The following is a 68,555-nucleotide window of genomic DNA, read 5'->3' as shown; positions in this document are numbered from 1 at the left end:
GACAGGCTACGGGGCAGGGCCAGAGCTCAGGTCCTCCCTGTCGAGGCCGGGGTGGGCCTCTCCATGGGGAGGGGAGGTTTCCGAGGCGGGGAGCTGAGCCGCTGGAGGTGCCTTTGGGTTAAACCCAAAAGCAGCCCCGTCATGATCTCCCTCGTTCTCTTTTATTCGAGCTTTGCAAGAGACACAGCGAGAAATCGGTTCATTCATTCATTCATTCGTTCGTTCCCCGGAGAGCATGTGTGCGTGATTTAATACGCTTGGCCCCCTGTGCGGGGGGGGGGGGGGGACGACCCCGGCGCCTCGGATGCAGCAGCTGACCCAGACCGCCCTGCCCCCACCGTGCTCACCGGGGCAGACAGGGGCGGCTCAGGGACGGAGCCCGGGCCCTGCTGTGCCCGCTAGGTTACTGGACCCGGGAAGCGTTTCCAGGGGAAAAGAGTCAGCTCCAAGATAGAATAAGGCCACAGTCCGAAACTCAGTGAACTTTGGGGCATCGGAAAGCGAAGGGAAAAGGGAACTTTCCGATTAAGTCGCAACCACCCTGCTCGGAAGGCAGTTGCCATGGTTACCCCAGAGTCTCCGGGGGTTTGTCGCTTGGGCAGCGGCTGGTAGGTGCTGACCCGGGGCGAGCCAGCTGACAGGGACGGCGCGGGGTGTGCTGAGCCCCGGGGCCGCGAGCAGCAAAACCGAGGCTCCCCGTGTGGCGGTCACAGCCCCGGGCACGGGGCCCACACGCCTTATTCCATCGAGCCTCACGGTATCCTCGGGAAGGAGGTGTTATTCCCATATTACAGATGCGGCAGCTGAGGCCCCAGAGGCTCAGGCACTTGCCAGATGTCACAGCAGACGGCCGGGCCGATTCCAGGCCCCGGGACGGGCACGGCCTACGCTCTTCAACGACAGGGTCCTGGGACTTGGACCTGGTAAGATGCCCTGGTGGCCTCTTACCAGAGCCTTCTCCTAGAGGGATGCTGGGTGTTATTCCCCAGCCGCTTGGGAGAGGTGTGCCCCCTGGACGACAGCAGAAAGGGTGTGAGGCCAGGCGGCTGCTGGTTCTCCCGTCTGGCCGACTGCCTCTGGGCGGGCCAGGACGGACGGACGTTCTGTCTGGCTGTGTTCACCTGCTCCATCCATCCCAGCGTGCCGGGCCGGGGCCCCGTCACCTCTGGTCTGTGCCCCGCACCCGGGGCTCCCGGCATATTTGTAGTCACTCATGTATTGAAGCGTCACGCACCACGTCCCTGCTGGGCGCCGGGCCCCGAGCTGGCCCCAGAAACACGAGACAGAATGCCGGTCCCTGCCCTCCGGGCGCCCACAGTCTGCAGGGGGCGCACAGGGAGCCCCAGAGTTTGCAAAGCCACAGCGAGCGAGGGCCAGCTTTACCTGGGGGGCGAGAGGGTTTACAAGAGGCGGCTCTGGTCTGGGAAAGGAGGTGTGCACCCATCAGCTGGAGCTGTTCCGGACTGAGAAACCCACAACCCCCCTTGCGGTCGGACTGTGACCGTTACATGGTTCGTGTGGAAAGCTCGCGGTCCTCCGGGGGGGTCGGGCGTGTGGGTGGTCTTGGGGACCCCTGGCCAGGACCGGTAATAGGACAGCAGGGAGAGACGGCATTCCAGGTACGGGAACCGCAGAGGCAAAGTCACGGAAGCAGGTGTGCGGTGGGGGGGAGGGGGGCGGTGGGCGGCGGGCAGGCAACGGGGGGTGGGGGGGAGGCCGCGGCAGCGGCCAAGGAGGAAGGGACCCAGGTGACCCTCACAGACTCCCTGCCACCAGGCCACCGCCCTAGGGCCCTGAAGGCTGGTCCAGCTGTCTTGTCTCTTCCTCCCCCACCCCGGGCAACGCCGGTGATGGTCTGAGGGGTCTGGCCCAGTGGTTCCCTACCCAGGCGGCTTTGTCCCCACCAAGGACACCCAGCAATCTGGGGGGGGGGCACTACTGGCATCGAGTGTGTAGAGGCCAGAGATACTGCCAGACCCCCACCCCCCACAGTATGTGGACAACGGCCACGGCCAAGGGTTCCCAGGCCCCACGTGTGGATGGTGCCGACCCGGGAAACCCTTCCCGGATCCGCACAGTCTCCGAGAACTTCTCGCAGGGACGGAAGCGTTCGGTGACTCCGGATCGTCTAACGTGGCCGCTGACCACACGTGGCACCTGAACCCTTGAAACGTGGCACGTTGGGCTCAGGACCAGTTTCGATGTGATCTTAATTTGTGCCGGTAAACAGCGTGTGCGGCTCACGGCCCGAGTAGATCCACATGCCAAGGGGGATGCGTGGTTCTTGTTCTGTTCCCCGAGGGGGGGGGTTCCCGGGGGGGTCCCCTGAGTCTCCCTCTCGTGCGGCAGGGCCTCCCCGAGAACATCCTCTGGGAAGTGCAGCTTGGAAAGAGGGGCTTGGGGTCACCCGCTCACTCTGAGCCAGAAAATCCCGCCGCCCACACTCTGAGGTTGAGCCTGGACCGGTGGCTGCACCTGCTGGAGGGGGTCGGGCTGGGGGCGGGGTCTGATTGGGGGCGGAGTCAGGGCTGGGGGCGGGGTCAGGACTGGGGCGGGGTCAGCTCTAGCAAACCACTCACCTAATAGCCCCAAAGCCGCCTTTTCCCCCTGGAGTCTGGCAGCAGTAAACCCGATATGCTTGTCTTTATCTTTGCTTTTTATTTTAGTTTACAACTTGTTCAAAATCTGGGAGGGGTGCCACTTATTAAGAGTTTCACCCGGGGCGGGGCACCTGGGTGGCTCAGTCGGTTAAGCGTCCGACTTCGGCTCGGGCCATGATCTCGCCATTCGTGAGTTTGAGCCCCGCGTCGGGCTCTGTGCTGACAGCTCGGAGCCCGGAGCCTGCTTCAGATTCTGTGTCTCCCTCTCTCTCTGCCCCTCCCCTACTCACGCTGTCTGTGTATCTCTCAAAATAAATAAACTTTAAAAAAAAAAGCTTCCACAAAGATCCTCATATTTGTTCCATTAGGAGGTGATAATAATAATAATAATAATAAAGACTGGAATTCAAGAAGCCAAACACATACACGGAAGGTTTGGGACAGCCAGAGCCTGTGGCTGTGACCTTGGGCAGGGCGCTTTGACCTTGCTGGTGTCTGGATGGATGGTTGTCTTTCCTCTCTTCCGTGCCGGCGGAAAGATCGCGCCTCAGGCCAGGAGCTATGCCCGCTGTGTGCGCGGCTTCTGATGCACAGCAAAACTCGGGATCTGGGAGCGCCCTCGGGAAAGCTAGGAGCTGCTCCCCACCTGGCTTTGGCCCAAGCTGAGCAAACAGGGAGTAAAGGTGGGGCCCACAGATCTGGACTTGTGCAGGTAGCCGGCCGAGGACCCGCCCTGGGGATGCCGGTGCCCCCGCCGGGGCGGCTCGCGGCTGGCTGCCAAGGGGGTGGAGGGACGCGGGCTCACGAGGAGGAGGGGGGTTTCGGAAGCCGGGCCGGGGGAGGAGGCATTCTTCGGGGTGGGGGCCCGGGAGCCGGTCGCACGGGAGCCTGCATCCCAGGCCGCGTGCCGGGTCCGCTTAGTGGACGCCCTTTCCCGGCCCTCACACCCTCACCTGGGGGGACGGCTAGGGTCGGGGTCCGGAGACACCTTTGGTACCAAGAGCCCCCGGCCACGGTGGCGCCCTTGGCTCAGGGGATCACGGCCGCCTGTCAGGTTCTGTTACTCTCTCCGGTCTTTGGACCCAAGGAAATAACCGAGCAGCGTCTCTGCGCCTCCGGCATCTCCAACCGCGGCCACGAGCTGAGGCCCTGCCGGGACCGCCGTGTTTCCCGCGCTCCCTGCCCTCCGGCCCCAGCGAATTTAATTCTGCTCCTTTAATCATTTCTGGGAGTGTAGATTCTGTTGGGCGAGCGGGTTGCCTCCTGCAGAAATCAACCCGAATCCCGGAGCCGCACGCCGCACGTTCCAGAAGACGGAGCCCTGGCTCGCTTGCGAAAGAGCGGGGGACGGAGGCGGCGGTCGCTCTGGAGGTGTGTGGGGGGGGGGCCGGACGGACCCGCCCGAGCGTGCAAGGCTGGGCTGGGCGGGCTCCCCGGGACCCCTCACACGAACTTCCTGCCTGACATTGCACGGTGGTCCCGGCACGAGCCCCTCCCCCATCACCCACGCCTTCCTTCGTTCAACAAAACGCGTGTTCCGGGCACTGGACTGGGTCGCGGAGAAGGCGAAGGCGAGGAGCGCGTGGTCCTTTGCGGCCCTCCAAATACAGGCGTGTGTGGAAGACAGGTGTGGCGGGCGCGAGGCATCCTGGAGCGTAAGGTGGTCCTTCAGTCTGGGCTCCGCTGAGAGCACCTGACCCTGGGGCGGCGCTCAGGCCTCCCTCCCTCTGTAGGACCTTGAGACCGGATCGGGGACCTCCTCCCGGTGGGTAGAACCCGCAGGAAAAGTCAGAGGGCTGTGAGCTAACGCGTTTTCCCTTGTGGCCGCGTTGAGGAAGACGCCGGTGTGGGGGGACCCTTGTTCACACACGACGGAGAGCTGAGAGGCGACAGCGTTCAAGCAGGTGCAGGCCTGCAGCCCGGACGCCCGCATCTCCACTCCCTGCCTGGGGCTCGACAGGGAGCGCGGTGGGTGTCGCGGTCCCACTGAGGGCAGGCTGGGGGCCTTTTGTGCAAGCCCGGAGGGTTTGGATTTCACCCTGGAGGAGCCGGGGGGCCGGCGAAGGATTTTGAGGGACTGGCGATTCCTCCTGAGTGTGTGCTCACACAGAGCCGACGGCCGTGGGCGCCACGAGGGCGAGGGGACCGTTGCTACTCGTGATTCTGACAGCGTGGTCCTCGAACACGGGCCACTTGGGAAACTCTTGACTTGGTTGAGGGCCCGGCCAAGGAAGTTCAGAGGCTGAGGTGGGGGAGAGCACCCACTTAGGGGATGCTGAATCCATTAACATGGTATTTTTGAACAATTGTCAGCTGGAGGAAAATATTTAAATAGAAGTCATTAGTGAGCATATTTCTGAAGCCGACAGTGTCTAATAAGCCAAAATTGCCTTCCCTAAAAACGAAACCTATTGAAGATTTTCAGCCCCCTTTCTGAAGTGCTCAATAAGGGAGGGGGAAAAAAAATCCATTGCTCTCCCTGGATTGAAATTGCTGAAAGGTAGGAGTTGATTTCTGGTTAGGCATTGTCCGACCACGGTGATACAAATCAGCCCTTAGGATAATTTATATCTCGGAGAGGAGTTCGGAAATGGGTCTGCTCGGAGCTAAAAGCATCGTAAATAAGCTGGGTTGGGCGGCTGTGCGGCCGCACCAGCTGCGGTGGGGATTGATAGACCGGCCTCCCGGCCTCCCCGCCCCCTGCCCCCCCCAAGCTCAGGGCTCAGCCCGCCCCGCCTGGGCCACGTGCTGCCACCCCAGCCAGGCCACGCCCTCCTGGCCTGGTCTCCTCCTGGGAGACGGGCCTCGTCCGGGGGCAGGGACCCATCCACCCTGGGGCAGGGACAGAGTCAGGACCTCCGGACGGCCGGGCGGGCGCTCCCACTGATGTCTCACTGGGATGCGGAGGGACAGACCAGCAGATGAGGACCCCACGTCACCGGTAAGAATGAACTACCAGTGTTACGATCACAACACACACACACACACACACATACACACACACACACACGCCATACATCTGTGTGACTGCGCGTGCAGCCATACATGTGTGCACCTCTGTGTATCGACTCACGTGGCCGCATGGGCACACGAATGCACGCTCGTGGGAGCACGCCTGCGTGTGTGTATGTGTGTGCCTGCGTTGGGATTGGGGGCACCCAACCCAGCCTGGGGGAGTCAAAGAATTTAACCCAGGGGCTGACGGTCGCGTCTTGGGCGGGGCTGACAAAAGGTGGGGAGCAGGTCTGGCTGGATCAGGCCTGGTCTGGTTCATGGGTCCCCACCTTGCAGGACCTTGAAGGACCCCTAGTGGGAGTGACTTGGTCAGATCTGCAGTTTAGAAAATATAAATGCCCGCGCCTGAGGGGAGATTAGTTTTCTCCCAACTTTTCCCTCAGAGAAGATTCCTTCCGAAGTCTGTAACAGACAGGACGCTGCCTCGGTTGTTGAGAAAAGCAGGGCCGTCTAGGGAAAGATGTGGTTGCCCGAAACCCCTCAGTCTGGCCACAAAAAATGGAAGGAGATGAGGAAATTGAATACAGATGGAGTAACCGATGATTCCTGGGAGTCTGGCCCCGGAACTGTCGGTGTCACCGTAGGCGAAACTCTGGGAGGTTATCTCTGCAGAGCGCATTAGAGAGGTGTGTTCTGAGGAGACGGTCCCCGTGATGGGATGAGGGGCCAGGCCTGCCATCAGGGAGGGCAGTCCCGGGGCGTCGGGGCGGCCGCGGTTGGACGCGGGCTCCAGGGTAGGGTCCGGGAGATGGTGGGGCCTGACCTCGGGGCGGGAGGCAGGGCCAGCGGGGCCCAGCGCCTGCAGGGGCGCGGGTGGCTCCGAGGTGCCGTGTTCACTTGGAGACGGCTCCGTCTGCCTGCAAATCCAGGTGACAGAGACTTAGTGGCTCCTGGCACTTGCTGTCACTTTCCATTTCCCGGCTCCCTGGAGCTGGGTGGGAGCTGGGTGGAGGCGCGTCGAGAGCCTGACGGCCACCTGAGCCCTGTCATCGCTCCCTCGGTGTGGCAGGCGGGAGGCGGGGGGGAGGGGGGACGGGGGGGGGGGAACCATCCGGGTCGGCCTCACCTGGGGACTCCAAGGAGGCTTGGTGGCTACAGAAATGTCTGGAACTCAGTCTGAGACTCTGTGGGTCCAACTCATACACACAAAACCAAGAAGAGAGGGTCCCACACGCCAGCCGCGGTTGTCATGACAACAGGCAGCCTGGGTCAGGACCCCCGCCCCCCCCCCCTTCCCCACAGATCCACCCTGCCCCCGCCCACCTGCCAACGGGTACCTCTCAGCACCCTCCTCCCCCCCTCCCCAGTCTCCAGGTTCACACCCGCCCTGGCCCGGCCGCCCACCCACCTGCGTGGCCCTCATCCCGGAACCGCCCTCGGGCTCTCCTCTGTCCTCGCTGCTCTGTCACCTGGTGCAGGAGGGGCAGCAGGCCCGTCCGAGCTACACACACACCCCTCCCCGCGTCGGGCGCACCCCTGCCCGCATCCCATCCACGGAGGATGGCGGACGCCTCCAGGCTCCGGGGAAGCCGCGTTCTCGAACCTCGGCCCTGCCTGTGGGTCTGAGTCTGGCGTCCAGGGCGGACGCGAACGTAAAAGGGCCCGAAGGAAGATATAACTGCAAAGTGTCGGAGCGCGTGGGGAGGACAAGAAATGACAAAGTCACGGGTGGGGCGGGCAGCTCCGGGCTGAGGACCCCAGGGGCCTCGTCTCCTCCTTCCCTCCACTTCTCAGATGGGAAAACTGAGGCTCCGCGAGGTGAGGGGCTCTGCCTCGGACGCACAGCACTCGGGGAGCGGGGCAGGCGGGCACGGTCTCGGTCCCCTTCACAGCAGGTCCCTCCCTCGGGTCCCCTTGGGGTCACACGCGGAAGGAAACAGAAGGAACTAGGTCACGGCGGATGCTCTGTCCAGGTAACTTGGCCCTGTGCTCCTGCACATGTCCCGTCTGGAACAGCTTTCTCCCGACGGCGGGCTGGCTCTCTCCTTGGCCTGTCCTCCGAGGTCCCTCCATGCGGCCCAGGGCCTCTCAGACACAAGCAGCCATCCCCCCCCCCCCCGCCCCTTCCCTCCCGGGTCCCTGGGGCTCTGGCGGTGACATCAGCCGCGTCCTCTGTGAGTTAGCATCGTCCTCCCACAACGTTCCTTCATCTCCGACATGGAGGGCGAGCACGTGCGTGTGGCCACGAGGCGGCCGCACAGGGAAGGGGCCAGAAGCCCCTCTGGGTGGAGAAGTGACAGTGGCCGCGTGCCCGCAGGCGGGCAGGTGAGTGGACACAGGGACGGGGCCCCGTGGGGGTGGGGGATGGGCCCCTCGCAGCCACGGAAGCCAGCCGTCCACGGGTGGCCCTGCAGTCCGGGCTCAGCCACTGCAACAGCCCGTGTCGTGGGGGTTCGAGGAGGAGCGTGTAGAGCAACGTCCCCGGCAAACCCGGGCTCCTCCCACCGCCAGCCGGGCCCAGCGGGAGGCGGAGAGCGGGACGGGTGGTTGCGGGTTCACACACACACCCCTGTGCCTCCTACCTGGCCCCCGGGGCCCCCATCCCAGCCGCTGCCGGAGCACAGGCCGCGGGGACGCCGGCGGGCGCTGGCGGGCGGGGAGCGTGCCCTTGACAGCCCCACGCACGTGGCGGCCGGCACTCGTGAAGACCTCGCTGACCCCGCGCGGACCCTCGGGGGAAAGAAACCACGTGAAGGCCCATACGCCAACAGCAGTTTCTTCTGCACGAATAGACCTTATTTTCCGACACGTGTCAGCGGGAAGGGGGCCCCCGGGGGTACAGCCGGGGCCGCCCCAGAGGCCGGCTTCCCCTGCGCTCTGCCCCCTTAGAGGGCCGGCCGGCCCCCGTGGCCTCGCCATGGCCCCTTCCCTGTGCCGCGGAGACTCCCGAGGGCCGGGCGGAACCCAACAACCCCTTTCGTGGACAGACTTCCCGTCTCTGGAGGCTCGCTGAGGCCGCCGTGGCCCCTCGTCTTGGGAGAGGCGGGCAAACAGGCCATCCCGCGGGGGTCTGCGTGAGCGGAGCGGGCCCAAGCAGTCCACGGCGCTGCAAAACCCGCGCTGCCAGAGGGTCCCTCCCCGTCTCCTCCCTCCATCCCCGAGGCAGGCTGCCTCCCGCGACGACGCCGGGAGGGAGACGCGGCCTCGAGGGCCACTCCGGGCGGTGGGGCCGGGCGCCGTGCCTCGTCATCCGACCGCGACCCCGCCCCCGGGGTCTCCCAGGCGGCGGGCAGGACCCCACGGACGACGGCCAGGCTGGACGTAAACGGGGATCAGTCTGTGACCTGAGCAGGAGGGAGCACTACCTGAATTCGTGAGAAGAACCACGGCGACCCCCGGGGACCCGGTCAGATTCATTAAAAAGATGTCACGCTAGACTTACCGCATTTTTAAAAATCAATCAATTATTTATTTAATAAATACTTAGCGGGGGTGCCGACGTGCCCAGAATTCAGCTAGACCCTGAGAGCAGAGTTCTGAACGAGGCAGAGAGCTCCCTGGCTCCGTGGTGGCGGGAATGCTGGCTGCGGGGCCCCGGGGGTCGGGAAGGAGGCGACAGACAAGAACACAGGCGCCCCAGGTCACAGGTGCCACCCGGGAACTGGACGGCCAGGCCGGGGCTCCCCGGGGAGGTGCACGCAGCAGCCTCGTAGGTCGAGAAAGCACCCACACGTGGCGTTTCCGGATCGCAGAAGCTCGGGAGGAAGCCCTCCATACGCTATTTGCTAAAATGCGCTGCGGGCTCATCCTGCGGCAGGCCGCGTGCTGCTCGGGCCGCGAGCATTCCGCCGGTCCTCCCAAGAGCCCGGCAACGGGTGCGTTTTGGAGATGGAGACAGAGAGGCTCAGAGAGCTGGCGACTTTCTCAAGGTGGTGGTGGTGGGGGAGGGGAGCCGGGACCCGCCCCCGCCTGGGCTTGTCACCCTGAGGCCGGTGACGACCAGGGCGCCTCCGTCAACGGGGGGGGGGGGGGGGGGGGGGCAGAGACACGGGGCTGACGGCTCCCAGGTGACCGAATGCGTGTTTCCCGAGGTTGAGGACCAGGCGCCTTGGCGGTGGCTCCGGCTGGGCCTGCAGCCCCGCCCTGCCCGCTGGGGTCAGCGATCTGAGTGAGGGCTCGGCAGGCCAGTCCGGGTCCAGCCTCCTCTGCTGCCACCGGCGACCTCCCAGCAGGCCCGGCAGGTTCCCTGCGCCTCCCCCAACACACCACGTGTTTCGTGCCTCCTACCTTCACACGGGGGGCCCCCTGCCTGGACCGGCCCCTGCTCCCTGTACCCCAGAGAGTGTTCTCTTCTCCCTTAGGAGGCAGCTGAGATGCCACCTCCTCCATGGAGCCTTCCCTGAATTCCTCCTGACTTGGTGACATGCAGCCATCACCCGCTTGCTCTTTGCTACTGCCGGAGGACAGCGCCGACCAAGTGGCGATGTGGTGAGGCTGCGAGCACCCAAACGATACAGCAGACCTCCTCCTCGGTGGCACATTCTTGCTTCGGGTGTGTTTCCTGGTCCAGGTCTTCACTGGACACTCGGTGAAGGTTCTTCTCAGAGTCTCCGGCGTTCGACACAAAATCGAACACAATGGGTGCCCTGCTCAGTGAGTAAGTGAGAAGATGTGTGGGTGCATGGATGGATGGGTGGATGGAAGGAAGGAAGGCTGGCTGGTTGCATGGCTGGATGAGTGGGTGGAACGATGGATGGATGGTGGAGGGATGGATGGATGATGGAAGGAAGGATGGATGATGGAAGGAAGGAAGGAAGGAAGGAAGGAAGGAAGGAAGGAAGGAAGCCTGGCTGGTTGGATGGCTGGATGAGTGGGTGGAACAATGGATGGGTAGATAACCCAGCAGATGACAGGAAGCTAGGAGGCAATGTGGATACTTGGGGTCCAATCACTGGGATCCACAAAGAGAGAAGCAGAGAGAATCAAGAGCCAAACACGGTGGGACTGAGATGCGAGCCGACGGTCTGGTCCCCGGTCCCGGACCTGCAGGGGACTGGGAGGTGGTGCTTCACTGAACGGTACCTGGACACGTCAGCACCGCTGTGGGCCCATCAGAGAAGCCCCCCGTGGTATTAGGGTACCTTCCGAGACACGGGCTGAGATGACGTGCAGATAGGTGTCGAACAGTCCCGGCGATGCAGACGTGACAGTTGCGAGGCAGAGCTGGCCGGGGGGTTGGGAGCGGCTCCCCCACCAAGCCTAGTCCAAGTGGCCCCCTCATGTCCTCTGATCTGTCACCACTGCCACAGAGAAGGACCTCATCCCGGCCCTGAAACGCTCCCGGCCACCCGCACCCCTTACGGGTGACCCAAGCCGCGTAGCCCACGCCTTCTCAACCACTTCCTGGATCCCACCACCCTCCTCCCTTCTCCGCATCCCTCCAGAGTCAGCAGGTGCTCCTGTCTCCCACACACAGGCGGTGCGCGTCCCTGGAGGGCTTTGCACAGCAGGAGCGGTGTGGCATCGGGCACGGAAATGGCACAGACGCCCAGCAGGCTTTTTCCTTCTCTTTCCTGAGGCAGCTCTCCTCCCGGCCGCAGCCACGTCACTTCTCCGCTAAGCTCCCCTGGGCTTCGCTCGCTGTGGGCCTCGGACACTCGTCCCCCTTTGGGCCCCGGGCGCTTCCTCTGTAAAGTGGCCGCGGGAAGGCAGCCCCTGACTCACTGTGAGATTCCAGGGACGTAACGGGCAGGAGGGAGCCTGGGGCGGCGTCACCGGCAGGACACGGGCGCAGTCACGCGCACGCGGTAAGGGAGACGCACGGGGCTGTTCTGCAAAGCCAGGAATGCCGGGGCGGCACAGGATGCCTCTGTCACCCCTGCCACCCTCGCCCGGTGTCCCCAGGGCTCCAGAGGGGGCCGACTCTCTTCTGACTCCGGGGCTGGGCCTGCTAGTGTGTGACCTTGAGCAAGCCCCTTTCCCTTCTGGTTGCCACCTGGCTGACCGCCATGAAACGGGGCTCCCACTGGTCCCCGGCCAATCCTTATCCCCCTGCACCTGTTGAAAACAGGCTCCTGGGAGCCTCGCCAAGCAGCTCTGCCCCTAGCGGTCATCAGAGGCACGACGCTCCCTCTCAGGAAGCCCGGTTAGAGCCGCACCACCAGAGCCCTACCAGCTGCACCGCCCGTGCGGGTCCTCAGCCTCCTGGAGCATCTGGGCGGCCGGCCCCGGGTGAGGACGGGACCCGCCGATGCGCCCACAGGGGTGGCCCCGTGGCTGGGGGACTGTGGGGAGCAGGGGCAGGGGGACGCTTGGAGGGGAAACGCTCAGGGTTGGACCAGCCCCGTTTCACGAGGGGGATTGTGGATAGCAGTGTGGAGGCACACCTGTCCGCCTCCGAGCGTGCGTGCGTGTGTGCCTGTGGGGTGGCCCAGTGTGACCACACAGGAGTGCACCCGTCAGCTGACCCCCGGTGTGTGGCCCTGCTTCCGTGGGGCACCCTGTCAGGGCGTGGGTCAGTCCCCGGTGTCGTGCCCTGAGTGTGCAGGGGGCGGGGGGGGGGGAGGATGGTGTCCGTGTGTTCACCCGCTCCTGGGCTGGCGGTTGTGTGCGCGGCTGTCCCTGCCTGTCGTGTGCACGAGGGTGTCTGCGGCCAGATGTGCGTGGGACGGTGGCCCCGCGTGTGTCTGTGCGACCCTGTGTGTGTGCCTGCCACGGCGTCCCGGGCTGTCTGCGAGCGAGCGGGACAGAGCCCGGTGTGTGTGCGCACACGCGCGCCTGAGAAAGCCTGGCTGTCGGCGTGGCCCGGGGGCCGGGATTCAGTGTCTGCACCAGACGGTGCGTCTGTCCCTGTGTGTCTGCGACCGAGTGAGCGTGGCAGCCCGGCGGAGCGTGTGCGCGCGTGCCCCGCCCGCCTGCCCGCTCCCTCCCGCGGGCCCCCGCCCCCAGCACGACCCCTCCCACGCGGCGGGCCGAGCGGGCGCCTCTAGGACCCGGCGGCGGCCGGCCGCTGTCCCCGGGCCGCGCGAGTGAGCATGTGCAGAGCCCGCCCGCCGCCCGCCCGCGCCGCCCGGTCGCCCGCAGCCCCGGAGCCTGGTGGCGGCGCCCTGTGCCCGGAGGGGGGGGGGGGGGGCGCGCGTCGGGCCGCTCGCGGCGGGGGGGGGGGGAGGGTGGGGGCGCCGGGGCTCCGGGTGCTGCGGGGCCGCGAGGCTCGGTGCCCGGGAGCGGGCGCGTGGCCGCGGGAGCGGGCGCCCCAGCCGGCCGCGATCGCGGGGTGAGTGAGTCCTGTCTCCGGGGCGCCCCGCCGGGACCCCCAGCGGGACCCCCAACGGGACCCCCCGCGCGGGCGGGGGCGGGCGCGCTCCTTCCCAGCCGCCCGCGAATAAGTTTGTGTAGACGCGGCCGGAGCGCGGCGGGGGTGCACCTGCTCCGGGCGGCGGGCCGGGGAGAGGGGTGTGGGTGCGCGCGCGGGGGCAGCGCTCGGGAGGGGCCCCGGGGGGCGGGCGGGGGCGCGCAGGGCAGCTTTGGACGCGGCGTCCCCTCCTGGAATCCTCGGCGACCGTCAGTGTCCGCGGAGGGAGGGAGGGAGAGGAGGATCCGGCCGGGCAGGGGGCGAGCGCGGGGTTCGGGGTGCGCGCTGCCTCTGGCAGGAGCCGCTCACTCACCCAGAGAGCGAGGCTTCCGGTCAGCGGAGGGCTCTGCCCGCTGTCTCTGGGTGAACTTGAACAGGGGCAGAGGCAAAGGCGAAACGTAGGTATTCGCGGATCTTGTCCGGAAAATTACCCCAAGTAGTGGAGGGAGCCGTGCACCTCCCCAGGTGTGGACGCAGCCGGACTGGGGGCTGCTCACTGCGTTCTTCTTTTAAGTCTGGAGCCTCAGGGTGGCCCCGCCGGTGGTCTGGTTCCCCGGGATGGCACGTGCTGGCTCGCCCCCCACCCCCCGCCCCTGCCCCCGTGGGTAGGGGGTGGCGCAGAGGGACTCCCGTCCTTGCCTGAGCAGGGGCACGCTGGACACCGGGATTCGGGCTTCCACGGCCCTGCGCCCTTCCGGGGCTGCTGCGAAGATGGACAGACTGGGAACTCTGCTGTACTTTTCTGACAGATGCAGACGCTGTCACCCTCCTGTCGCTGGAACCGGGAGGGTCCCATGTCAGGCTCAGGAGATGGGCCTTTTGTTTTCTCCTGTGAATTGCCTGGGAGGCCCCGGGCAAGGGAAGGGAGTGAGGCCGTGGGGAGGGAGGCAGGAGGGAAGAGCCGGCCCCTTCCTGATGGTTGCAAACTGCAGGAGAGGAGGCAAAGGGGAGGTTCCCCAAGTGTGCCCCTCACCCCCCCCATACCCTCGGCTGGGGCCTCAGAAGCCCCTTGGGGAAGGTGCCCAGTGGCCACCAGAGCCCCTGTAAGCTGCAGCAGAGTGGCTGTCTCCCAAGCGCTCCCCGAAGGAAGCTTGGCGAGTGGCTGGGGGTGGGGGGCTGACCCGGCAGCCCCCCCTTCCCCAGGAGAAGCCCCCGCCCACGGCCGCGTGCCCCCATCCCCAGCATGAGTATTTCCCAGCTCCCTGGAAGCTTGGTCTGGGGGTGAGGGGCTCCCCCTTTTCGGCGGCTGCTGGAGCCCTGTGGGGTGTGTCCTGTGGCCTGCAGCCCATCCGCCGGAAGGGAAAAGAAGCCTGGTTAGGCAGAAGGCCAGACCCCATCCCTGCCCTCCTGTGTGCCCAGGCAGGCGGGGGTGCTTGTCCCGGCCGCCAGTCTCCGGCCAGGTCAGTTCAGGCCCAGCCCCGGGGAGCGAGTCACAGGGGCGGCTCCCCCTGCCTGGAGCCCAGGACCGGGTCCTGCCTGAGCAGGCACTCTTGGGAAGGGCCGGTTCCCCCGTAGACACTCGCGGCTCGTGCTCCCGTCTGGCTCAGACCCCGGTCGGCCGCGGGGAGGCCGCCGCACAATGATCGGAAGTGTGCTGCTTGCGCAGACTGTGGTTGGCGAGAACCGCCTGCCGTGTGGACGTGTGATGTGGATGGAAGAGTAGGCTAGATTCATTTTGTGAGCTACTGATGCGGGCATACCTGTTGGCTGCTAGGGCCCCTTCCTTCTCCTGGGCTTCTCTTGCTGCTGGAGACAGACCCTCCGGGACCTGAGCCCCTCCCAGAGGGCGGCTGTCTTGGCCTGAGGGGGCCCGGAGGGTGCTGAGGACAGGGGTGCCCAGGCGCCCGCCCGGGAAGCCCCCATCCCAGCGCCCGCAGGAGCCAGAGGGGCGAGGCTGAGCCTGCCCAGACTTATCCGAATCGCCCAAGGGGCTTGAATAACCCTCAAGGGTTCGCCATCGGGTGGGAGAAACAGAGGAACAAAACAGGGATCTATGAAAGAGGGGGCCCAGCGACAGACCAGAGAGGTGGTGATGGGCTGTTTCCAGAGGGTTCCACTCCTGAGTAGGGGACGGACGCGCCCCTCTCCCCTGAGCCCTGGAGGGTGGCGGGGGGCACCGATTCCTGGGGGTCTGCCCTGTGTTCCACTCGGAGGTGCCCGCGGGGGGCTCACGGGCCGGGAGGGAGAGTGGGCAGAGTGGCTCGGAGCGCTGACTCCAGGCGGGACACGTCAGCCGGGGTCAGCTCACAGAGCATCCCGTCCCGCCGTCGAGCTCCGCCTCAGGGAGCATCGGACCTGAACCTTGATGGCCACAAAGCATGCGCGAGCCGTACGAGGAAGGGCACGGGGGCCGGGGGCACTGTGCTTGGGACACGGCCTTCTGGAAGGACCCTTGAGAGGAAGGGGCTGGCAGACTGGGGGTCAGACCGAGAGGCCTGGGCCTGGCCGTCCGAGTCCTGCGGACACGTTGGAGGCTGCAGCATTACTGTTTCGTTCTTTAGAAAGATCACTTTCTTAGGCTTGGCCTTTGCGAGAAGGGGAGTATCCACACAATGTGCACGGAGCTGAGCAGGGCGGAGGCCTGCAGGGGTGAGAAAAGACAGAGGAGGGCTAATCCAGAGCCCTGAGCCCAGCTGGAGGCTCATGTGGACCTGAGGACCCCTCCCCACTGTGCCGGCCGCGGGTCCCGGAGGCTGGGACTCAGCTGCTGGGACCCCACCGCCCGTCTCTCATCGGGAGGGCGACGTGCTGGGCCTGCTCCTTTGTCTTTAAGGCTCTCACCCGACTGGGAGCACGTGGCTCTGAGCCCAGAGGGTCCCCGTCCCCACTGCCCTGGCCACAGGTGCGGAGATGCTTCTGGGGGCCTCTGGAGTCTCCCTCCTCACCTGCCACCGCCTGTCCTCTCTGGCCGGGGAGGGGACGGAGGCAGTCACGTGGCTGAACCCCGGCGGCCGGGAGTCAGGCCCCGGCCTCTCCGAGGGCTTTGTGCAGCCCCCAGGCCCCACGGGCTGCCCTTCTCCTCTCCCCACTGCCACCGTCACCTGCCCAGTCCCCGGACCCCTCAGCCTAGCTGAGAGGCGGGAGCCTGTGTCCTACTCCCGGTCCCACCTGCAGGCCGGGCACCTGCTGCGCCCTGGGGCCCAGCCAGCAGCAAAGTAACAGGAGAGGGCTCGGGTGTTCCCGTCCCCACCTGCGCTAGGCCCCAGCTCCCTCCCGAGACCCCCCCCAGAAGCCCCTTTGCCCCGACTCCCTCCTTCCTGAGTGGGGCGACCCTCCCCCAGGCCCTGCCTGCCCTTCTCCGGGCTGATGTCCACCCCGTCCCCCCGAAGCACTTTGCTGGATTCCGAGATGGGAGGGGCCCCATGGGAAGAGCAGAGTGGACGGAGGAGGGGCCCGGAGGGCGGAACGCTGACCCCCACGGCGACATCAGGGGTGTGTGCCGGGGGCGGGGGGCACGCCATGCACGGCACCGTCTCCCCGAGCCTGGACCTGGCTTGTTTTCAGAGGTGCTGGTGGGGGCGCCCTGAGCTCCTTTCCAGAATAGTCCTGCCCGGTGTGGGGCTGGAGCCGGCGTGGGCGGGCTAGCCCTGGTGTCTGACCGCGGGGCCTTGGTGGCTGTGGCTCTCAAATGGGGACAAGCGTGGCGCCCGCGGGGAGGGAGGGCGTGCGGAGTAGCCGGGATGGGGCAGGTGAGGAGCACGGCCCCGGTGGGGTGGGGAGCACTGAAAACGAGCAGGCGCTGGCAGCGTGGGGTGGGCTCCCGGCCATGCAGACAGGCCGTGGTGGGTGTGCCCCCGGGGGCTGGCAGGTCCCGCCGACCTCAAGGCTTGGCGGGAGCCCCTTGTGCGGCGGCTGTAGGTCCCCCAGGCTGCCCTCACCTGCGGTCACTCCAGAGACGTTTTCCATCCCCAAGCTGCTGGCTGTGCACTGGGATCTGGGGGTGTGGCCGGGGCCCTGCTTGGAGGGACCAGCAGCCTGGAGGACGGGCGACAGGGTAGGGGGTAGGGGTCAACGGCAAGTGTGACACTGGCGGTCCAGGGCAGGGGACGAGTTTCTCACGCTCAGGGCATGCCAGCCCCCGCCCTGCCCGAGGCAGGTGTTCTGGGCCCGGAACCAGCTGCGTGATTTTCAAGGTCCGGGGTGGCCACTGCTTTATAGGACCCTGAGAGTGGCTGTCCCCACCTTCACGTCCAGGCCCCCTCCGCAGACCGGGAGGCCCCTCTGGGACGGGATGGCCCTGGGGGGGACTTTGGGGGTCCTTGGGGAAGCCGGGTGTGGTCATTCGAATCCTGACTGATGGGCCCTGACGGCACCCCGGCCACCCCTCGCTTCCTGTGGCCAGTTTCCAAGTCCTGCGCCCGGCACGGCACGGGACCCACCACACACCGTGGTTCCCGACCCCGAACTGCTGACCCGCCTGCCCTCCGCCCCGGCTCTCTGAGCCTCTCCTTTCCACGGCAAGGCCTCCCTTCTCCCCGTTTATTTTCGCCGACAGAATCCCAGTCTTGTGACCGGGAGCCCTTTGTGAGCAGACCTGGAAACCCCCTTCCTAGAATTACAACGTGGACGGGCCACCAGGCCGCCCTCGCGTCCCTGTGCCTGAAGGAGCCGGGCTGCTCTGTGTCCCCGTGCTTTTCTGACTTCAGGCCCCACAGGATCAGGTTCCTGGTGTCGGGATGTGCCTGTCACCGTATCCGCTCAGTCACTTTACAAAGTGTACTCAGAACAAGGGTCTCGGGGCACCTGCGCTGCCCAGGCCTCGTGCGGGCACCAGAATTATAGGAATGGGCAGGCTTTGGGGGCGGCCCCGGGCCCAGAGTTGTTCACGGCCCAGCTGTCCCAGGTGCTGACTGCTGGGCTCAGGGGTCAGCACCAGTGTGTGTGTGGTGGCGGGGTGGGGGTGGGGGTAGTCAGGAAGAGCTTCCTGGAGGAAGAGACACCGGGCTGAGCCTTGGCGGACACGCAGGGATTCCCTGGGCCGAGAGGGTGGAAGAGACACAGGAGGCAGTGGAGGCACAGGAGGTGCCGAGGAGGACTGCTCAGGTGCCTCCCAGATCTCGGTGCGGGCATGTGTGCGTGCTTGCACGCACGTGTGACGGGAAGCCGAAGGAAGGGGCTTGGCAAGAGACGAGGCCAGATGGGGGCTTGTGTGTCACGCTAAGGAGCTTGGAGTTTATCCCAGAAGCCACGGGCAGCTACGGAAAGGGGTTTTGAGCAGGGGAGCACCGTGATCAGATTTGTGCATTAGGAGGATCACCCTGGCGGCCTCGCGGAGGGCGGATTGGAGGGCCGAGGCTGGAGGCAGGGAGATCAGGCAGGATTTCTTGGGATTTTCTCTGTGGTTTTACAAGTCTGACGAGGCTGGCCGGGGCGGGCCTGGCGTGCACCAGCTTAACGAGAAAATAAAAGGTCTGGAGGCCCAGGCGAAATGGCTTCCCGGCTCAGAGTTTAAATCTGTCTGCTGCTGATTATCCAGCCCACCCCACCCCCCCGCCCGAGCCTCGGGGGGGTCCCTGCACTCTCGGGGGCTCAGGTCGTGGAGGCTGGGGGTTGAATTGGAAAGGGTGGTGCCGGTCTGGCCGCCCCGGGAACGCCAGCCCACAAGAGCCCAAACATTGTCTTTCCACGCACACCAGGCTGGCTGTTCCCCGCGCACAGAGTGGTCATTGAGGGGCTGCGGGGCCTGGCGGGGGTCCCGGGCCACGTTAGTCACGCTGCTGGGAGCTTTTCTTCCCGGGACAAGACTGTCCTTGTGCTCAGGGGCAGCCGGGAGCAGCCGCCCGGCTCCCGGCAGCTGCAGGGGCCCCCGCCGGCCCCTCGCAGCGCACTTCAGAGGCACCGCCGACGGGGGCCCGGGGCAGCGAGGGGCAGCCCTGAAGGCCGCTCCGGGCGCCCTGCTGCCTTCCCACCAGGTGCCCCAGGCTCCGTAGCAGGTGTGCGGCCCCACCCCCTCTCTTGTGCTGAAGCCTCTGCAGACGCAGGTCCCAGAACACAGCCTGCCGTCCCCGTGCCCACCCGGGAGGGACTCGGCAGGTCGTACACACATGTATCGAGCGCCTGCTGGGTACTCCCGCCCTGGGCCGGGCGCCCTTGTGCGTGCTGGCGTCCATCGCTGGCCGGGCCGTCTGCGGTACAGGCTCTGAAACGCGCCGTTCCAAAGCTGGGCTCCTCGGTTCGCCGGCTGTGCGCCTTGGCCTCCTTTTGCGTCACCTGTGAAGTGGGGCTGCGACCGTGTCCACCCGGCTGGTCGGTTGCCCCGAGGGTTAAATGAGATGATACGCCAGGAGGGTTCGGTGCGGAGCCGCCCCTGAGCCCTTCCTTCACCGCTGCCCCAGTGGAGGGCCTCACGCCCGCTTTGTGCGCGGGGAGGCCGGGGCCTAACCGACTGGGCCGGTGTCGCTCCGCGGCCGGCGGCCGGCGGCCGGGCGGGGACCGAGCCCCCCCGTCCGCCGGGTGCTCCTGCGGCACCGCCGGGCCCTGGGGCGGAGGGGCTCCCGGCCCTGGCGCGGGGGCCGCGGTGGGCCCTTCCGTCGGTGTCAGCGCGCGCTCTCTGCTCTTCCAGATCCCGGAGCTCGGCGATGGCGAGGCCGGCGACCCTGGGGCAGAGGCCGCAGCCGCGGGGCCCCGTGGCCGGAGCCGCGTGACCGAGTCGTCGGAGCACCTGCCGGAAGCGGGGCGGGAGCGCGGCGGGCGTCAGGATGAGGGCATGAGGCCTCTGGAGACCCCGGGCTGCCCCCCGGCCGGGCGCTAGGAGCCGTGCCCGGGGCCCCGGCCGGGAGCCCTGCCGCCCAGGGGCATGGCCAAACCCTCCTTCCGGCTCCAGAAGCTGGTTCGCCGCACGCGGTTCCTGCTCTTCTTTCTGTCGGCCGCCTACCTGATGACGGGCAGCCTGCTGCTGCTGCAGCGAGCGCGCGTGGCCCTCCCGCCCGGGCCCCGGGCCCCCGGCCCCCTGCAGGCCCTCCCCGTGGCCGCCGTGGCGCTGGGCGTCGGCCTGCTGGACAGCCGGGCGCTGCGGGCCCCGCGCGTCAGCCCGGACCTGCCGCTCGGCGTGGACGTGCCGCGGGGGCCCCCGGCCCGGGCCCGGCCCGGCCCCCGCTGGCTCCGGACCCGGAACCCAGAGCTGCGCCAGCCGCGGCGAGGCTGGTTCCACCACTTGGTGGGCGACCCCCAGGGGCCGCCCGCCCTGCGCCCCGAGGCCCCCGGGCCAGCCGTCGGGGGACGAGGTAGGTGCCCGGGCCCGGTTGCCCTTCGCGTGGGCGGGGCGGCGGGGGAGGGGTGCTTGGGGGGGTGCCGCTCGATGGTCCGGCCCTGTGGCTGCCTGGGCGGGGGAGGCCCGCGGGCGGGGGAGACACGATACGGAGGCCTGCGGCACAGTTGCCGGGGTCATTGCCCGCGTTTGCGTTCCCCGTGGCCGTGGCCAGCCTGGGATGTGGCCCCAGGACACCGGCAGGAAGTGGGGACGAGGCAGGGAAGAGAAGGCGGCCAGGGAAGGGACTCGGAGGGGGCGCGCATCTCAGAATGCAGCCTGGGTGCGGCTGGTGGGGAACGAGGGCCTGGGAGTCTGGCTTTGTGTTCAGGAGGTGAGACGGTCCAGGGAAGGGAGGGAGGAGCCCGGTGGCCCTCGAGTCAGTGGTGGGGGAGGAACGACCCCGATAGTGAGTGAAGCCCGGAGGATGCTATGCTCCTGTCTCCACGGAAGGCAGTTTCTCCTGAGGTCACAGAGGTCGGAGCCCTTGCTGTGGGATTCCTCAGCGAGGCTTCTGCCCAAGAATGAGGGGGACACAAGGAACTGATCCTGCAGCTCACATTACACAGGCCTGCCTTCTGTAGACCCGCCCCGGCACACCAGGAAGCTGGGTCTCTAGGCAGACTACACCACCACTCATTTAGACTAAAATGTGAATGGCTGACAAAGTCAACACGGAGTCCTCAAGAGGCAGCCATGGAAAGAGCACAGGTTTTGAAAACAGACCTGGGTTTCTGTCTTGGTGTTGCCGGGTTTTGATTCTGTGACCTTGAACAGATTTGTTGCAATTCCCCGCTGTTTCTCAGTCCGTCTTGTTGAGGATCCCTGTACCGGTCTAGTATCCTCTGTGTACTCGAGGAGCCCAGGGTGGGGGCAGAACCAGATCTGCACCACAGGACTGGGGCACGGGCCGAGGGTCTTTATAACGTAGCCAGCAGAGGGCAGGGCTCGGGCGACCCAGTTACGGCCCTGGGGGCACCTTTGGGTTCAAGCTGTGTCCAGGGACCTAGAGAAGCCGTGGGCGGGGTCTAGCGACGGCCGAGGAGACGGGAGAGACTGCACGGGCCCGGAGGGTCGCACGGAGCAGCAGGGTCTTGGCCGTTGTGGGCCGGTTGGGCCGGTGACCTCCCCGAGCCCCTGGGATGCCCCGTGGGAGCTCTCTGGCTTCCTCCCCAGCGACCCCCAGCCTCCCCATGACCCAGCACGTGAAGGGTTAGTGGCTGGTGCAGCAGGAGTCTGAGGCTCCCCCTGCAGGATGCTGGGGGCCCTGAGCGGTCAGCGGGTCAGCGCCCCCTCTGCTGTAGGCTGTTAAAACAGGTTTGAGCTCCCCCCCTAGAGCGTGAAGATACATTTGTGTTCCGGGGAGGCCGTGGTGTCAGGGGGCTGGAGGGAGAGCTTCACAGGAGGGGGCGCTGGCCTGGAAGCACCCCCCCCCCGCTTCCCCCCACCGGCTCCTCACACCGGATGGCGGCCTGCGGGCCAGCTGCTGGGGCCGCAGACAAAGAGGGCGTCTCTTTGCGGCCGGGCAGCCCGCCATGCTCCTGAAAGGGGTTCCTGCAAGGCCCGGGAAGCCGCAGGAGGCCCCATCAATCACCGAGCATTTCATTATACCTTGGACAACATCCATAATGGAATAAAATGTCAGTAAGTTTACTAGGGGAGAAATAGTAACTTCTCCGTAGCCAGTTTGTTTTTTATTGATAGTGATTTCCAAAGACATTCCAATATCTCCAAAGCCATCGTTAATAGCCTCACGGCGTGTCCATTCTGATGTGCAAATGAACAGATGCGGAGTCACAGACAATAATGCATTGCCTCCGTTTCAGCCGAAAGTAATAAATCCGCCTCAGAATGTGTCCCAGTGTGTCCCTCGGACGTCCTTCCTCCGCCGCACACCCTCGCCTCTGTCAGAGCCGGAGGAGTCATTCGGTGTTTTTCCAGGAGGGAGGCTCCCCTCCCCCTCGCCGCTGGAGCGTGCGCATGGGTCCCGGGCCTCCTGCACCCCCGCCCCCTGCCGCCCCAGACCTGGCCGCCCCGTCGGACGCCGGCTGTACCTCGTTGTCCGGAGGACCCAGGCCCGGCTGCTCCCCTTCCCGCTCCTTCGCGTGTTAACTGTGCAGCTACTATTTTCCAGTCCGCCGGCTAGAGCGCAGGACCGCAGGGATGGCCGTCCCCGCCCAAGAACTCATTCACCTCCGCCTCCAGACGGCCGCCCGATGAGGAGGTGGTGTCCCCTCTCAACCCTCTGTGAGCCCGGGGGGCCACGAGCCCACTTTACAGATGGGGAAATTGAGGCACAGGCAGGGAGGGGGCTGCACGGGCCAGGCCTCGCAGCCTGGGGGTGAGGGGCCTAGATTCGTGCCCCTCACCCCGCCCCCAAACACACGTTCCACACCCGCCAGCCTCGGCCTTCGGGGTCGTGAGCCCGGCCCCCTTTACACGCTCTCGGTTAATTTCCCATCAACGGTGATAAATGTTTAACAACCCCCGAGCTTATGTTTTGGATGTTTAATTGAAAACCGTAATAGACGTTCTTCTTTGCCGAGCAGCACGCCAGAAATTTCTCAAATATTAGTTTTCTTTCGCTGAGTAAGCCGGCCAAGGATAGGCGTTTATTCCCGCTGCGGCCACTCGGGTCTCAGTGGTGCTGACACGTATGTGACCCTGGGGGTCCCGGGTCCTGAGCGGGAGCAGGTGCGGCCCGACGTGTGATGGGCGTCCTGGGGCTGAGGGGACACACAGGCTCATCCCGGCGGGCAGACCTTGACAAGGGTGACCTTTGCTCCCCCCGCCGCGCCCATGTCCTGCAGGTGAGGTGTCTGCGTGCCTCGACCGACCCTGCCACCTGCTCCCCTTCCCCCGCTCTGCCTCTCCTAAGTCGGGGCCCGGGAGCCGCGTCCGGCCTCTGGGAGCATGTCGGCCTGGTTTCGGGAGCCCTGGGCCACCCCTGATGTTGGGGTGGGGGGGGCTGGTGCTGACGGTGTGCCAGACCCAGCAGGGCCCTGGTGGACACGGGACGCATGGGGATAAAGCAGCTTTAACAACAGCAGTTAGTGATAAGCATTATCGTCGTCATTGGGTGTTGACCCGTGTCAGAAAATCTAAGAATCTGGAGCAAGGGGTGGCCGCGGTGGCTGGAGTGGTCGGGAACGCCCGTCAAGGACAGGCAGGAAACAGAGGGTGGGCAGGAAGAAAGGGGCTGGTGCCGGGTGAGGCATGTGGGTGGGCCTTTATCTGTTGGACGGTTGGGGAAACTGAGGCACAGAACGTGGCCGTAACTTAGCTGAGGTCAGAGGTGGCGTCAGGTGTGTTCACAGACAGGACGGTTGTTCTGGATTCAGTCCCAGGAGTCGGGCTTGGTGGGTCCGCTTCTGCAAACCCCTCAGCAGGGGGACCAGGGACGCTGCTTGGGGCCACGATCTTGGCAGGGGCAGCCGGGAGCCTCGCCTGCCCTCGGGGTTCCCGGCCTGGTGGGTGATCCCACCGTGGAGCCATCTGGGAGCCGCCGCCGGCGGGAGGCCTTGGGCGCGTCCCCCTCCCTCCCCAGGGGCAGCCCAGTTTCGGAGGCTGCGTGTGCCGTGCGGAGTCCTGTGGGACGTCCTGGGGGAGACGGGCAGCGTCTGTATCGTGGGCGCCCCGTCCACGTCTCGGCACTGCCCGTGGCCTGTGCGTGTGGCGTGGGACCGTGTGGGCTCCTGCACAATGTGGCTGTGTGTCCACACACCGCACGTGCCTGCCCCGGGTGTCTCTGGGAGACCCCTCCGAGTCGGGGTGACAGGCAGGGCTGTTCCAGGCTCCCTCTGCCATGTTACCGTGGGGGCAGCAGCACCACCGCTTGGCGGGATCACGTGCCCCCCGTGTCCCCTTCCAGGGGTGATGCCCGGACGGGTGAGGGCTCAGCCGTCCCTCGGTGCTGTCGATTCCGCACACGCTGCTGACACGTCCCCCCGGCACCGCAGGTGTTTTCTTGAAATAGCTCTTCCCCTTTGCCAGTCCTCTATTTTAGCGAAGGTCAGACTTTCCGTAACTGATTTCTTCCCTCTGGGTCATAAGGAGGTTACAGAAACCGCCCATCAGGACATTTGTGAAGGGAGGCCTTTCCAAACCTAGGGCGTGTAGGGATGGCGGGGAGGGGTCCAGGGGAGGTGATAAGCCAGCAGACGTGGTGAGCTGGGGCCGGAAGAAGAACAAGGCGTTCAGGCTGACGCCAGCCCCTGGCAGGCGTCTGTGGGGACGGTGGGCCGTTAACCGAGGAAAGAGGCAGGAAACGAAGGAGGCGGAGGGGTCCAGAGACACGGAGAAAGGTGAGGCCGCAGCCTGGTCTCCGGGGCCTCTGAGAAGCGCCTGGGCCGGCTGGTCAGTCCTGGGGGGTGTCCCACGGCTAGGACCCCTCCCGTCCCCGGGGCCTGAGTCTCTGCTGTGCTTCCCGCAGGTACGTACGTCGGATGCTTCAGTGACAGTGGCCGGGACAGAACCCTGAAGGGGGCCGTGTTTTTTGACTTGCGAAAGATGACCGTCTCCCACTGCCAGGATGCGTGCGCTGAGCGGTGAGTGTGAGTCCGCCGGGAAGGAGGTTCAGACGGTCCCCGAGCGAGGCGGTCCGTGGCGGCCGGGGAGCTGGACGGATCAGACCGCGGGCGACCGACGAGGGCACGGGCTCGCAGGGAGAGCAGGGGCTCCCCGCCACATTAGTGAGTTGTCCTCCTTCCCTGGGCCTCGGTTTCCTCCGGTGTTTCAACTGCAGTAAAGGGCCTCTGCCCGCTTGTCTCCGGGGACCCTTCTAGCTCCACAGGAGAAGCTTATTTCTCTCTTGGGCTCCACAGCCAGATCCGCTGATTCTGCTGCTGCCTGTTCCCCCTGCTGTTAGCAGACAGCAGCAGTGTGGCTGGAGCGGCCCCTCCCGCCGAGGCACCCAGCTCACTGTGGGCGTGCACGCATGCGTGCTCACACTCGGGAGCCGGGGGCACCAGAGGCGGCAGGGGCTCCTCGTGTGTTGTTTCTCAGACATTAGATTTGTCCACATTTGCTGTGACTTAAGTCCTCACCACCTTCTGGTTGGTTGCAATTAATTGTGCCCATTTTATAGACAGGGAAACCGAGGCCCAGAAAGGAAAGGGCGGGTCCCTGCTCGGAGGGGCTTCTACAGTTCGGACAGCATTAAAACTGACAGCGACGGTGTCCTCTCCTTCTCCGGCAGTTGGGGAGACAGACTGGGCGGTAGTAAGTGGGGGTTGGGGCCACACGGCTAGCATGCGGCCGGATGGGGATCAGTCTGGGTTTGTGGGCCCCTTTCCAGAGCTAACATCCCGTGTGGCACGCAGCAGGTCCCATTTGTAATCTTGGCTTACTTGGGTCCCCATCACGGTGGGAGCAGGTAGAGGACACGTGCCTTTGGCGGCAGGTGCTTCAGACTCGTGCCATCTCAGCCCGGGCACTGAAGCCTTGTAAATGTCGTGAGCCCGGGGCTGCGCCCTCCATGGCTGAAGTAGTCTGCGCTGGGATATTTGCACCGGGGGGACTGACACGTGCCACAGAATCGGTCTCTGGCCCTGCGGAGCTGAGAGCGGGTACACAGCGCACCGTGGCACTGGACCCGCAGCTCCCGCAGGCGGTGCCTTGGGGACAAAGCTCAGGGTGACCAGAGCAAGGGTGGGGGGGCTGCTGATGGGATTCGTTTATCACAAGGAAGAGCTGCTCCCCTACATTCAGCCGATGACCCTCACATCCGGCTGAAAACGCCCCTAAGGCCAGCCGTGTGCTGACCGCCGCGGTCCCCGCCTCCTCCCCAGCCCTGACCCGAGACCATCCTGACCCAGACCTCGGTGGGTGCTGCGGTACCTGGGCAGGGGCTCAGCAGGGCGCTCTCCCGGCAGGTCCTATGTCTACGCGGGCTTGGAGGCGGGGGCGGAGTGCTACTGCGGGAACCGGCTCCCTGTGACGAGCGTCGGGCCGGAGGCCTGTAACCACGAGTGCAAAGGGGAGAAAGGCTCTGCGTGCGGGGGCGTCGGCCGGCTGTCGGTGTACCGCGTCCAGGAGCTGCAGCCCGGCTCCAGGAAGCGTGAGTGTGCGGCTCCGCCCCGTGTCCCTCCCTCAACCACGCCCCATCGCGCCGCGCCCCGCCCTCAGCCCCGCCTCCCCGCGCTGCACCCGCAGCCCCGCCTCCCCGCGCTGCGCCCCGCCTCCGCGGCCGCAGCCCCGCCTCCTCACGCTGCGCCCCGCCTCCCCGCCCGCAGCCCCGCCTCCCCGCACTGTGCTCCGCCTCCTCTCCCGCAGCCCCGCCTCCTCGCCCTCAGCGCCTCCTCCAGACACCGGCTGGGACTCTGGGAAGAATCTGTGCCCTCTCTATCCCAAGGCTTTTGCGGGGGGCGAGCTCGCGTGCGGACTGGGGGGCAGGCTCACGTGGCGGCGAGGGGCCGGTTAGGCTCTGCGAAGGGCTGCTTGGGCTCAGGGCCAGGCATAGCTTCCTTGTGGGCTGGCGGGAGAGAGACTCTGATCTGGCGGCCCAGGTAGGTCTGGGACATGCCGTGTGGCCTCAGGCAGCTTGGTCTGCCTCTCTGGTTCCAGTCTCTTCCGTGAAGTGCCCAGGCAGACCTAGATCTGCAGCAGTGAGGCCTACCGGAGGGTCTGGAAGTTTCCTAGCTGTTGTTTCTTGTGTGCAGCTGAGCTCCCACCAAAAGAAGGAAAGTGAAGCTTAGGGTTTAGCGTCCAAGTCGGGCAGGAAAGGAGGCTGTGGGCCTGTGGGGTGGGGTTGGACTGAGAGCTCCGCGCACAGAATTCCAGTCAAGTATAAATCTGTGCAATCTTAGATTCAAAAGAAAATACCACCTACCAGTTCAGAAAGGGTACAAAAACCCATGTGTTTTGACCTCAGCTAGAGGTGAAATTGAAAACAAAACAATAACAAAGCAAAACCCTTGCTAAGAATTTGTAATTGCAGGGTTGCATTTGGGTGAGTTTTGCTTGACGTTCAGATTTTTTAACCGCCTGCCTGGTCCCGATGCCCCGGCTTGACAGTTGGCTCTCGGCGGCGTGGAGGTACCGACACAGCAAATGCAGTCTCTTTAGAGCTGCACCACCGGCCCAGGCGAATGGAGCTCCCGTAGATAATTCCTCACTGAAGATGAGCTTACGATCCCAAATTACAGGACACAGGAGGCCGTCACCAACCGCGAGGGGCAGTGAGCTGACGCTCCGGGCAGCCACAGCGAACCCCCCAAATTTCCACTGCAAGTGCCCAGCGAGGTGCGATTGAAACTCCAATGCATCCTCACTGCAAGATGATTCAGCCCGGATCCACATAACGTGATCGTCGAAAGCCTCTTTCCAAAATACCTGCCCACGTCGGAGCGTCCTTGTCGCGATGGGGACGGCCAGGCTGGGAGTGGGAAGAAGCCAGAACCTGGGAGACCTCCCTCGCCCCTGGCTGAGGTGGGACCGCCCAGCGTCCGCCACAGTGCCTCCCGGCAGTGGCATGCTCCCGGAGGGCCGGGACCCAGCTTGGAGAAGGGCCGGGACTGTAGGGGGGTCCCCGGCTCTCCGTGCCACGAGCAAACCTGCCCAGCGGGATGGAAGCCCCACTGCTCTGACTGGATGAGCGTGAAAGCCAGTGCTGGCGCCGTGCGTGGTGTGTCTGTGTTCAGACAGGATGCGATCAAGGACTCGGGACGGGCATCCGCGACGGCGTGGAGGTCCTGACCACGCACTGTGGATTCGCTGATGAGCCGTCATCTCAGCGGACACTCGTCGACGCCTGTCCGTGGAGAACCGGAGCGAACCGGGCGAACGGACGCGCCCCTGGGCAGTGAGTGCCCAGAAGTGCAGCTCAGCAGTGCCTCACCTTGGAGGAGCCCTCGTGCCCCGGGAGGCCCTGGACTGTCCCCTGAGCGCAAGGGGATGGCGGGCTCTCCCCCGCCAGTGACACGGTGCCGTGCACAGACGGCCGGCGCCACTCAACCACCAGCCTGAGGGGGGTTACCCCACGCCTCCCGTGCCCCGTCCCCTGCCGTCCACTCGCTGGGCACTTGTAGGGCCTGCCGCAGTCGGGGAAGGGGCCGCGCCCTGGTGCCCAGGCCACAGAGCCGTGGCCCATCGGGCGGGCTCTCGGGCCCCAGGCCTGGTCCTGTTCCACAGTTGTGCACGGAGACGCCTCCGGGGGTGCCGGCTGCTGCTGGGGCGTGGGGGGCACAAGAGTGAGGCAGGCATCTGAGAAACCCTGATGAATGCGGAAGGGGCACAAGCCCTCGGAGCCGAAACATTCCAGAAGGTTCATCAAGGAAGCTAGCTAGGGGCCGGACGTTTCCACCAGAAGGTCTGGATGACAACGTGGCAGGAGGCTTCCTCTAACACGGGCTTGAGCATTCGTGGGGCCTGGTGGGAATTCAGGATCAGAGACAACAAGCGGGTCTGACCTGGCCGCACAGCGGTTGGTGGGGGGGGGGGGATGGTGGCGGGATTTCACATTAACAGATGTAGTTCTCACACCTGTGCTGTGGGAACATAGAATTTTCCAGAATACCGGCCTCTTGGGTCACATAGTATAGAATCTGGCATGTAAGGGATGCTTGATCCAGATTTGTGGAAGGAAGGAGAGAGGGAAGGAAGAAAGGATGGACCCCATCCCCAGAGCTGGCAGGAGAAGCAGGCCTGAGGTCAACAGCTGCAGCCACGTGGCCCCTGTGACGAGGGTGACCGCTAGTGACAAGGTTTGGGCACCGCGGTCTCAAGAGTCCGGCCCGCCCACACCCTCTCTGGGGCGGTCTGCTTTCTGGCTTGAAACTTGCCCCTCTGAGCATGTTAGCACCCATTTCAGACCACGAAGCCACCGTTTCCCGGCGACGGGCACCATTTCTCACCAGAAACCGTTTTGTCCCCGCAGGGAGGACCGTCACGTACCGCGGATGCTTCAGGTTGCCAGAGAACGGCACCCACGCCTTCCCCGACTCCCTGTTGCAGCCCAACGCGACAGCGGAGGCGTGCTCGGGATTTTGTTCCCAGAAAGTAAGGTCCTGTAACGAGTGTGTGCGGGGGTGCGGGGGGCGGGAGGCCGAGGGGCAGGTGCCGTGCCAGATGCGGAGTCTTGGGACGGAGGAGACAGGAGAGGGAGGGCCACGTGGCCGTGGCTAGTGTGGGTCCCCCAGGCTGGCAGGGGCGCGGTCGGCGGATTTGAGGCTGGCGGGACCGTGCCTTCCCGTATGGGAGCTCTGACACAGGTGTCAGTTGTTAAATTGATGGGGTTTGTTAGTGAGACGTGCTGGCTCGGGGATCGGGGACAGGGCCGGGCCCTGAACCTGGCTTCAGGGACTGTGGGCACAGGTGCACCTTTGGCCCAGCCCGGGCTCACGGGAGGTGCGCGACTCTGCAGAGGCTGGGCCCGGCTCTAAGGCCACTGTCCCTGCCTCGCACCATAGCTCTGGGTGGGACATGCCCGTCAAGGCCAGATGGGGCTCGTAAGTGACGAGACCCGCAGAGCATGGAGGTCAGGGGCTGGGTCCAGCGGCCAGCCCCAGAGTGGCCCCCCGGGGGGTGGCAGGAAGCCGTGGGCGCTGGGACTCTGCCTTTGTAGCAGTGGGAACAGAGGTCGAGATGCTGGAGCATGCTGCCCGAGGTCACGGCACCCCTACCAGGGGCAGCCGGCATTTGGGCCCATTTGGGCCCGTGGTTCTGACCCTGCAGATTGGGAGGCGCAGGAGGCAGGCTGGGGAACCCAGAGGGACGCACCCTCCCTGGTTCCTCTTGAGATGCATCCCTTGGACCCCAGATGGAGCCTTTCGTGTGTACTGTCCTCCCGGACCACAGTCTTTGACGCAGGTCTCTGCGTCTCCAGTGGTTGCAGGTGCTGGGGTGCCCTCGGGCTCACAACTGGCCGGGGCCCCTGCTCCCCTGCACAGGAGCATGCCGTGGGTAGGGGGACACTACACCTGCCGTCACAGACCCCCCCCTCCCCTCCCCCGAGAGCCTCCCCCACCCGGAATCGTGGGGACTCTGCAGGCAGGTCCAGACCAGGCTGCCTCAGTCTGCAAACCTGGAGGTGCCCCGCGTGACCTGCTTTAACCTCCCGGGGTTCCGAGGGGACACACTCCCCCCCCCCCGAAAGGGACCCCCACATGCCCCCAGAACCAGCCGGCTCCGGGAAGTGGGGCAGGCGGGGCCCAGTCTCCACACCACGCTGGGCTTCCTGTGCTGCCCTCCCCACTCCCAGTGGCATCGGGGGGAGGGGACGGGGCAGCTCCTGTTTCTGGGCCGAGGGTCGGTCTCGGGGACCGCTCCGTGCTAGCACCGAGGGGCCTTCCGGTCCCCTGTCCCCCGCGCGGACATCCATCCTGCAGAGTTAACCAGTTGCCCGCTGTTAAGCGTTCTGGCTGTTTTCGCCCCCGGGGGTGCGGGCAGAGCCCGGGGCGGGGGGACGCGGGGTCACAGCCGGGGAGGGGCCGAGATCGGCGCCAGGAGCCTGCGAAGGGGCCTGGGGGTCGTCCGCAGCTTCGGGAAGGGGCGGAGCTGGAGGACGCGGGCGTGTCCCCAGGAAGGCGAGGGGGCGGGGGCTGCGTGTGTGCGGAGGGCGCCGGGCCACGCCCAGGCCGGAAAGAGGGCGCCGTGACCGTGTGCTGCGGGGCGGACGTGGAAGGAGCTCCACGGCCGCAGGTGAGACGCCCTGCGGGTGCTCGGTGTGGACCCTCGGGGACGGCCGGCCGGGGGGGCGGGGTCGCAGCCAGGGGGCGGATCCAGGTGGGCGGGGCTGCCGCGTCCAGGTAGAGCCACCTTCTACCCAGCGGAGTGGCGTTTGCTCCCGGACCGCGCGGCCCCCTGCCCCTCGGCACGCCCCGGGGCGTCGTGTAACGGGGTTCGCCCTCGGGGCGTCCCCCCTCCGGGCAGCCCTCGTGCGGTTTCCGCCGGAGTCTGGGGGCTCCCGCCTCAGTCCAGGGCGGGGTTCCTGGCGCAGAGAAGGCGCTTCGGGTAGATCCTCGTTTTAGGATGAGTCGGTACCTCCCGCCCCTACCCACCACCTGCCGGCAGCTCCCCCACCCTGTGTGACAGCCGGACTGTCCCCTGCGGGCGAAGCCGCCCCTGGCGAGCGCCACGCCCCAGAAAGGCCAGCGGCGCCAAGGCCACAAACCCGGAAGATTTGGCGGAAAGGTACAGACACCTAGGACGCGAGTACCGCGCGCAGCGGGCCACACGGCCACCGGAGGTGTCTTCACGGGCTGTGGTGCAGGACACTCACCGTGGAGCCACGGCTGGGATCGGTGGGGCTTCAGGAAGGCCAGTGAGGGAGGGGGTCGTCTCCCAGCTCCCCCTCCCCGGCGCGGAGGATCGCCTCTACTGTGGCTTGCTGGTCGGTAGTGAGGTTTCAGGGAGCTCCGGGGGTGTGGCTGGGCAGAAAAAGAACAATTCGGGGTGCTCTCCGCGGCCGGACGGCCTGACTCTGCCGGCAGGGGTCCGTGTCGTGGGAGTGTGAACATAGTGAAGTGGTCTCGTGGGATTTTCGGGGGTCGTGGGGAGACACCCGCCCGTCTCCGTTCTCGCGGACGCTCTCACCTGCTCCGTTGGGCCAGAAGAAGGTGAACAGGGGAGCTCAGGTGTTCACCCACCACCAGCCTGGACCTGGGGTGGTCGATCTCGGGCCCCGGTGTTTGTGCGCGGGCCCCGCGGCCGGGCCGCCCAGGGAATCCAGCTCCGTGGGCAGGCCGGCTTGTTCTCTGCGCCGCCGTGGCCCTGCCTGACCCGCCTGGATCCCGGCAGGTGCAGCTGGTCCCATGTGGGCCCACCGCCTCCCCGCTCTGCCAGGGGTTGGGTCTGTCCGGGTCTGGGTTCTGTGGATTAACCGCCTCGATGTCGGGACGTTTTCCCTTCGCGAGAAGGCTGCGCTGTCCTTTCAGGAGGCCGTTGTCCGGCACGGCTTTGTGTTTCGTGCCCTTTCTGTGCTAAACCTGTCCACGTTATACTACGTGTGTCTTTAAAGAACGTTTACCGGTTTTTGGTGGGGGGTTGGTGGTTACAGAAGTAACGCATATCTATCTTTGAAAATTAAAAAAATTTGGAGACGCACAGTTAAACCTCATCTATAACTGTAGCACGTCAGAGAAAACCACCAATGAGGTTTCACGTCCTCTGGTCTTGTATTCCAAGTGTATGGGGATTCGTTTCTTGAAGATTAAACCTTTCCCTCCGTGTCTTCCCTGGGCTGGGTGTGTCCCGCGTGGCTGCCAGGACCCCCGCCCCCCACTGCTGGGCCTCTGGGCTCTGCCTTTGCTGCCCGGCTGTTGTATAGAACTCATTCCCGAAGGCCCACCCGTGAGCAGGGTCCCAGCTGTTTCCTCGGGCTGTGTCATCAGACGTTTCTGGAATCGCTGGAGTGAAGGATTTGTGCATTTCTTGTGTGTGCTTGTGAGCCTTACGGCACATTCTGAGAAGCGACTCTTCTGGCCCCATTCTGAGGATGGACCGTGGACGGTGGCTTCAGAGTCAGTGACCCGGGCACGTGTCCCTACATGGCCACGTCCCGCCTCGAGGTCCTGGCCAGTCTCATGGCCCCAAGCCGTGGCATTCTCATGGATTCTCATGGATGCGATTCGAAGCCACAGGTCCTGCCTCCATGGCTGCCCCTCCACCCACACGGCCCCCACTTTGCAGCCACGCAGGAGGACACACGCTCAGTGACAGGCTCAGTAGACAGGCTCCCGTTCACCCTGACTCGCCCTCTTCCCGCAGCATCTCTCCCGTTTGGGCCTGGATGTCCAGACCGGCCTCCGGAGAGAAGGCTCACGGTGAGCTCCGTGCTGGTTCAAAGATTTCACCAAAAACCCCACTGTTCGTGTGTCCGTGTCCACGGAGTTGAATGTGGTGTGTGGCGGAACCCGGGGCTGGGAGTCCAGAAGCTTCTGTCCCTGCTCGCCCTCTCACAGCCTGAGGTCTTGGGCAGCTCGCCCCTGCTTCCACGCCTCAGTTTCCCCTTCTGAAATCTCACGTCTTTGTAATTCCCTGTAATCCTGGAGACCCTGCGAAAGGCGCTCCAGGAGGATGGAGACAGAGGTGATGAGACCCAGATGGCCCGGTGGGACGTCCCCTCCCTGACCCCCGGCCACGACCACCCCTCGCGTACGGAGAGCCCAGCTCTTGCTGTGACCCAGTGCCCGTTGCCCACAGGCAGCCCCCCGCCCCGCACGGCAGGCCCCGCATGCAGTTCTGGGGGGCGTGCACCCCCTGACCCCATGCCCCCGAGCAGGCTCCGCTTTGTCCCTGTGAGGGAAACAGCCCCACGTCTCTGTCCTCCACCTCCTGCCTCCGTCTCCCATCGCCACGCTCTCTCCTCTGACTCTGAAGCCCGGGTGGGGGAGGGGGCAGCGGGGAGGCTGGCGGAGAAGAGATTCATCAATATTTAATTTTCATGGAAATCGTGTCCTAGAAATCCCCAAGGGGCTGAAAATTGTTCTGTGTTTTCGGAATCCGGTGATGTCCTGAAGCGGTTATGTTGTAAATAAACCGCATTACTGTCTCCAGTCCCCCCTTGCTCCGCCCACGACAGGGAACTTGACCGTTTAATCCACTCGAGGGAGCGGAGGGGCCAGGGTCGCTGCCGGGTGGGGCGCAGGGTCGCGGGGCAGCCACCGCAGCTGGCGAGGGGTCCCGCGTGCTGGCCTTTTCGTCCCTGAGCAGGACGTCCAGGACACCGGCGCCCGGGAACCTGGTGGCAGGAGGGCTTAGGTGGAGCTGGGGCTCAGGCGACCCCAGAGGGCTCACCCCCAAGTGTGTTACCAGCACCTGTCGGCGGGGGGGGGGGGGGGGGCGCTTCACCCATTAGCTCCTTCCCTCCTTCGCCGTTCGTCCCTCGGGCATCCGTTAGGCATTCTCTGGGGCGTGGTCTCTGCTGGGGATTTGCACACGGATTCTGAGCGAAGGGAACCAGATGCCAAGTTTGCACCGAGGGATCCTGTCCATAGGACGCTGTGGGACAGATTGGATCGGCCCAGTGGCCGTTGGCGGGAGGGAGGGTGTGGGGAGGGCCGACGAACCGCGCGTGTGAGGGAACCGCCGGGGGCCTTGCTGCGTGTGCATCAGAGCAGACTGGACAGTTCTTGCGGAGCAGAGTGTTTCACTGTGGTCCCGAAGTCCCACCTCCACCTCGCAGTGAAGCAGAGCCAGAGAGCTCAGCAAGGGCACAGGGGTCCTGTGAGGGTGGGAAGGGCGCAGAGGCACGAAAAGGGGTGGCCAGTGAAGGCCTCTCTGAAAAGTAGGCTTGGAAAAGGGTGCCCGGGGGCAGGACGTTCCAGGCCGAAGGCACAGCAGGTGCAAAGGCCCTGAGGTGGGCACGGGCCTGCCGTGTGTGGACCAGTAAGGACTCCGGTGTCACAGCTCACCAGGCTGCCTGAACAACGTCCCACGGATGAGGGCTTGCGTGACACAGGCTTGTTTCTCCCGGTTCTGGAAGCCAGAAGCCCCAGATGGGGGGTTTCTTCTCAGGCCTGTGGGCTGAGATGGTCTTTTCCCTGTGTCTTTACACGGTGTTCTGTCCATCTGTGTCTTAATCTTTTCTTAACGATGACGCCAGTTAGATTAGATTGGAGCCCCCCCTTCCCCCGCCGTATTTTACCTGAACTACGTCCGCAAAGGTGCTGTCGCCGGATACAGGCCCGTTCTGAGGCTGGGTTAGAACGTCGGGTGGGGACACATTCCACGTCGTGCTGAGGGATGGTGGGGGGGGGGGGGCCTGCTGCAACTGCTGGAGGGCTTGCCAGGCTCTGCTCTGCACCCCCATCCAGGCCCCGGCCCTGCACCCCAACACTGGCTGGCCCCGGCCCCGTGGCCGAGCGAGTGACCGGTGAGGGCTGGGGCCGCTGCGGCGGGGGATCTTCACAGGGGTCCGTTCTCGGTGGGTCTGCCCTAGAAAGAGCGTCACACACCCAACAGGGGGGGTGGTCTCCATCCTGGGCTTTGGGGGCCTGGGAGGGGGGCCCGCGGGCAGAATTTCAGTACTCAAACTGTCAGGTGCCCCGAGCATCCGAGGACGGCAAAGTCCTGAGATGGGAGCAGGGGCCCCTGGGACGCGCTGGGCCCACGCGGGGCTGTCCCGCTCTCAAGCTTCCAACACTGGGAGGGGGCGGGGAACACGCCCGAGCGAGCTGGAGCCCCCACCCCAGGCTCCGCGTCGCCCTCCGGCAACCGGGGCCCGGCCCGGTGACTTCTCTGAGCGTGGACAGAGATCCTCGGCTTTGCCAAACCACACGCAGAAAACACTATTGATTTTCTTTTATTTATTTATTTATGAGATTTTGCTGTGGGCAAAAAATAAAAAGGTCTGTGCGGCGTTGCTGAAGCTGCGAGACGCTTCCCGTGCCTCCCGTCTCCCTCCCTGGACGCTCCCGGGCTGCCGAGAGGCGCGGGCAGGCAGGGGCGAGTGGGGCTGAGTGCCCTGAGTGTCCTGCAGGTGTGGGACCCTCCTCGTCCCGTCCCCAAAACAAACGAGCAAGGCGGTCTCCTTGCCCGTGTTCGGTGGTGAAATCCAGAGAGGTGCGGCACCTTGTCCGAGGTCGCCCAGCGCCCCCGCTGCGTCCTCTGCAGAGGCGGCCTTCCCAGAGGGGACAGGGGACTGCAGGAGAGGCCAGGAGCCGGTCGTGGGGTGGGACGGGGAGGATGGGCCTCGTCATCCCCGCCGAACCCGCGTGTGCCTCCCGGCATGAGCCGCCAAGGCCCCGCACCCACCCCGGATGCGTCTCTTCCCCGCCAGGAGTTCCCGCTGGCCGTCCTCCGGGGCCGGGAGTGCTACTGCGCTTACCCCACGCCTCAGTTCAGCCTTCGGGACGCCGTGGACAGCTCGCTGTGTGGCCGGGGGCCTGAGGCCCCAAGGCAGGCTGAGTACTGCGAGGTCTACCAGACGCCCGTGCAGGGTGAGTTCCTACCGCGAGGACCCTCCCCTCCTCCCCCCCCCCCCCCCAGGCTCTACCCCCGTTTGCGCCCTGCGGGTCTGGAGATGCCCCGGGGCCGCGTGCGGAGCCGCGGTGGGTGGGGGGGCATCTGGGCACAATCCCTGGCCTGGTGGCGGGTGGTCCCATCTTGGGGCCGTGGTGCGCAGAGGTCTCGTCATCACTGGGGCTGTCTCTGCGGCCGAGGCACAGGTGGCAACCCCCTCCCCGGGCCTCAGTTTCCCCGTCTGTGAAGTGGGAGTCTGGGGTCAGCAGTTCCTGGCGGGGCGGTCCGTGGTCAAGCTCTGGCCTTTCAGACACTCGCTGCACGGACCGGAGGTTCCTGCCCACCAAGTCCAAGGTGTTCGTGGCTCTGTCCAGCTTCCCGGGAGCCGGGAACACGTGGGTACGGCACCTCATCGAGCATGCCACGGGCTTCTACACCGGCAGCTACTACTTTGACGGGACGCTGTACAACAAGGGTGAGTGGGGGCCACAGGCAGGGGCCCCAAGCAGCGAGTGTAGACGGGAGCCAGGGAGGGGCTCCCCGGTCCGTGGTGCCGCGCTCGTGTGGCCAGAGTCTGAGTTGCACGAGATGCATTTCTGGGTCATCAGGCGCTAACGCCAGTTTCTCTGGGATTCTCACCTGGACTCTGGTTCCCTAACGCCCTGGGCTCGGCGGTGGGTCTGGTCTGGTGGGAGAAGCCAGGGGAGCGGGTCCCTGAACCAGGCCTCTGGTCCTCGGGTCCCAAGTGTCACCTGTACCTACGGCGGGGGTGGGGGTAGTGGCTGGATGATCCCGCCCCGGGGTCCTGCCCGCTCTGGCCGACCCCCGCGAGGCTGTAGCACCACCTGTGGTCCAGGGGGCCTAACCTGTCCGCACAGCTGGCGGTCTCCATCTGCGAACGGCCAAGGGGCCCGGGGGCTGGAATCGCTGTGGGCGATGGCCCCGGAGGCTTCCCTGTGAGGCTTACGGGGCCGGCTCAGGGTGGCCGCTGTGGGAAGGCACCACAGTCCCCAGGGTGTCAGGGACCAGATCGCGTGTTTACAGCCGTGGTCTGGCTTCGGGTTCCCCGGAGCTCCCCAGCCGTTCGCCAGAAGGAGCCAAAGTGAAGGCCCGTGGCATCTGGCCCATGGCAGGGGTGCGTTTGAAATGTGTTCAGTTCCAGCGGGCGAACCCACCTTCACAGGGGGCCCGTGCTTCCCGGCATCAGAGAGCCCCTGCCTGTTTGCTCCACGTACAAGGGCTCCCGCCTGCTGACCTGGGTCCCCAGGAGCCCAAGATAATCGTGTGTTCGTTTCAGGAGCACGTGTCCCGGGCTGGCCAACCGGGGCTCTGTCGGGGCACGGCCGGGAGTGCGGGTTCAGGGACACCTTCCTGGGAGTCCTTCAGTGACGTCCCTCCGCACCCCCGACCGGCCCCTTCCTCCGTGTTCCCAGAGCCCCTGTGCTCGGCATGGCCCCAGGGCTGCTGTTTAGCCAGACCCAAGCTGAGCCCTTTTACCCCCAACGTAAAGTCCAGCACAGACGAGCACACGGTTGTCTTTGTCGGCACGTGTGTGACTGGCTCTGCGGCCATGCTGCTGTGTGATGGCAGGCAGGTCCACACCCTCTCTGAGCCTCTGTCTCTTCCCTGGCCACCCTGCAGCCGTGACTGACTCGGGTCAGCCTCCCAGCCTCTGGTGTCTCGCGGAAGTGGGTTCAGCTCTTCTGCTGGGGGGGGGGCGGGCGGCGGAATCCCCGACGCCTTGCTCAGGAGCCTCCCCCGCCCCCGCAGGGTTCAAGGGCGAGAAGGACCACTGGCGGAGCCGGCGCACCATCTGCGTGAAGACCCACGAGAGCGGCCGCAGGGAAATCGAGATGTTCGACTCGGCCATCCTGCTGATCCGGAACCCGTACAGGTCCCTGGTGGCCGAGTTCAACCGCAAATGTGCCGGCCACCTGGGCTACGCGGCCGACCGCAACTGGAAGAGCAAAGGTAGACGGGAGGGGTCGGTGGGCAGCCCACACGGGTTCGCTCCCCAGATCTGCCCCGGGGGCCCCGGGTCTGGCCCGTGGGCGATGGATGGAGGAGACACGGGTCAGGGCGGTGAGGACGGGGAACCGAGTGCTCGGAGGGGCCACTGCGTCCAGCAGGTCTGTGCTCCTGTCCCCGTGGTCTGCACCATGGCCGCCAGCCGTCCCCGCCCCTTGCTGACCCCGCCCCCCCGGAGGCGGGAGGCTGAGCTCTGGTCCCTCCTTGGCTCAGTCCCCTCATCCTGGACACCGGGGCGGCCCTGTTCCGGCAACTGATCCTGTGGGGGTGATTCTCGACCTCTGCACGTGTCCCCCTCCGAAACAAGTCGGAACACGACGAAAAGCCCACCTGGTTTCTTGGCTCGCGGGCGGAGAAACCTCGCGGGGCGCGTCGCGCGGCTTCGCCGCGGCTCCTGCCGCTGGCGGCTGGCGGCTGGCGGCTTGTGCTGGCGCCCCTCCCCCGCCCCCGCGGGACACGGCGGGCAGATGGCAGGGACCGGCTCCGCTGGGGCCCGCCCGTGCCCGACGCCCGCCTTGTCCCCCGCGCAGAGTGGCCGGACTTCGTCAACAGCTACGCGGCCTGGTGGTCGTCGCACGTGCTGGACTGGCTGCGCTACGGCAAGCGGCTGCTGGTGGTGCACTACGAGGACCTGCGCCGCAGCCTGGTGCCCACGCTGCGGGACATGGTGGCCTTCCTCAACGTGTCCGTGAGCGAGGAGCGGCTGCTGTGCGTGGAGAACAACAAGGAGGGCAGCTTCTGGCGGCGCGGCCGGCGCCCCCACGACCCCGAGCCCTTCACCCCCGAGATGAGGACCCTCATCGACGGCTACATCCGGACGGTGGACCGGGCGCTGCGCGAGCACGGCGGGGCCGGGCTGCCGGGCGAGTACGTGCCCAGATGACGGCCCGGCGGCCTCGCTGCGGCCCCCAGCCCCGAGGTCGCCGGGCGGGCACCCGCCGCAGGACCCCCCGGCGCTCACACGCGCGTCCGCACACGCCGCCGCTCGCCTGCCCGCCCGCAGGTGCCCGGCCCCGCTGCGGGCTTGTGCCCGGACACCAGGCCACGCGGGCATCGGCGCAGTGGGCACCCGGCGTGGGCGGGGGGCTCGTGGACGCCGCTGACTGCACGTGACTCCCGGTGACCGCGTGTGGGGAGACCGCCAGGCACCGCAGTCCGCAGCCCCGCCTCTCCCCTCCCCGCAGACTGGCCGGCAGCGTGGGACACAGCGGAGCGCCGCCCCCCCCCCCCCCCCCACGCCATGCACACAGCCACCTCAGGACCTGCCGCCAGCTCGGTGCCCCCCCCCCCCCCATCCAGCTTTGGTGCTTGGAGGGGCCCCTTCCCTGGCTTCTTCCTCCCACGTCCTGGGAAAGCTGGGATTCACACCATCCCGGGTCGGGGTGAGGGGGGGGGGGGGGCAGGTGAGTGGAGCCCAGACCCAAGGGATCCATGGGCCGGCAGGAGGGGGCTTGGGGTGGACGTGGAGAGACCAGGAGGGACTGCCTTGGGGGGCCACCTGGACTGGTTGCCCAACCCATCTGGAGGGCCCTGCTCCCAGTGGGGTCCTGCGCCGGGGGCACAAGGAAGGGGGCGGCCAGGTCCATCTGCACGGCCCTGGGGGGGGGGGGGGCGGGAAGGCCGTGGCTGCAGCTCCCGACTGTCCCCGAGGCCGAGCCCCCGTCCCTCGTTCCGGCACCGTCTCTGTGTGTGGGAGGCTGACGCCGCTGCCTGGTGGGGGCCCCCATTCCCAGCTCACAGCCTTGGGGGGGCAGGGGAGGGGTGGTCACAAATGGGAATGAGAAGGCCAGCAGCAGAGGAGCGTGTGACGTGCCGGCTCCGGGGTCACCGTGGGCCTGGGTCTCGGGAGCGCACAGCCTGAACTGGTCCTGAGCAATCTGTGGGGGTTAACCCGGCAGGCCAGAGGGAGAGGGTATCGAGGCGGAGAGAACAGCATGTACAGAGGCTCAGAGGCTCGGAAAACCCTGATGCGTCTGCAAAATAGGTGAATAGGGTGGGGGGGGGGGGTGTCTCTGAGTCTATGCAGCAGGAGGACGGGAGTGGGCGGGTGAGGACAGAGGTGGGGACCCAGGACCGGACCGTCCTCACAGCCACTCAGTGCTCAGCCTGGGGGGCAGCGCCGCTGATGCCAACTTGGGTCTCCCTTCAATGGCACCTCGGGCTCCGGCACAAGGCCCTGGAGACCAGAGTTCGGGTCTGGACGCGGGGGTGGGCCCCGGGCTGGCTGCAGGGGCTCAGCTGCACGCCACCCCCTGTGAGGCGAATGATGGTGGACAGGCCCGCGCCCAGCGGCCCCTGCACCCCGCAGCAGCTTCTCCAGGCCTGGGGTGACCCCAGCCAGGCCCCTGGGTCTGACCCCCCACCAGCCAGAGGCAGGCTGCACTGCGGGAAAAGGGGATGTGAGATTTTAAGGACCAGGCGTCAGAATGCCCTGACCCTGCGTTCTCTGCCGGCCACGGGAAGCTGAGAGCCACCACGGCCGGGGGTGGGGGGACCCCGGCGGCCTGCCCTTCGCCTCCCTGCCCTTGGCTCGCCAAACCCACCCCCACCCCTGCCTGTTCTGGACCCTCCCCACAGCCTCCCTCTGCTCTAAGCTGGGAACGCCTGGGTCTTCTTAAAGGCTATTGGCTCGGCTGTGGCTCTGCGGTCCGGTCCGGGAAGGCCGCTGATGAGGCCGTTTCCCTGGGGTCGGAGGAGGGGGTGAGGCCCACCGAGAGTTCACAAGCCTGCCCTGGAAGGCGGCCCAGGGGCAAAACCAGAGACTCCGAGGGGACGGCGGCGCCCACTGAGGGAAGCCGACCGCCTCCTGCGATGGGCTCCCCAGCTCCGGCCCTCACCCTTCCCGGCCACCCAGATGACCTTGGGGAGAAGACCCAGGAGCCAGGGAGGCCGGGAAGGGCAGAGGTATGGCTGGAGGGCCAACCTGAGCCTGGCCCTTGGGCTTCCCTCCCCCCTCCCCAGAGTCAGAATAGCCACAGTGCGGGCCGTGCCTCCTGGTAGACGGTTCATTCCCTGCCCCAGGTGCCCTCCCCTTCTAGGTGGACAGCCACCCACTCTGATGGCCTTGTAGCTCACAGGGCACCTTAGCCGGCCGTGCACATGAATACAATGGGGTCAGGGTCCACACACAGGGGCCCGACTGCCTGTTCTCAGCGGCCGGCACCACGGCCTACTCCGGGGGGAGAGCCTGAAAGCAGGGGAAGGGACCGGCTGTCCTCGGGGCACGTCCGTCGGGTCTCTGCGAGTGCAGCCTCCCAGAGCCATCCGCTTCTACCCCAAGCGGCCAAGGAGTAAGAGCCGGTGTGAATCTGGGGGGAGACCCGAGGCAGGACCCCGACTGCCTCCAGGCCCCACCCTCAATGGCGAGGCTGCAAAGTCACACGAACCTGTGTGAAAACATAATTTCCACGGGTTCCTGTTCCCGTCGCGGATCAATTTGGGAAAGCCAAAACGTAGCAAAAAAAAAAAAAAAAAAAGCAAAAACTAAGACACATTTATTTCTGATAATCGCAGTGATGTGTCAATGAGAGAGAACAGTCAGGCTCCCAGACCCCGGGGAAGGAAACTGCTTAATCACATGCGCGTCTTGTAGCGAAGTGTCTCACAGCTAAAATCAGATCCTGAGTGCACGAACGTTTGCGCACACGATGCATTTTCCCCTGAAAAGTAGCAGGAGCCACTCGGCTCCTGGGGCCCCCCGTGGGGAGGGGGCAGTGCTGGGGGTGGCCTTTGTGGCTGTGAGAGCTCTTGGGGCACAGGCTCGTTTTCTTCCGGTCGGAGGCGTCGGAACGGTGGCCTCCAGCACAGTTCGCTGGCGTCCAGGGATCAACCGTCCTGGACGCTGGACACACACAGGTCGCCGCTCAGCACAGGGCGAGCTGGCGTGTAAGATGCAGGGGTGTGGTGGGGGGGTGTCGGCTGTGCCATCTGCTTTGCCCACAGCCCCCATCTCTGCCGGGGGGGGGGGGGTTCAGGGTCCCCACCTCCAGGGTGGAACCCCCAGTCTGGACGAGGCCAGCGGCTCCTTCCGACTCTCTGGCTACGGGTTGGTTCACAGACACAGCTCGGCCAGAGCAACCCCGCCACGTGGCGAATGTCCAGCAGAGACCGTGCTGCTGGCGTGACGGGTGGTGGGTGGCGCCCCATCCTTAGCCTGAAGTGGATCCCGCTGTGGGGACAGCTGGGGGCACAGAAAAACCAGGTCCTTGGTGACATCGCTAAGTACGTACGATCAAGCTTCGCCGGCGTTTGCGCTCCGTGTGGACGGTTTTGTTACGTGAGCCAATAAATCCCTTATTGTTTACGTCGGCTTGAGTTGGGCCTTTGTTACTTATGGCCGGCGGCGCTGGGTTCGCACCATCTCCGCCTCTGTGGCCGTGGGTGAAGAGCCAGCCCCACACCCGCACGAGCTGGGGGCCGGGGTGAGCTGCTCAGGAGGGCCAGCCGCGGCTCCAGTCTCTAACCAGGACTGGCTGTTGTGACACACGGGGACACCGATCTGAGCGCCGTGGACGGGTGGCCCCGTTGCCTCCCTCCGCGGGGGAATAATGTGCGGTGGTGTCGAGAACACTCACCGTCTGGACTGGACGTGGGGTGGCCTGGCCGGGCGGGGAACTGCCCCTGGGAGCCGGTGGGTGCCACGCAGCTCTGGGGACGCTGGCCGGGGCACGTGGCTGCCACCGGGGCGGGGGCTGAGGCCGCCGAGGAGCCCCCTCCTCTGACTCTGCCCTTCCCCCTCTACCGGACACGGCGGGTGGTACCCGCGGCCCTTCCGGCCACCGGGCCCCAGGGGCGGTCGCGTCTCCTACGGGGTCACTGCGGGAGTGCGGGTCGGTTCCCAGAAACCGCTCCACGCCCCTCCCCCCCCTCGCGGCCTCCCCGCGACCCGGCGACGCTGCTGGAGCCCTGAGTGTGCACCTGCACCCGGCACCTGGCAGCGAGCCCGCGAGACCCCCCCCACCCCTACCCCGCTCGCTCGCGGAAACGCGCTCGGGCGGCGCCGGAGCTCAGCGCTGAGGGCCGTTCGATCGAAGCACGGCGGGCGCTTGACCCGCCCAGGAGGAGCAGGGCAGGGGCCGTGACGTGCCCGGGGTCTTCACCCTCAGTCACCACACCCGGGCAGCAGACGGGTCCCGCTCGCACAGCCGCTGGCAGATGGGCCTCGGGCGTGTTCGCAGACCCGTGTGCGCGCAGGGGGCGCCGCGGCTGCCCTCGTGCCTGCCCTCCTGACCACAGGACGGGCCCCTGCTCACCCGGGCTCCGGCGTCAAGTCGCTCGATGACCTGCCCCCACAGCCGGAGCCCCCGGCCCAGCTGACGCGCATCGGGAGGAAGCCGGGGGACCGCACATCAGAGGCCGCTTCCCTCCCTGCCCACCCCCTGCCGTCCAGACTGCGCCCGGGGATCGGCCCCACGTCGACACCACACCTCCCCAGAATCACCTGAGTCGGTTTTCCATGGCCGCGTGACAAATCACCACGAACCCCGCAGCTTCAGCCGGCCGGACAGGCACCGTCCCGCAGCCCCCCGGGGTCGGGCAGCTAGGTGAGGCTCCGCCGGGCCTCCGCTTCCGGGTCTACGCTTCCGGGTCTGAGGGCGTCTCCACTTCCGGGGCTCAGCCGGGCCTCCACTTCCGGTCTCCACTTCCGGGCCTCAGTGGGCCGCACCCCTCGCAGGCGCTCGACTGGGGCCACGTCTGTGCCCAGCCTCACCCAAACTCTTGGCAAGGTCATAGGGCCGAGGCCCCGGGTCCCTCTGGCCCAAGCCCAGTCCTGACACGTGGGCCTCTCCTAGGAGGGTCGGGACCTGGCTCTTGGCTTCTCTGGGGCTGCCGGGAGGGGGACACGGGGTCCCACCTGTGTCACAGCATCACGGGAACGCCACCCGTGACCTATGCCGCATCCCGTGGTCCCCAGCCCATCACAGCCCTACCCTCACCCCGGGGGGCAGGGGTCCCACGAAGGCACGAATGCCTGGAGGCCGGGCCCCCAGGGACCCCCCTCTGGGTCTGTCTGCCCGGCACCAATGTGGGAAGAGTCCAGAACCCGGTGCCTTCATCGGCGGCTGAGTGTGGTGGGCGTTTGGGGGCGTCAGCGCCTGTCAGGGCTGTGTCCCCAGTCCACACTGGCCACCTGCGAGCTCCCGTTTGTAATCAGTCGTGCACAGCGCATAGTGGATCTTCCACTATCTGGGCTTCAGTGTTGCCCCCACCTCCCACGGCCCCCTCGTCCCTTCTCCAACGCTCACTCCCCGAGGCCGGGACTCCAGACCCAGCCCTTGGGGGCCGTCTCTCAACCCCACGGCGCCGGGTCTCACGGACGTTCTGCACTTTGATCGTCAGAAACTGTCATTTGCTTTTCACTGCAAACACTTGCCTCCAACCTACCTGTTGATTTCCGTAATTACGTGAGGTTTTTTTTAAATTCCTGGGGCTTCTAAGTGATTCTGATCCCGATCTGAGTGGCTCCGTGGATGGTGCCCCCTCACGTCTACTCGAGGATGTTAAATACACTCAGAGCTCTGTTAACTCTGTTTCCTCAGGTGTGAGCTTCTCCGTGTCCACCGTGCCATCTCTCTCATGAAAACTCTTGGTTTTCATGGATCAAATGCTGACGGCTGTGCGTTCGTTACAGGCGAGAAGGAGGTTCGCCATCAAGTCAACCGCCCTGGCGATCCCGGGTTTGGGAGCGCAGCCGATGACCCCGTGGATCACCCCAGGTCGCCTCCAGCTCCCCCCATCCCGCTGACTCCCAGTGGGACCCGCCTGCTTTCTGAGGCACGAACCCGGCTGTGTCCCGGGCTCTTACCGCCTCCTGTTTCTCTGTTTGCTGCCTCTCAGGGTGGGCTCCGTTCCTGCCTGCTGCTCGCCCTCCTGGTGCTCCAGCGCAAACACGTCACGGCATCCATTTGATTTGGGGACGGGAGGGCTCAGCACGTGCTTGCTTCCCCAGCCACCTTGGGATCCAGATCCCTGGTGGTGAAAATCAGATCAGGTGACCTAGGAGCATCACACGCAAGCACTGTGTGACCCTGGCCGACTGTCTTCTCTCTGAATCTCAAGTTCCTCGTAAAAAAAAAAAAAAAAAAAAAAAAAAACTTGGGGCGCCCGTGGGGCTCCGTCAGTTGAGCATCCGACTTCGGCTCAGGTCATGATCTCGTGGGTCATGAGTTCGAGCCCCGCGTCGGGCTCTGCGCTGACGGCTCGGAGCCTGGAGCTGCTTCGGGTTCTGTGTCTCCTCCTCTCCCTGTCCCCCTTCCCTGCTCACACTCTGTCTCTGTCTCAAAAATAAATAAAGATTAAAAATATTTTTTAAAAAACCCAAACCCTGGAAAGTTTGGAAGAAGAACTATCTAAGACCTCATCCAGCTTGGGCATTCTAAAATCCTGATGTCATCCGCACAGCCTGGCCAACAAGGACCACCCGTGCCCGTGCTCAGGACGCTGGCCTCAACAGTGACACCATCACGGCCAGACCTTCGCTGGAGAGGCTGGTCTCCGCCAGGTCTTCCCAAAAGTGGATAGTGCCCGCGAAAAGCATCAAATACCCTCAGGATGATTTTTGTGTATTCCTCCCATTCTTCATGTTTTAAATTCGATAAACAATCACCATTTTCAGTTCACTAGAAAAGCTAGATTTACATGTTCGCATCACTGGCTTTTAAGCCAGCGAGGATGGGGACAGTCCTGTATTCCGTATTTACTTTTCTGGCCTCAGCTCCTGGCACGGGCCTCGTATGCAGGGGGCGGGGCGAACATCAGGGGAAGGAAGCAGGGTGGCGGGACGGTCCCGGACCATCTGGCTTCAAAAAGTTTTCCAGGAAAACAACCACTTCCCGGAAAACGCTGCCTCGCGCTCCCGTCTGTGAGCTGGGGGCCGTGGCTGAAGCGGCAGGGTTTTTGTCCAGGGCCCTGCCGGTGGGTGTTCGGGAAGACGGCCTAACGGCCTCCCTCCACTTTTGCCCCCGGTTCAGCCGCTCGGCACCTCAAGCTGAGCGTCAAACCCACAGCGACACCTGCCCGAAATGGAAACCTCCTTTCTGTCACGGGCCCCGAGGTGTGAGACGGAGACACCCCTCCTCCCGAGGGCAGCAGAGGAGGGCAAGCACGTTTGGCTGCACGTAGCAAGGAGAGGGCACACAGCCCCCCGGGCTCTCTCTCTCACACACACACACACACACACACACACACGCGCGCACCGGCCCAGGCCGGGGGCGTCGGGCACCTCCTCCCAGCCCCACTGCCCAGGGGAGGGGGGGAGGGGGGACGTGCAGGGGGTCTGCCCCCCAGGAGGCCGGAGCCCCCACCCCAGCGGCACCGCAGAGTCTGAACCCGCGAGTGACCCGTCACTGTGCCACAGGTCACTCCAGAACAGCCACGTTAAACCACGGCTCGGAGCAAACGCACACAGACTCGGAGTCTCTGTGGGTCGGGAGTCCAGGCACAGCTGACCGGGGCCCTGCAGCCCGCGGACCCGCAGAGCCCTGAGGGGGCTGACTGCCAAGCCCCTCGCCCGCCGTGGACAGGATGAGGCTCCTCTCGGGTGGTAGGACAGAGGACTCCCCCCCGCAAGGCCCTCACCCACGTGGCTCACTCGCTCCGTCGGAGAGAGGAGGGGGGAGGGCACAGGGTGTGAGCGATGTGGACGCCAGCCTTGTGACCCAGCCCCGCGGGTCCCATCGCTTTGCTGCATTTGCTAGAAGCACCCAGAGGAGGGGCCACAAGGGGCACGCGGGCCGGAAGGCAGTCCCTTCGGGAAACAAGCTCCGTCGGAAGCCCCCTCCCCATGGGCCCCCGCACACCCCGACCAAGCGTCGTGGCCCCGCCTCTGCACGCCCCGCTTCCCGCCGCCTCCGCCCTCCAACTGCAGACGCAGACGACCGTCCAGGTCCCCACATTCAGCCTGGAAGGGGACCCGCGAGGGCGGAAAACGGCGGCCAGTCTTCAGGCTCACCCACAGAACAGCTCAACGTAACCCACTGTCCCCGCCGCCCACACTCCCCTCTTCCGAGGCCACGTGAACCTCCATCACATAATGAAGGGTTTGGCTCTCCGTGAGAGACCTTAAACGTCACCTTTCCGCCAGCCAGTGCGCCCCTGAATGACACAGAGTCTAACGAGATGTTCAAACGGAAAACACTGAGCGACTCCTCGCTTTTGTCCTGACGCTCACTCAGCCGCGCTGGCCCGACTACCGCCCCCCACCCCCCGCTGAAGACGGTGTCGACCTGACCTGGGCAGTGCAGCTTGACCCCTGGGAAACCACCCACGTTGTGTCCCTCGCCTTATTAGCATTTATTTACCATGACAGATTTCCAGAAGGATGGAAGGATGATACGGTTACGTGTCAAGTCTTGTCTCAAATGGCCCAGCAGCCGAGGGCAGGGGGACCATCCACGACCCACAGAGTCGGATGGAGGAGGCGTCCGGGTCAGGCTCCGTCCCCTGCCCCTCAGGGCACCGACGAGGCTCGTCCCAGCCACGGAGGCCGGGCCCTCAGGACTCTGCCAGGACCACTCTCTGTCTCTCTGTCTCCGTCCTTGTCCGCAGGCTGAGCTGTTACACCGTCCAGGGCCCGGATGCTGCGCAGGGAGCAGGCAAACCCTCAGACCTGCTGGTCGTGCTGGACAGCAGAGTCCGTGAGCAGACTGCCTGGTGCAGAGCACAGAGGGGCCACAGGTGGAAGTGCTGTGTTCTGTAAACAGCCACCTTCTGCTGGGAGTCCCTCTGTTCCCGCAGGAACGCCTGTCTGAACCCACAGATCACTGAGCCGTCCTGCCTCGAGTCACCAGACCTCGGACACGGGAACGAGGAAGCTCGGACGAGTGGACAGGCCACCAGGCCCGGGATCTGGGGGCTCGGGCTCTGGTGTCTGTGCTCTGACACCCACTCAGACCCCATGACCTTGTCCCCTGACCTGACCCGGGGCAGTCGGGCTCTCTCTTACCAGCACCGGGACTTGGGCCCCAAAGACCCCAGCCCGTCTGCTCGTGCGTGAGGGGAAGGCACGCGGTCGTGGGTCTCTCCCTGCGGGGAAGCAGGAACAGCACCCTGTGCAGAGACGAGAGCCCAGAAGGAAATGCCCCGGGGAGGACCGGCCGACGTTACGATGACAACAGAAACCCGAGACGAAAATTGCGCCCCTCGTCCCATCAAAACCTGCACTCGTCCCTGGGGCGCCCAGGCGCCGTTTCCCACGCCGACCTTCTCCCCGTGTGGGCGGACGCATTGCACGGCCGTTTACTTTCCTTCCTAGGTAGCGTGCTATCGCGAATATCTTCTCGGTTTGCGTTACCTTTTTAACCCCTTGTTGTCCCCCACTCTTCTCCTTTTCCCGTGTTCCCGTCCAGCCCCCACTGTGCTTCCGGGGGGGACAGCGGAGGACCACCCCACCCACCCCGTTCCGTGCGCCCATATAAACGCACAACGGCGTCCAGACCTACATCGCTGTGCCCGTGAAACGTTACCCGCGGTCCGCAGACCGAGGTAGGAGAATTCTGAAGGCCGTCGTGGGTTTTTGCAGCGACGTGACCGCACGAGGCCCAGGCTCTTCTGTCTTTGTAGTCTCCACCAGGCGATGTGCTCGAGGAACGCGGCATGACATCATCCCGCAAGGACGTCCGACTCGAGGCGCATACGCCCCATTGGCAGGAGGAACAGACATCCGGCGTGTTGGCCCATCCCTTTAAAATGTCTATCTTCTGTGGGGCGCCTGGGTGGCTCGGTCGGTTGAACGTCCGACTTCGGCTCAGGTCATGATCTCGCGGTCCGTGGGTTCGAGCCCTGCGTCGGGCTCCGTGCTGACAGCTCAGAACCTGGAGCCTGTTTCGGATTCTGTGTCTCCCTCTCTCTCTGCCCCTCCCCTGTTCATGCTCTGTCTCTCTCTGTCTCAACAATAAATAAACGTTAAAAAAAAAAAATTTTTTTAAAATGTCTATCTTCCGTTTGTCTATAAGACATTCGGTCGCACAAATGCACACGCACACCGTGGACGTGCGAGCTGGCATTGACGGAGAGGCCAGAAGCCCTCGGAGACCAGCAGTCTACAGGAGGGGGAGGGTTCTTCCTTCCCAGCCGCCTTGGGCGGGTGTGCACGCGGCTTCTAGCGGGGCCGCCACCCTCTACGTGACAGCCCGCGTTGCTGTGCACGGACGTCTCCTACTTTCAGGACGGAGGGACAGACCCCCCAAAGGTGCATGCTGGCTCAGAGGCCGGGTGGCGTTCTCATCGTGATGGATGTTGGGTGGCCTCACCCTCGAAAAGTCCGTAGCGGTTCATATCCCCACCAGAACGTGCCAAAGGCCTGTTTCCCCGAGTCCTCGTGGTTTGCTGACCCGGCAGGTGGGGGTGCCAGGTGGCTCTGATCCGACGGGCACCGTCGAGGGTGAGTGAGGGCGTCCGGCAAGGTGACGGCCGAGCTCTTTCTTGCTCAAGTGTCCATGACTCTCTAGTGTCTCTTCTCAGAGCTCACCTGCTACAGGTGTGTCTTTCCCGGCCCCAGCCAGCCGCTCGGGAAGCCCAGGGACGCGCGCAGAGGTGGCAAAACCGGCGAACCAAGGGCCAGGAGGAAGGAAGGAAGGAAGGAGGAAGGAGGAGGAAGGAAGCTGAACGCCGTCCAGAAGATGGTCTTGCCGACCCAGCTCAACCGTACGAGACCACGTAGGCCAAATCCCAGAACAAACAACAAAGAGCAGTGCGCGATATTTGCAAGACGAGCACATTCGTAGTAAATATTTTAAGATCAGTGGCTGCACAAAATGCATTTCCTGGGAGTTTCACTACAACGGCTTTGTCTTAAAGGTGCCATTTCAATAAATATTCATGGGGAAACCCGTTGATGTGTTTTACCACTTGGAGCGAAAACTTCAAAGGTCCTAGAAGAAAAGATGCAGGATGTGTGTTTTACCCTCTTGGGAGAGAGCGTGGAGAAAACCGCATGATGCGCTTCGGTTTTCCGTGATGACAACCCCTCCAGGGCCAGGCGCCCTGTCCCGCCCACCAGCCCTGGGCAGAGCCTGCTGGCAGGAAGGGGTGCGGGAGGCAGGGGTGAGGGCGGCAGGGGTGTGGGAGACAGGGGTGCGGCACAAAGGGGTCCGGGCTGCAGCGGTGAGGGTGGCAGGGTTGCAAGTGGCAGGAGTGGTAGGCAGGGGTGCGGGAGGCAGAGGTGCTGGGGCAGGGGTGCGGCTGGGCGGACTAGCCTGTGCTCAGTGTCTCAGAGGCCCCGCCCACACCTGCCTGCTAAGAGCACCTGCTGTAACCCCGCCGGGCGCCCCGAAGGTCACATTGTCCCAGATCCTCCCCACTCGCTGTGACTGGCTTTCTGTGCCCACTTCACCCACGAGGACACCCTGCCCCGGCCCTGCATCATAGGGTGATGTCCGGCCCCATGGTCCCCTTGGCTCCACCCCCTACCCACCTCACCCCGCCTGGGTTTCTCACCCGGAGCTTCTCCGGGCACCTAGGAGCCACTGAGGCTGTCAGGATTGGAGGAAGCCAGTCTCCAGATGCCACCTGGGTCACCTCCCGGCCTCGGGGCCCCTGGCGAGCACAAGCTGGCTGACTGCTCCGGACAGGAGGCCGCCGAGCTCCCGTGACGTCACCCTTCCTGGCCCCTTTTCCTGAGGCAGGAAGCGGGCTCACAGGCAGAGCACTGAAAATCTGGCCGCTTATTCCTGCCAACTTCCTTAGTCTTGGGTAGACGTGTTTACCGTTATAATGGCAAGTCGTACCGCTGGCAATGATCAGATCTGCTGCTCCTTTGTTTAAGACGCTGGAACCACTCCCGCGGCCCAGACAATTAAACCCAGATGCCCCACTTGGCTTGGCATTCAAGGCTCTCTGTAATCCGGCCATACAACCGTCCTCTTCGCGGCCGCCATCCCCAATCTGCTCGGCCGCCTCAGACGGCTGGCCTTCCACGCTCTTCCGTCTTCCTGGGATGACTTTCCTCCCCGTCCCTGACTCCGAATGTTTAAACATCCTTCACGGCCCAGCTACCTGCCTCCTCCGTCGGCCCTCTCTGCCCCCCAGGCAGAAATGGTGGGCGTCTCCTCCATCTGACGCGTCGCAAGCTGCTCCCCATCACGGGCGCCCTTCCTACCTGCCGTTGCCGGACCGTGAGCCTCCGCGGGGTGGGCGCCTGACACCTGGTTTGACCGTGACAACATCAACGCCAGTAACGGCAGCTAAGAGCCAGGGGGGCTTTAAAATGTGATCCCGCTGGCTTCCCCAGATCGGTCTCTGGAGGCCCGTACTGTGTTTACGCCCATTTAAGAGATAAGCAAACGGGGTTCCCCGAGAGAGGGTGGGATGGTAGGGCTGGGATTCCAACTCGGTTCCTGATTAACGGCCCTGACCCACTGGCTTCACTAGGTGCTCATTAAACGTTTGCTGACTGAATATTCGGACGCCGGGCCGCAGCCGTGACTTTGCCTGCGGGAACCACAGGCGCCGGCAGAGCGGAGGCCGCTGGGGGGACGGGGGAGGAGCGACCCGGGTCTCTGTCCCAGACGAGCCTCCGGTGCTGGCGAGCACGTGGCAGACACGCTCGGCTCAGGGAGCGGCCACGTGTACCCGGGGCGCAGCCAGGGACAAACGCAGAACGTGGCCCACCTGCCCGCTGGCCACCGCCCAGCCTGACCTGATGCTCAGAGGGGGGCCCCGTCCTCCCATCCTGGGGACTTCTGGAGACACGGGAACACAGGCATTCGGTCATACACACTCACGTGCACACCCGTGTTCACACACATGCACACACACATGTTCGTGCACACTCACGTGCACACACATGCAGACACGCTCATGCACACGTGCGCACACACGTGTAATCACACGCACATGCAGATGCACACGTGTGCACACGTGTAATCACACGCACATGCACACACACATGCAGATGCACACGTGCGCACACACGTGTAATCACACACACACTCCGAGGGTTCGTCAGGCTTCACGGCACAAGCAGAGGGTGGGTCTTGTCTCCGGAGAGAAGCTCGCGCGAAGGCCGGTGAGTGGGCGCCTCCCTCCCAAGCCGTCTCCGTTCCCCTCCGTCCGTGTTGGCTTCTGGCTTTGCACGCAGAGGTCAGAGACGGGCCGGAGCCCCGCGGGGGATGGGCAAGGGGAGCAAGAAGAGAAGGAAACACGTTCCACGTGGGGGATTGAACTTCCACTCGGCAAGAGTGAGATCCCTTCCTAAGGTGGTTCTGGAAACACGGAGGCGGTTCCCCTCCTGAACCGGGAGGGTCTGGAGGCCGTGCCCACCTCCCCTTGGCCCCTGGTCTTCTTGTCACGAGAGCCGGGAGTCAGGGGTGGGGGGTGCGCGGTCTCTGTGGGGACCACACAGAGCGGGACGTGGCAAGTGCCCCCGTCCCAGCCACCCAGCCACGCAGCCAGCGCTCAGCCCGCCCGGGGCACTCGCTCCTATGGTGACCATTTATTCTCACTTGGTGTGTGTTTCCCTTTGGCCTGGGCTGGGGGTCCCCGCCCCCCCAAAAGGACCTCAAGTCCCCTCTTGGTTACCGATGGAAAGGACAGGAAACCAGACGGGTCACAAGGGCGCATCCTGCTTTCATTCAGATGCCCGACGGAGGCTCAACCCCCTCGGGTGCGAAAGGGCGACGCTCAGTCCACCCCCGGGAAGGGTCCTGTTGACCCGCTGACTCGTGTGAACGCCCTCCACGAACCCCACACCTTCTGCCTCTGGAAGCCTTTCTTCTGGCTTTCACGAGGGGAGGAAGCTGAACGATTATGTAAGACGGTTTTTTTGCAACAAGTTTATGGATATATTGTGAAGGAGGCAAGCATATGCCTATTAAGCACGGGGGAAATTATCAGTGAATGTTTTAAGATGACCAATAAAAATGAAATTATCATTGCTCATTGTTTTTTATGGATCGTAATGTGTTTTGGTTTTTTTTATTTTTTTCTGATGGAAATACCCAACAAACTCCCCTCCTAGACGCTGGCCGCTAATTACACTGTTAGCACACAGTAATCCAATGCAAGCGGGTTCTCGCCTGTCGTAATTCATCTTCATAAATGGAATTGGCCCAATGAAAGAGACCACGAAATAACTCTGCAAAGAGCAGACAGATTCAATAAAAACTGATTTTACTCTCCTCTCTTCCAAAGCCACAAGCTGGAGACGGGAGCTTTTAAGCCCGGATCGGATTTCTTCTCAGATCGCCACTCCCCCCACAATGCGATCATTACCCGACTATTTATCGAGGACCCCCTCCGCTCGAATCACTGGCTAAGTACCAGGGAAAAGCAAAACTCGGAACGAACTCCCGGCGGCCGGCGAGGAACCGACAGCCAGGCCGGGAAGCACGTGAGCGCGGACGGAAGAAACAGCGGAGCGGGCTGGACGGTAACGAACGTTCCAGAAGAGGCGCAGAGGTGGGGCTGCGGTGCAGAGGCCGCGGGGTGGTTTCCTGCAGGAGAATCTGCAAGGGCTTCATGGAGGAAGTGGCGTTTGTGCTGAACTGTGCAGGGTGAGGGGGTGGGGAGGAGCTGGGGCGGGCAGGCGTGCAGACAGAGGGGCTCAGGGCCCCTTCCCCCCCTGCGTGAGGACCCCGCCTGCCACACCCTAGGTGGAGGTGACTTAGCCACCAGCCTGTTCCCGGGGGCTCAGAAGGGTGGCAATGCCGTGGCCAGTGCCACCGAGCTTACGTCTGCACTTATGCGTGGACGCTGGGACGGGGTCACTGCTCAGGTGCGGCCGCAGGTCACAGAGAAGCCCGCCATCCACCCGACCCCGTGGAACAGCAGACGCCGTTAGCGGGAGGCTGCAGGCGCTTCCAAGGCAAGACGTGGGGCCATTTACTGCCAAGCACTTCTCTCCGTCTCCGCCGCCAACATTCTCCCCCTCGAACGAACGTTCTGAGGAGCCAGGAAAAGACACGGGGAAGGAATGTTCCGGGAGACAGGAGGGGAATGTAAATGAGTCACAAAGCAGGATCCTGGGGCAGCAGGGGGCTCTCGGGAGGGAGAGGCCGCGGGGGCGCCACAGGCGGACAAGGGAGTCTGGCGAGTGCCTGCCAGACTCGGAGGCATCGGGGCCACGGGACAGACGCGTCAGAAGAGCGGGGCCGCGGGAGCAGAGCCCAGGTGGCCACAGCGGGAGGAGAGAGCTGGCGTAGGAGGCGCACAGCGCGCGCGGGCGTCCTGGACGGCCGCCATGGGGCCGTGGGGTCTTTGCTCACCTAAGACCAACGAACGGTGGGGAAACGACAGATTTTTGCTTTTCCACCGGGGGAGGGGTGTGCTGCTCTGCCCTTTCCACCTGGAGGGTCTTTGGGACGTGTGCGCTCTGTCCCTCGGGAACTAAAACCTCGCTTGGCGGCCTGTGTGCGTCACACACGCGCCCGTCTGCTCCCCAGCTTGGCTTATTCCCTCTGCTTCTCCTCCGTTGATCTGCTCCCCACTCTCTACCCTGGGGCTTCCTGGGGGACACACTGAATCTTGGGTTCCAACACTTCACTGCTTTGTGACAGATTTTACTCACATCACAGCCCCACGGCCCTCCCCACTCCCTGACTTCCGGGTAAACCATGTGACTTGTTTGGGCCAATGAGATGTTAGTAGACGTGATGCAACCAGAGGCTTGCAAGGACCTTGTGCAACTGAGGTCGCTGTTTTTGTAACTCCTGTGAGTCACGGAGAAGATTAGGTCGAGGACACCACTTCAGACCGGGCCTGGGAGAAACGTGGCAAAGAGACCCGCGTCTACCCCGTAGCCTGGAGCCCTGCCCCGCTGACCTATAGCCTGAGTTAGATTAACCTAGATTAGCCGTACTGCCATCAACCCTCACATCCATGGTTAGAAGAAATGCTTTTTGCTTTAAGCCACTGAGTTTCGGGGTGGTTTGTTACACAGCACGGCTGCATTCGCTGACTGACACAACCCTGCTCGTTCAAGTCCCCCACACTTACTCCATGAGCCCGACTGTCACAGAGACAATCACTGGAAATAAGAAAGACTCCCCCGTCAGGGTTATTCGGGATTTCTTCGAGAAGGCTTATTCCCTAAGTTCATACACTAAACACACAGACGCTTGTGCTCAGCCTTAGCAGGAGCGATGGAGGTCAAGCGTGGGGTGGCTATAAATTAGCACGAGACTCATTCTGTTTCTTTAAGCGAGAGAGACAGGCCTGTAAGCAAATAATCACATCCCAAGTACCGGCCACGTTTCTTATCCTAAGGCAAACCAAGTGGAGATTTGCAGATCATCATTTCTGCAAATGCCCTCGTTTATACTTAAAAGAAATTATCTGCGCATATTGAAAAAAATAAGATAAAATCTACAGTAATTACGAGTTTTCCTTCTTCTTTCTCACATACCAGGAGCCAGCGAGGAAGCGGAACACGGTACGGTCTTACCATATGTCAGTATCAAATACGTTTTCCTTTAAAGTGTGTTTTGTGCCTCCTTCTGGAAGACGGGGAATGAAACGTTCTCGTAAACAGACAGAAATGATTCACGGGATCATGATTGCTTTTCATCAGCTGTATCAATTATGCACAACGATGGGACGTGGGGAGGTATATTTACAACTTGCTAAGAACACTCCTTGGAACAATTCAGACCTCGTCAGGTCCTGGTGTTCTCGGCCGAACACGGCTGGGCTGGCGGTCGCCTGAACCTGGTCCTCCCAGGCTGACCCGGCCCAGAGGGACGGCATGCGGGGGTGGGGAGTCTCTCGGGTCTCCTTCCACCGAGAAGGAGGAGCGGGAGGCCGGCTGCGAGACGGGCACAGATTGTTACCGGGTCGTCCGCGAAGCATTCGGTCATCGAGCCAAATAGCAACTGTGCCAGGTGATGGGGATACAGCAGCAAAGCCCAGGAACCAATGCGCGGTCCCACCCCCGTCCCCACCCCTCCCCCACCCCCGTTTTACCACGAGCTCCTCCATCTACTGCGTCGTCTACGGGAAAACATGACCTGACCGGCCTGTCCCTCAATTCCCTCATCCGTAAAATGACATCATGGGACCGCTGCCAGAGTGACACAGACCGATGCGCGTTATACCAGATGCAGCCAGGTGCCCACCCCATACCCACAATCCCCTTCTTTACTAGGAGGACCCCAATTTCGTTGGGGTGGCTATGCATCCGGATGGAAGGCTCGCCTTCCCGGGCTCCCTCGTGGCCACGGGGGCCGCGCACCTCGGTTCCCGTCCGTGAGAGTAGATGGAAATTTCGGTGAGCGCATTCCTTCCTGAATAAAGGCACAGAGTTTCACGAGAGACACTGCTCGTTCGCCGTCTCGCCAGAAACGCACATTCAGGACATCCAGCCACACCCGGGCCCGATGAAGCCACATGCCTGGGCGACCTTGACCTCGGACGCCCTCCTTGGGCACCTGCTCCAGCCCTGTTCCCGCATAGTTCCGGGCAGCACTTGCTTCAGCCACTCTCCGGGGGCCTCGCGCTCCACGTGGACCAACGCATTCCTAACCGCAAACAAGCAGAGCGCTGGGCACGCCTCCAGCGTCGCTGATGTTGTGCCCGCAGAGCACGACAGGGCGGGGAGGGGAACACAGGATGTCAGACACTTGGCGGGGCCTCCGATCCAGGCCAGAGGGAATGTTCTTGGGGAGAGAGGCCGGCGGGAGTGCCGTGGGCTCCAAGTCCGTGGGCTCCTCCAGTCCCTGCCGTCCTCCTGTCTCACGGGGCCGTCCCCCGTTTCTGAGGCCTCCTGCCTTCAGTCTCCCACACTTGTTTCCAGACAGATCCTCCCACCGTGGGTCTGCTCACATCCCTCCTCCGGGCGAGAACCCCCCGAGAGCCCCTCGAGGTTTCCGTGCATCGGGCCCAGACAACCAATGCTGCTCCTCCACGGAGGCCCCGGCACAGCTTGGAAAGGCCCAAAATGTGTCTGAATCTAATTCAAGCCTTAAAAACATCACGTGATACGTTCTCGTTGGTTTCAACAGACAGGCGTTTGAACCCCCTGCTGATGGGCTGAATTCGTACTCCAGGGAGACACTCTGTCTGTAGCCAGTGGTTCTGGGTGTCCCCGCAGTCCCCAAGCTCCCTGTCCTGGCGTCTGGACGGGACCCGAGGGGCCTCCCGTGACACCTCCTAGCCTTTCTGCGCACCATCCCCCCCTCCCCCCGCTGAACTCCCTCCTCCCTGGCCGGTCCGGCAAACTCCCGTGGGTGCTCCCGCGTCCGGGTGGTGATTAGAGTCTCCGACTGTGACACGAGGGCTGAATTTTGTTCATCACGGGGAGTTTTCTCGCTCACTCACTCTGGCGAAACAAACCGCCCCAAGCAACCGTTCTGTTTGCTCGCAGTTTTGTGGTCGGGGTTCTGAAAGGGCTCCGAGGGGCGGCTCTCGCCGGGACGCTGTTATGTGCTCTGCCCGTGCACAGGGTCACCTGAAGGTTCCAGGGGCTGGGACGCCCCAGGGGGGCCCCTTGCGTCATGCGGGGCCACATCCGGCCACATCGTACTGTCTTCGAGCCAACGCAGACTCGGGGAGTGGAGAACCAGACCCCAGCGCCCGACCAGGGCACATCACAGTATTTAACCCAGCTTACGACGAGCCAGCAAGTGAGTGAGGGTCTATGTCCTGAGAACGGAAGGCAAGTGCATTCTCTGTTCACCGTGCGGACGGGCCGCCTCTCTGAGACCGAAGGACCAAGTGCGGGGGGCAGGCAGGGGGGGAGGGAACGTGTCCAGCTCCTGGGAAGGCCAGGGATAAATGATGAATCAATCCCCCTCCCCCGGGACCTCCTGCCCTCACGTGCCGCAAACAGGGAGCGGAGGGCGTGACGTCGTTTGGGGCCACATCGAGGGTCGGTAAGGGAGACGGAAATCGGGTTCAGTAGTCCACGCTTCCCGACCGGAGCCACTTCTGTGACCCCCTCGGGGCCCCGGCAGAAGAGGGGTGCTTGGGGCAGCTCCTCTGAGCCCCTCCCGGGGCCAAACCCTGCACCCCCGCCCCCACCAGCGGCTCAGCCTCCCGGGAGAGGCCGCGGCCGCCGACAGAGCTCGCCTTCCCCAGTCTAATATCCCCACATCTCCCATTAGGAGTTCAGTTATGGGAGCCTTCATAGCAGGTGTCATTAAATAGACATTAAGACCCAACAGGGCATGTTTTACGGGACCATTACCATATGCCTGATGTTTGCGGTGACAAATGGAGATCCAGCCGACCACGCGTGTGATAATGGGCCCGGAAACACCCCCTGGGGTGAGGTAATGTGATGGGGGGGGGGGTGAGGCGCACACAGGCTGCCTGGTGCCCTCCACCCGCCTCTGCCCGCCAGAGGGGGCTGGCTCCTGGCGGCCGACCCGGCCTGGAAGTCAGCCTCACCCCGGCCTCCCGGGTCGGCCGTCCGGCCACCTGGCCAGCCCGAGCGTGCTCCAGAGAAGCCTGTCCTGCAACTTGAGGACAAACGGCCATGCTGCCTCAGTTTCCCCCACGCCGACTGCTCTTTGGGAACCAGACGCCGAAGACTAAAAGCGTGCTGAGCTCGTTCATCCTTCTGCTGGTCTGGAGGGCTCGAGGCCCCATCCGGACGCGGAGAAGCCGTCCTCAGTGACCCTGCACGTCGTCACAGGTGATGGGTGTTGCCCACAAAGCCATGCACCCGGAGCCTCCGGGACCGGCAGGCGTGGGGTTCTGCCTTCCCACGGTCAGAGGGCCAGCTCTGTGACTTGTCACGCAGACTCCGCTTCCCCATTTCCCTTCCCCGGGCTTCCCTGGGTGAGGACCATCGGCCGGGCCAGCCCCTTCCAGACCGTGACCTCGGGTGGTCCTGTGACTCACCTTTCGAACCCGCGTCTCAGGCTGGCACTTTCTGCGGGCGAGCAGCCGGACAGGCGGGGGGAGGCTTGGGACCGGGCTCCGGGGAGGGGGGTGGGGAACCCGGGCGAACAAGGCCATGTGCCTGCCGGGAAGGAGGGGGGCGGGGGCCGCCCTGAGCCCGAGGCACCCGCAGACCCCAGCACCTGTCACGTTGACTGCCGCTCCGTTATTCATTTGTTTCTCATCTAATTTATGACACTCACCTGTGTTGAACAGTCCAGGTCACTGGCGATCCGGGTATTCCTCGACACCTGGTCCTGAAATATTGTCCTTAGTTACCCCGAACTGATTGAGCGGTGAGAGAGAATTTCCAAAACTTTAATATTTTGATACCCTTTTGGATTTACAGAACAGCTGCAGAGACGGGGCAGAGAGCTCCCGCCACCGCCCCCTGGGCATTAATAGAGCCTCATGGGATCGGGCGAGCTCGTCGAGGCTGGGACACGAGCCCCAGACCCCGACGCAGGTCCCCAGGGTCCACTCTGCTACCCGTTCTGCTCCCCTGCGACTCAGCCTGACCCCAAGGACAGGTTTCCGTGGGGCCCGTGGGCTGCGAGCCCACCACACCCGCCAAGTGCCTGCAGGGCAGAGGTGGTGCATCCTCCCAGAAGCAGGGCCCCTCATGAGGCGGCTTCTCCCCTACGCGGAGCCCCAGGCGCCGTGCCCCAACCCCACACGGAGGGGCCGTCTGGAGAAGCAGGGCCTGCTGTGGCCGTGGACGTCCCAGGACCCAAGGGCTTAGGACCGCCACGGTGCATGTCCCGCAAGGTCCTGGGCAACGAGACCCCAGGACCGGGGCGGCCATGCCGAGCACCCTGTGTCGGGGCGGGGGCGGGGCCTCCTCTGAGATTCCTGACCGTCCCGTCTGCGTGGGCGCTCCAATCCCGCTCACTGACACGGGCGTCGGCATCTGCCGTGGGGAGACTGGTGGCCCCCAGAGAGAGGTGTCTGCACCCCGACCCCCGGAGCCTGTGGCCATTACCTCAGTGGGAAACAAGCGGGTCTTGCCGACAGAGTCAAATCACAGATCTCAATGTGACATTATCCTGGATTACCCCTAAATCCAGTGACAAGCGTCCTCACCAGAGACACGTACACAGGGGAGAGGCCACGTGAAGGTGAACAGAGATGCAGGGTCGCGGCCACAGGCAAGGACACGTGGGGCACGGCAGCTGGACGGGGCAGGGAAGGACCCTCTCCCAGCGCCTGTGGGAGAGGCTGTCCTGCCCACACTGAGTTTGGACTCTGGCCTCCAGCGCCAGGAGCGAATAAATTCCTGTTGCTGGCGGCCAGCACGCTCGTGGCCCCGGGAAGCTAATGCAGGATCCCTCGGGGAACCGGTAAGGAAACGGAGTCTCAGGGGAGCTGGGTGGCTTATCAAAGTCACGTGGATACTGGGCATCAGAGCCAGGGCCTGCTCGCGGCCCGGACGGCTCTGAGGTCTGCGCTGCGTGGCTCTCAGAGGCGAGAACCACCTCCCCCCACCCCTGCCCCCGGCCCCGATGCCAGGCCGCCCCAATGCCAGGCCCAGCCCTGCCGCTCTGGAGCGCTGCGATTTGGGGCAAAGTATTCAACCCTCACCCTCCCAGTTTCTGCATCTGTAAAATGGGGGGCGGTGAAAACAGCACTTTGCTCCCTGGGCTGTTGTGGACTTAAGGGAGCAGGCGGGTGGATCCTCGGACGGCACCGGGAGCCATGCCCGGAACGCGGCGGCACCGGGGAGGCACCTGCCGTGACCATGGTCAGCGGGGTCCCCGCCCCCACTGGGACCAGGGTGTGCCACCCTCGAGGCCGTGGACACTGTGGGGTGTCTGGCTCTTTGTTGAGAGGCCCCCCCCGGCGCTGTAAGATCTGAGCCACGCCCCTGCCCTCCGCCCGCCCCACCCCCAAGTCCCGAAGAACTTGCCGGATCTGAGGGACACCCCAGCCCGCGGCTGGATCTCCTGCAGGTGGCAGGACGTGGGAGACAGGGCTGGGCGTCAGGCCCCAGTGACGGAGCCATCAGGGACCCTCAGCGGAGGCCCCCCGGGGCGGGGAGGCCGCCGGGAAGCGGACGGATGGTGTCGTGAGCTCGCACCGGTGCCCCGTGTGCCACTGACTTTGCAGTCAGCGGGGGCAGCAGAAGCATCAGCCGCTCGTGGACACGGGCCTCCCTCGGAGCGTCAGGTGCGAGACAAACGGTGTGCTGGGCGCGGGGTCGGCGCCCAGTCTGTCCCGGCCAGCACTTCCAGGCTGGCAAACTGACCCACGCGGGGACGGGGAGGGAGAGGCCCCAAATCAAATCGGAGCGCGTCTGATGGCCACCGACAAATAGAACATACACGCCCGGGACGAGGGTGGGAGCTGGGCGCGTAGTGTAATTGAGAGGAATGGCTTTGCCAGAGCAGACGGAAGCCGTGAGAGATTTACGCCCATGTGACAAAGGTTCCCGAAAGCAGCGGTTCCCCCCAACCCCCGCCCCGGCCTGAAATGATGATATTTGTTGCCGGCAGACGCAGCTGAATTGGAAAAAGAGAGACCGTGCTCGAGGCTTGTCACTTCATTTTACTCTCCTGTGGCTGCCATCCAGCCGGCTCAAGTGCCAGCCCCTCTCGGGCCCCTCCCAGGGTCCTTCCTCTCCCCCTCCCCCCTCTTCTGCATAGAAGCCTAGAGAAGGAAGCGCTAAGGCCCTGGGGTCAGGAGGTCTGAGTTGATGTGGTTCTGCACTTTGATGGCTGTGTGACCTCAGGCCAGCCACCTGCCCCTCCACTGGCAGGGCTTCCCGGGCAGGGCTCTACGGCCGTGCCTGGACCACTGCTATTTTCTGAAAATAACAGCAGCAATGATGACACCAATACTGTTCACTAAGTATTTATTCCAGAGCCCACCTGTGTCATGTCATCAATTCCTCAGGAAAACACGAAGGGAGGTGACCTCACTACTCCCATTTTACAGAAGAAATAGAGGCTTAAAAAGGTAAGATACTTTGCCCAAGGTCAAGCAGCTCATCAGGGCCACCCTGTATGGTTGTTCAGGTTGTGTACTGCACAAAGGAGCTATGCCTTAGAGGATGACATTTACGTTACAGACAAATGCTCACTTACAGCATGAAGTGGGCACAGGGCTCTCGGGCGCCCCGGGCACGTTCCAGAACGACATCCTTCATAAACGCACCCAGACACCCACGACAGGTCCCCGCTCAGGAGCACGGGCACTCACACCGTCTCTCGGCCTGACTGCCGCTGACTCCGTGTGGTTGCCTGGCTGGGGGATGGAGCAGGTGCACACCGGGGTCCCCGAGACCCGGAGCCCGAGGGCATGAAGCGGGCCGACCCCTGGCTGGGTTGTGTCTCACCCTGGGCTCCCCAGAGCACAGAGCCCAGGAAGAGGCTTACGTACCAGCACTTTCGGAGGACTGTGACCCCCACGGGCGCCCAGACCCGGCAACTTCGAACAACACCCGCTCTTCTCTCGTGGTCAGGAGGCCAGAAGCAGTCTTTCCAGCCAAACCCAGGGGTCTGCGGGGCCGCACTCCCTCTGGAGGAGCCGATCTCCTGGCCTCTTCCAACCTCGAGAGCCACATTCCCTGTACTTCCCGGACTCTTGGCCCGGCATCCCGCCTCGCTCCCCGAATTTCCTCCTCCTACAGCCAAATCTCCCTCCGCCTCACTCCAGAGAGGACCCCTGGGCTTGCACTCAGGGCCACTGCGGTCATGTAGGGTCACCTCCCATCCCAAGACCCTAAACCCAGTCCTATCTGTGAAAGCCTGTTTGCCTTTCCAGGAGCAGGACGTGGGTGGGGCGGGGCGGTCATGCGGTCCAAGGGGCGGGGCTGTTATGTGGTGCGTCCAGGGGGCCAAGAGGTGACCAATCGACTGCAGCCTGTGCAGGAGATCAGCCGCTTGGCTGGGAGGGGGCACCGCCGGGGTGGGGGGGAGAGGAAGCACATTTCTGTGACACCACCCGCTTCGGTCAAAGGTGCACCCGTGGGGTGTGCACACGGCCCCACTTCTGGGTTGTGCCCAAGTGCATTCTGAGCTCGGGGATGTGGGAACAGACGAGGCCTTCAGGCTGTGGACTGGGGGCAGGCCCTGCTGACCTGCACAGCCTGGGGGTTGCCCGCCCGAGCAGGGCTGGGAGAAGCACAGGCCCAGGGGGCTGCAGGCGGTGCCCGAGAGGGGTCCCCAGCAGGCGCCCAGCTCCGTCCTCAGGTGTGAGAACAGTCTGGACGGAGGGAGCACATGTGAATGAAGCGGGAGGCTGGCAGTTAAGCCCCGGAACCCGCACCCTCCCCCCGCCATGCCCTCCGACCTCTTGCCCCACCTTCTGACAGGGCAGCCATGCTGGGCCATCTAATAAGTGGGGAGGCAGCACCCCCACGCCCTCTCCCCGCCATATATGGGGGCTCTAGTAGTGACTCCAATTACTGACCCCACACCATCACTTTTAGCTTGAAGGAAGAGAGCTGTTTTGTTTGGATCTGTTTTCAATTGGCATTAAGGTCTCCTGTGGGCCCACCCGGCCCTGAACCCCCCGCCCTGAATCCCGGCCCTGAACCCCGGCCTGGACCTCGGTCCTGAACCCCGGCCCTGACCCCGGCCCTGACCCCAGCTGAACCCTGGCCCTGAACCCTGGCCCTGACCCTGGTCCTGAACTCCGGCCCTGAACCCCAGCCGGGACCCTGGCCCTGAACCCTGGCCCTGACCCTGGCCCTGACCCCAGCTGAACCCTGGCCCTGAACCCTGGCCCTGACCCTGGTCCTGAACTCCGGCCCTGAACCCCGGCCCTGACCCCAGCTGAACCCTGGCCCTGAACCCTGGCCCTGACCCTGGTCCTGAACTCCGGCCCTGAACCCCGGCCCTGACCCTGGCCCTGATCCCGGCTGAAGCCTGGCCCTGACCCCAGCCCTGATCCCGGCCAGACCTTGGCCCAGGCCCCTCCAAAGCCCAACACAAACCATGAACTCGGCTGCCCCCTCACAGGTCACAAGAGCCCAGAGTCTCGAGCCTGCTCACCTTCTCTGCTCAGGGTCGCAGTGCTGCTGGGGGAGGACTGCCGGCTGAGCCGAGGCCTGGCCTCGGGCGCTCCAGGCTGCTCACCCCCTCCCATCCTGCCCTTCCTGCTCCCAGAGGCTGCTCCAAAGACAACGCCTTGACCAGTGCCGTGGCCGAGAACACCTGCACCGTCCGCGTGACTGAGCCCAGGTGAGGCCTCCACATACACCATCACCATGTGGGGTGCGGATCAGAGACCCACTCGTCCGGCGGCTGCCTGAGATCAAACCTGTCCCCCGCCAGCCTGAGGGACATCACTGTCTTCCGTCTCTCCCTGCCCTCCACCAACGGGGTTGGTTATAGATCACACCCAAGGAGCCTGCACCCTCGACCCTCAGGTCTGGCCAACAGAGGGGGAGCCCTAGGAAAAGGGGCAAGTGCCCCATCAGGAAGAGTGTGGGCGGGGTCGTCTGAATGACCTCGGAGGGCTTGCGAGCTCCTGGGAGGAACTGAGCCCGTGAGTGCATTTCAGGGAGACGCAGGTGCTCCCACCCTGCAGGTGGGAGGTCCAGGGCACCTGCCTCTTGGGGCTTCCCCGCTGACCCTGGGGACCAGGAGAGAGGCTGGGCCCCGAAGAGGGCTCCCGACCCGGCCTGCCCCCGTGTCCTTCCCAGGTGCTTCCATCCCCAGTCCTGCCCTGCACCCTGCCCCCTGCCCCGTGTCCTCACCCCGACCCCTCCCTCCTGCACCTCTGCTCTCCGCTGACTTCTCTGGCGGCCCGGGGATCCCAGCGAGACTGTGCCCCAACCCCTCCCATCTGGAGGTGCAGGCCGGCTCTGGCTGCCCAAGTGAGGGCATCTGGCACCATCAGAAAGTTCCACAGAGGGACAGCTGACCTGACCTCCTGGCCTTGGCCTTGACCGTGACCGTGACCTCGGTCCAAGTCCCAGTCCTGCTGCACTCACCCCAGGTAACCCCTCCACTCTGCCTCAGACACACCCAGAGGGCGCCCCCAGACCCGGGCTGGGCCCCAAACACAATCACCCCCCCCAGCCGGTTAACCTGAGCTCCTGGTTTAAGCGGGAAGACGGACAGAGCGCCCCCTTCAGACTTCAGCTCCCACGTGTGGGTCTGGGGTCTGCCTCCAGGCTCCGTCACTCGCCAGCTCAGTGGCCGGGGTAATGTTCTAAGAGGCAACTCTGTGGGCCTCGGTTTCCCTTTCTCACCTCACAGGGACGTCCTAAGGGGGACCGCAGACCCTTTGCGGGCTGTGGAGTGACGGGCCGTTTCCCAATTTCTTTATCCCAGATTCGGGGGCTCCCCGGGGCCATCGACCACCTCTCCCCGGCCAGGAAGGGCAGTTCCCCCGACACCGCGGGCTCGGGGCCTGCGACGTCCTTACACAGGGCTCTGCGAGCCCCGCCCGCGACTGCGACCTACTTTCCTTCCCGGCCCCGTAAAAGTGAGTTTGCTCTGTGCTGACGCACTTGTCTCTTTATTAGGGCAAACCGGGCCCTGGGAGGCAGCGTTGCAGGCCACGGCTGGCAAGGTTGCCATGGAAATTATCCACTTTCACTGAATTATTCATTTATGCAGTCCAGCTAGGACGTCCCCCAGGCTCACGGCTGTGACAAACAGACCCTCAGACGGACAGGCGTGTGGCAGAGAACGAGGGTGGGGGCCCCCAGCGCCTGCTCTGGGCTGCGGGGACTCGATCCACAGTGATTTCCTGCCCGGACTCGGACTCCAGACCCTGAGGGGACAAGCCTCCTCCCCCGACCCCGTTTCAAAACCCAGAGATGGCCATCAGACAACTCAATCGGAAAAAGATCAATCGGAAAAATCAGCCCGGAATCATGCTCACCACAACGTTACCAGGGGTTGTTTCTGGGTAATAATATTTTGGGCAATCTTTTTTGAGTTTACTTATTTTGAGAGACAGAGAGACGGGGTGAGGGGAAGAGGGAAGAGAGAGAGAGAGAGGGAGAGAGGGAGAGAGGGAGGGAGAAAGGGAGGGAGAGCGCATATGCAAAAGCAGGGAAGGGGCAGAGAAAAGGAGAGACACAATCCCAGCAGCCTCTGCACCATCATCACAGAGCCTGCCATGGGGCTCGAACTCCCGCACCGCAAGATCGCAACCTGAGCTGAGACCAAGAGTCGGACGCCCAACCGACCGAGCCCCCAGGCGCCCCCTTGTCTGGGTAGTCTTCGTGCCTTTTGCCCTTGACGTATTTTTATTTTGTTTGAATTCCCTAAAATGAGCACACGTCAGCATCATAGTCTGAGCCGGGGGCAGGGGAAGGCACTTTCGTCGAGTGTCACAATGTCCTCTGTGGCATGTGGCCGCTCCCGCTGTGTGCACACCTCCCTGGACACCACGCAGGCAGCACCCGACCCCACCCCCTACCCGTCCTGCCTGCGGCCTCACGGACGCTGGCAGGTGGCCAACCCCAGACCTGCCCGGAGCCCAGAAGCTCGATCGGAGCTCACTCGACACCCCCACCCCCCTACCCCGGCTGCTCTCAGGCATCCACAGGCCGACCGCAGTGCGGGCCCCGATGCACCCTCCCCTCCAGTTCCTGAGAAGCCCCTGAACTGACCAGCAGAGAACAAGTGAACACACGGAGCAGGGCTCATCCGCGCCCGGCACCTGGAGAGCGGAGCCCCCGCCCCTGCGGCAGGGTGCAGGCCCGGAGGGCACTCCGGCAGCAGCAGACGAGGAGGAAGCAGCCCCAGAGAGCACCGCGAGTCTCCAACAACGTGGCCTTGACGGGAGCGCTGGGCATCGCTGATGTTACCAGCGTTCAGGGCCCGCTCTCTCGCCGAAGCGTCAGGAGATTGGTGAAGATGGGCCAAGTTGCTTCTGTTGGCCGGAAACTCATAAAAAAGAGAGTCAACCACGGTCAAGAAGGGAGCGTGCAGGCCCAGTTACTGGGTGTGCGCGCTGGGACGTAGGTGGGCCGGGCGGAGAGGTTTCGGACTCCACCTCCGCCTCGTCCCCAGCCTGGCCCTGACTGTTGCCCAGAGACCTGTGAGGGGCTAATACGAATCACGTGACAGGCAGAGGTTTTAAGTCCGTCCCCGGCGGTGCCCGGTCCTGAGCCGTCCGCAGTGGGCGCTCGGTGCCCTTCCGTTGAATCCAGCTCTCGCCGAACGACTTCTTTTTAAAACCACCGCTTACCGGAAGCCTCCTGTGGAGGCTTGGCTCACATCGTGGCCCATAAGCCGTGACGCCTGGGCCGCAAGGTGCTGGCGGCCACTTTTCAGAGACGAGGAAACGGTGTTCACAGAAATTAACGTAAGCATCCGAAGTTCCCACGGTCCATCGGTCGGCTGTCGTGATGTTAATGCTGTGTGACAAACACCCCCAAACCCCACAGGCCACAGGCGCTTGCTTCTCCTGACGGTGTGGCTCCAGTGGGCTCGGCCCAGGGCTGCTCCAGGAGCCCGTTCGACTTCCTGAGTCCAGCGCTCCGCCGGGACACAGGACCCTAGTGGCAGACGGCAGAAGACGGTAAACCAAGGCAAATGTGCAATAGCCAGTTCGTGAAACCAAGCCCCACACGAGTGGGAAAGGGGACACATCTGGGATCCTTAGCTGGGAGTGACTGTAAGGTGCCACTGCAAAGGGCGTGGGAGCATGTCAGCAGCAGGGTTAGGAAGTGGGAACCACAGGGTGCCAAACCCACAGTGAGCTGCTGGCCTTACTCAGTCCTTCTCCCTGGGCAGAGCCCGAGCTGGCAGCTCCTGGGTGTCGGTGGCTCTCACAGGGATGGAGGGATGAGGGATGGATAGAAGGGGAGGGAGGGATGAAGGAAGAGAGGAAGGGAGGAAGGGAGGAGGAAGGAAGGAAGGAAGGAAGGAAGGAAGGAAGGAAGGAAGGAGGGAAGGAAGGAAGAAGGAAGAGAGGAAGGGAGGAAGAAGGAAGGAAGGGTAGACTGATGGAGGGAGAGACGGATGCATGGATGGATGGAAGGATGATGGAGGAAGCGAGGGAGGGAGGGCCTGCGAGTTAGGAGCCCTCAGGAAGAGACCGTCTGGGGCCCCTGGTGCACGCCCTACGGGCATGGAGCTACAGCCCCCGACCTGGCCGGGTGGGAGCCAGCCCCCCACCTGAGTGGATTCGGCAGCGGCACCTGCTGCCAGCCCAGCGGGGCCGCTGACGCCACTGCTCCCCCCGGCTTCCGCGTGTGCAGGTGCCCCAACACCTGCGGCAGTGAGCCCCCCATTCAAGTGTGAGATCAGGGAAATCTTACAGTGAACTAGGAAGACCAGCGCGGGCCTCTCGCGCCCACCCCTCACTGCGGACCCAAGGGGAAGATTCGCCGCCTCAGCAGGAGGAGGATTTTTCTCCCCACCTAGCAACAGCCCAGCCAATGAGAGGCCACCACACTTCCAGCTCCCACCCTAGTCCAATGGGCTTTGCGTTTACAAAAGCCCCCGCCCCCACCCCCACAGAGGGGCCTCCCACCCTGTCCTGGGTGGGTTTCAGTGAGTAGTTCCCTGCTCGCCGGCAAAGACCCAGCGTGCTGGTGGGACAGCTGGCCGTTTGTTTGCAGGAGACAGGCGCGTGTTCCCACACCTGGAGCGGCATCTGGGCAGCTTGCCTCCAGCATCTGGAGCTCAGGCCACCCCAAACTGGGCGTGGCAGTTGGGGACAGCCAGTGTCCTGGGTGTGGGGTTTG

The 68,555-nt window shown here is 64.3% G+C and overlaps 1 protein-coding gene across 3 annotated transcripts; it reads left to right on the top strand.

The window, feature by feature from the left end:
• The first annotated feature begins 12,741 nt into the window (after positions 1–12,741).
• Positions 12,742–42,383, top strand: WSCD1 (WSC domain containing 1). 3 transcript variants are annotated; one of them, XM_043582747.1, is made up of 9 exons: positions 12,742–12,828; positions 19,469–20,129; positions 24,585–24,699; positions 26,026–26,210; positions 29,028–29,149; positions 35,871–36,030; positions 36,363–36,527; positions 37,802–38,023; positions 38,611–42,383. In XM_043582747.1, exons 2-9 carry the CDS (start codon positions 19,703–19,705, stop codon positions 38,961–38,963), a joined length of 1,749 nt encoding a protein of 582 aa, XP_043438682.1. In that variant the 5' UTR covers positions 12,742–12,828; positions 19,469–19,702; the 3' UTR covers positions 38,964–42,383. The 3 variants fall into 3 exon arrangements, with proteins under 3 accessions (XP_043438682.1, XP_043438681.1, XP_043438683.1); XM_043582746.1 differs by lacking the exon at positions 12,742–12,828 and adding an exon at positions 13,175–13,304; XM_043582748.1 differs by lacking the exon at positions 12,742–12,828 and adding an exon at positions 13,178–13,304 and having other exon boundaries at positions 37,823–38,023.
• The last annotated feature ends 26,172 nt before the right edge of the window (positions 42,384–68,555 follow it).

Source organism: Prionailurus bengalensis, chromosome E1 (genome assembly GCF_016509475.1).
Source record: "Prionailurus bengalensis isolate Pbe53 chromosome E1, Fcat_Pben_1.1_paternal_pri, whole genome shotgun sequence".
NCBI lineage: Eukaryota > Metazoa > Chordata > Mammalia > Carnivora > Felidae > Prionailurus > Prionailurus bengalensis.
The sequence above is the reverse complement of the archived record's forward strand: the minus strand, read 5'-3'. Positions and strand labels throughout refer to the sequence as shown.

Excerpts from the sequence above, each read along its gene's own strand:
- WSCD1 (XM_043582747.1), top strand. The coding sequence starts at position 19,703 with ATGGCCAAACCCTCCTTCCGGCTCCAGAAGCTGGTTCGCCGCACGCGG. Across the intron at positions 26,211-29,027 it reads GCAGCCCGGCTCCAGGAAGC|GGAGGACCGTCACGTACCGC; the intron begins GTGAGTGTGCGG and ends TTGTCCCCGCAG. Across the intron at positions 36,031-36,362 it reads CTACCAGACGCCCGTGCAGG|ACACTCGCTGCACGGACCGG; the intron begins GTGAGTTCCTAC and ends CTGGCCTTTCAG.